At 42.8% G+C, this 62023-nt stretch overlaps 2 protein-coding genes across 2 annotated transcripts; one reads left to right on the forward strand and one right to left on the reverse strand.

Annotated features, from left to right (window-relative positions):
• The first annotated feature begins 8896 nt into the window (after window positions 1-8896).
• Metap2 (methionyl aminopeptidase 2) lies at window positions 8897-39050 on the forward strand. The gene is made up of 11 exons (XM_050145639.1): window positions 8897-9145; window positions 10943-11047; window positions 18722-18787; window positions 19289-19391; window positions 27095-27256; window positions 29044-29225; window positions 30540-30634; window positions 33651-33747; window positions 37210-37313; window positions 37556-37671; window positions 38380-39050. Exons 1-11 carry the CDS (start codon window positions 8995-8997, stop codon window positions 38630-38632), a joined length of 1434 nt encoding a protein of 477 aa, XP_050001596.1. The 5' UTR covers window positions 8897-8994; the 3' UTR covers window positions 38633-39050.
• Window positions 39051-39197: 147 nt separating this feature from the next.
• Window positions 39198-60560, reverse strand: Usp44 (ubiquitin specific peptidase 44). The gene is given in 11 exon segments (XM_050145530.1): window positions 39198-42851; window positions 44157-44362; window positions 45591-45699; window positions 46993-47191; window positions 50261-50378; window positions 50380-51608; window positions 51610-51680; window positions 56003-56071; window positions 59414-59997; window positions 60052-60202; window positions 60440-60560. Coding segments are annotated over 11 exon segments (3057 nt in total). The 3' UTR covers window positions 39198-42651.
• Between the last annotated feature and the right edge of the window lie 1463 nt (window positions 60561-62023).

The raw sequence follows: 62023 nt of genomic DNA on the forward strand, positions 1-62023 counted from the left end.
GTATGGGGTCAAAATGGAAGGATTAATTCAAAGTCTATATGAAGATCCTCTTAATCTGCTGGAGCAGTGGTTCTCAACCTTCCTGATGCTGCGACCTTCCAAAGCTTCAGAGAAACCCTGTCTCGAAAAACCAAACCAAACCAAAGCAAAACAACAAGCAAACAAACAAAAAACCACTATGACTAAAAGCAACTGGGGAAGGGAAGGGTTTATCTGTCTTACACATCCAGATCGGAGCCAAAAGCAGGAATCCAGACCTGGGTACTAAAGCAACACTGCTATTGGCTGACTGTTCATGCCTTACTCAGCTTGCATTACTCTCTCTCTCTCTCTCTCTCTCTCTCTCTCTCTCTCTCTCTCTCCCTCCCCCCTCCCTCCCTCCCCCTCTCTCTCCTTCCTTCCTTCCTTCCCTCCATCCCTCTGTCCCTTCGTCCCTTCTCCCCCCCCTTCCTTCTCTCCTTCTCTGCTGGGGGAGTATTCAAGACACAGTTTTTCTGTGTAGCTCTTGCTGTCCTAGAATTCCCTCTGTAGACCAGGCTGGCTTCTGACTCATAGATCTGTCTGCCTCTGCCAGCACCACCCAGTTTTTCAGCTTGCTTTCTTAAGCCACCCAGGACCACCCAGGTAAGGGTGTCATTGCCTACTGTGGCCTGAGCCCTTTCACATCAATTATTTCATCAAGAAAAATGTCCCTAGATTTGCCTACAGGTAGATCTGATGGATGCATTTTCTCGGTTGTTCCCTCTTCCTAGATGTCTCTAGCTTGTGTCAAGTTAGTAGCATAGAGGTCATTTGCACAGAGATTATGGGGGAAGGTGAAAAATTCTACTGCTAAGTATCTAATATCTTCCAATTGCAAAAAAAAAAAAGCTAATACTACATTGCAAGGTAAAAGTAATTGAAGATGTTATTGGATGCTGTTAAGATAGGAAAAATAGGACTGGAGAGATGGCTCAGCACTTAAGAGCACTGGCTGCTCTTCCAGAGGACCCAGGTTCAATTCCCAGCAGCCACATGGCCGCTCACAAATGTTTGTAACTTCAGTTTCAAGGGATCTGACACCTTCCCAGAGATATACATGCAGTCAAAACACTAAGGCACATAAAATAAGAATAAATAAATCTTTTTGGAAAAAAAAAGATAGGAGAAATAGTGCGAGGACAACATGTTTAATTCAAGAAAAGTCCACTCCAGACATGAAGGAGAGATTACGAGTTGCTCCTCAAGCAAGGCGGTGAACCCCAATGCCTCCTTCATATCCTTCGTTTGTATCTCCTAGCAGAACTGTTCCTGTTGCCGTGTCAGTGGCTCCCTAAGATCTGAAGCCAGTGGTGTATCTATGACCGTGCCATTGACTCCTCCGGAGCAGTTGATTGCCCGGGCAACCTTTATTTCCTGAAACATCGTAGCTCTTCACTTGGGTTAATCATTTTCTGTGGCATCTTCTGTCTGAGCATTCCTTTGAGGTCTCCTTGACAGAACGCTCCCCCCTCCACACACACACACACACACACACACACACACACACACACACACACACACACTTGGGCCCACTCTCTCCCTATCTCTAGATCCACGAGTCTCTCGGACTGCTGGGTATCCGTGTCTGCTTGCCCTGCAGCCATCTCAGACTTAGGATAGAGGCAGCTTATCTACCCTCCGACTCCACCGAAGCCTCCTCAGCCCACTTCCTTCCTTATCTCAGCGAGCGATACCACTCCCCACCCAGGAACCCCGCCCAGAAACCTGGGTGTCATTCTTCTCCCCCACCCGCTAAGGTCAAGGACTGTTACAGTCTCTTAATTATACTCCAGAAATATTTTTGTCACGCAGCCTCTTATCTCTGGTCCCCAATTATAGCCTTTGCTTAAAACTCCATCAATATCGTTGTCAACGGTTAATTATCAATTCTCGGGTCCTCCTAGCCACTACCATCTCTGTTCTAAAGAGACTTAAAGATCTTATTGCTGAGTAAAGTTTGAAGAATTGGCATTGTGTTGCCTTTGGAAATTAATACCAAGGCGCAGAAGCCCATATCCTCATTGGGATTTCATAACGAATCAGATGGACTCTTTAACTTCAAAAAGTAGAAGCTACCACGTTTTCAGTGTAAAGTCAGGGTCTCTTCAGATGAGGGGCGCTGGGTTAGAATCTAGACGGCAGCAGAGAGACCTTTCACAGAGCAAAACGACTACATCATTCCTCGGCTTGAGAGCGTATCCACATGGTCTAGATGTGGCTCATTTCCTGGCTATGCAATTGCCATTGCATTGGCCGGCTCTGGATGTTTCTATCTTCTTCTATTAGGCACTTGAATTTTTTTCTATTACTAAAATCTAAGTATCCCTTTTTTTTTTTTTTTTTTTTTTTTTTTTTTTGGTTTTTCGAGACAGGGTTTCTCTGTGGTTTTGGAGCCTGTCCTGGAACTATCTCTTGTAGACCAGGCTGGTCTCGAACTCACAGAGATCCGCCTGCCTCTGCCTCCCGAGTGCTGGGATTAAAGGCGTGTGCCACCACCGCCCGGCCTAAGTATCCCTTGTTATGTAATAAATACCATACTCTTTAGGGCTCCCTATGATTTGCCACCATTTGCATATTCCTTAGCCAGAACTCAGGCTGGAGCATTTCATGTCTTTCATGCCCATGGTTCTCACCTGGACCGTTCTTTCCCAGACCTTCGCATGACTCATGTTACATAGCCAATGAGCCTCTCACCAGCTACATCCGTGTGTTCAGGCCCCATCCTCCAATGTGGCTCCAGCTGGAGACAGACTTGCTAAGGAAGTAATCAGTATCAAATAAAATCTCAAGAATGGAGCTCTAATCCTACAGGACATTTTTTTAATAATAAGATTCAGTCACAGCACATCTAAGAAGGGCATCTGCCAGCCAGGTGAGGGACCGCACAGCATCTAAGCCTGACTGTAGCAGGCTCTTTCTTTTGGGCCACCAACCACCTCCCATGACACGGGCAGAGGCTTATAATCAGTTGTGAGTGTTCGGCCTTAGCTTTGTCTTGTTTCTTACTAGCTCCTATAATTTAACCTGTTTTGCCTTTCTTTTCTTATGTGTATCTTACTTTCACTGCTTCTTATGTCTGTCTAGCTGGAGGTTGTCTGGCTCTGGCTCTGGGGTGTCCCTCTCTTTCTCCCTCATTCTCTTCTCCCTCCCCTTCTCCCTCCTCTCCATCTTTCTCCCCTCCTCCTAGATCTCTCCTCCTACTAACTCGCTCTGCTTGCCATCCCTACCCATCCCTCCCCTGCCTAGCTTATAACCCAGCACCTCTGACATCTTTAGGCCCCGATGCTAGCTAGCATCCTGGGACATCTGTGCTGGAGATGCGGCAGAGATGGCCAAAGTGTCCCTAGAAATGAGAGGGGAACAGGAGATTCACGACAGATCCTGAATGTCATTGATGGAGCAGATGTCACGACTGAGGATGTTAAAAAGCCTCTCGTGCCAATTTAGCTGGAGCTGGGGGGGGGGAGGTGACTTGGGAGACTCCCCCAAGACTCAACAGTACATCCTTGCCCCAGTATGAAGTCCATTTAGACCCACGAAGAGCCCCTCAGCTTTGTGAAAGATAAGCTTGGAGTGGAAAACAGAAAGTAAACCACACACAGACACACACAAACATAATTAAAAAGTAATAAAGCTAATAAAATTTTAAACGAGTTAATGACTGTAAAATGCTGGGTACTTCTTAAGTGCTATTTAGTCAGTGAAGATTTACCGACTTTCTATGACGTTTTAGGCCTCAAACGGGTCCTGGAGACAGAAAAAGAATATGTATTTCCTGTGGAGTTTGTGGCAGATGGAGAGACAGCCAAAACATAAATCTGACAAATAAATTAGAAGTAGTGATGAGTGCCATGAAAAAGGGGGTTTACAGAGTCGAAGAGATGCAAAAGATGTAGCTAGGTGGCGGAGTGCTTGCTTAGCATGTAGACCCTGGCTTCCTCTCCAACACTGCAGAAATGGAGTTCAGTTGTAACAGGGGTTCTGAATTACAGAGCTGTAGCTATCCAGGGAAGTGACATTTCAGCTGTGGCTTGGAGGCTCATAGCTCCTATTCGTCCCTCTTTAATCTGTGCCCCATCCAGTACTGGGGCAGGGCCACATATGTCCAAAGCAAGTAAGTCCTCTGAGCGGTAGCCTCAACTCCCATTTTCCTACCTAAATAGCTCTCGCTAAGATCACTGGGAGCTTCCATACCACTAGATTCATCTGACCCTTTTTAGTCCTGTGACTTGACCTCAGCACGACTTAGTCACGCTCTCCAGTGACTCTGTCTCGCCTCTTCCCAACTTCTTCTCCCCTTCAGTGTCCTTTAATATAGTCCGTATGTCCTACCTAGCCATCAAATGTCCCCCAGGCTTAAATCTAGACCTTTCGTTCTTTCTCTAAACATACATCACTCAACACAAATACTATAAGATTCATTCGTGTAATTTTTAGATTTCTATTAATCAGAGTTTAAAAGTAAAAACAAAACAGGCCACAATCATATAGTTTATTTTATTGAACTCAGTATTTAAAGATTATTCCCATAGGCAATCTGTGAGAATACTGAGCATGCTTATACACTTATTATTTATTCAGTACAAGTTTTCGCTGTATAGCTATGGCTGCCCTTAAAGTCACAGAGATCCACCTGCCTCTGTCTCTTGAGTGCTGGGATTAAAGGCACGTACCACCATACCTGACATGTGCTTTTTTATGTTAAGCCTTTGTAGTCTGGCATAGATTTGACTTGATGGCCCATCTCTAATTGGACGGGCAGCAGTTTAAATACTTAGTAGACTCCCATATGGTTACCATAATGAACACTATGGATAGAGATGCCTGGGTCTAGGGTCATTCACTGTGTGATCTTTGTCAAAGATCTGATTCTCCTGTATTAGCCGATGGCTAAATATTTTTAAATTTATTTTTAATTGTGGGTATGTGTGTGTACTGTTTGTGGGGATGTACAGGCGAGTTAAAGGTATCTGTGGAGGCCAGGGGCATCAGATCTCCCAGGAAGTTCTTCACCTCCTGAAGTGGGCCCCGGAAATTAAACTTGGGTCCTCTGAAAGAGCAGTGCCTGTTCTAAACCACTGAACCACCTCTCCAGCTCCATCCCCATTATTTTTTATTCAGCCCCTTATTTCATCTAAATGCCAGTCCCTTATCATCATCATGTGCCTTCTTTTTTTTTTTTTTTTTTTTAGTTTTTCGAGACAGGGTTTCTCTGTGGCTTTGGAGCCTGTCCTGGCACTAGCTCTGTAGACCAGGCTGGTCTCGAACTCACAGAGATCCGCCTGCCTCTGCCTCCCGAGTCCCGAGTGCTGGGATTAAAGGCGTGCGCCACTATCACCCGGCCATCATGTGCCTTCTTGACATTTCATTTGGATGCTCCCAGATGCTAGATTCAGTATATGTCTACGGCAAACTTATGATCTGTCCCACCAAAATGAGAGTTTTCCTGTCTCTGTGACCTAAATCACCATTTATCCGGCTGCTCCTTCACAAATGTAAGAGGACTCAAATATCTCACTCTCTCTCAATGTATAAAATTCATTACTAAATTCTACCCATGTAATCTCCCCTCTCTCTCTCAACTCTATCCATTTCCTGTCATACCCTTTGGTCTAAAGCACCACCACCGCTTCCCTGGTGAGGCAACAGCCCATACCCTGGCTTTCCTGTTTTCCCTCTGACCACCCTCAGATCCGCTCTCCACACCGTAGCCATGCAGCCTTCCTCAGTCTGTTCAAGCTAACTACAATGCCACCAGGCTCACCGTGCCTTTCCCCTCGCCGGAACTTAGGAGGCTTTCACTGCCCTTCAGTACTGACTACTCTGTACTCTCATGGCTTCCCTCCTGCAAGGCTGGCTCTTACCGACCCAGCCTCTCGCCATATCACACTTGCTTCCTCCCTCGCCTCTTCTCATTCCAGGAATTTTGATCGGTTTTCAGTTCCTGTTTGATAGCTAAGGAAAATCAAGGCTAAAACAAAACAAAAAACCTGATAGGATACCAGGTGATAGTGGCACACACCTTCAATCCCAGCACTCGGGAGGCAGAAGCAGATGGATCTCTGTGAGTTCGAGGCCAGCCTGGTCTATAGAGTGAGTTTCAGGTTTGATGAGATGGCTCAGTGGTTAAAAGTACTGGCTGCTCTTCCAGAGGACCAGAGTTCAATTCCCAGCACCTACACAATGGCTCAAAACCACCTATACTTCCAAGTTCAGGGGATCCAACCCCCTCCTCCAGCTTCCAAAGGTACCAGGCATGCATGTGGTGCACAGGCATGCATTCAGGCAAAACACCCATACACATAAAACAAAAAATAAGTCTAAAAATTAAAAGAGGCTGATATGAACTAGTCATGAGGGTATGAGTCTGTAATCCCAGTTTTGGGAAGGGGGAGGCGAGAGAGTCGAGAGTTCAAGATCACTCTTGACTATGTAGTGTGTTCAAGGCCAGTTTGAGCCATCTGTGTCAAAAGAAAGGAAAAAGAAAGCTGAATACACAATATAGTGAAACAAAAGACAGTTCAAAGAGCACTGTAATATACCAGAAACACGCGCCTATTTTGTTTCTTATTTTTGTTTTGACAAAGGGTCTTATATAGTACAGCCTTGCCTTGAATTTACCTCACTAAGATGATTTTGAAGTCCGGACCACCCTTCCTGCGGCTCCTGAGTACTGGGGTTATGACTCCTCTCCACACCTGGCTCATCTTCTTTGTGTTTTCCTCACGTGCCTTTTGCCAAAAGCGTTTCTTCCATCCTGAGCCTTCGGATCTCATCCTAACTGCTCCCTCACAGGGGAAACTTCAACACAGTCCAATCAACTAGCATGCTCATCATTCTTTGACTCATTCATATCTGTTTTTGTTAGTTTGGCTTCTTGAGACAAAGACTATTTTGCTTTGCTCTTTTTCCCCATACACTGCTAGCTCCAGGCACAAATTAGGTATTGAATGAACGGATAAAAGAACAAATTAGATTAGTACCGGTCATGCAAAGCACAGCCCAAGTGAAAGGAATTGTGGGTATGAAATGCTCCAAGATGAGAAAGGACTTTAAAGCTGGGTGTGGCAGTGCGTGTCTTTGATCTTAGCAGGATCTCTGTGAGCTGAGGCTAACTTGGTCTACATAGAAAGTTTCAGGACAGCCAGGGAGACATAGAAATCCTCTCTCAAACAAAACAAAACAAAAAATAACCCAACCAACCAAAACCAAAAATGACCCCCAAAAACAAGCCAAACACATAAATGGAGAGACTAAAGAAGTAGGTAAGGTTTGGCTCTTGGTAAAAAATTATAAGGATTTTGGATAAGTAATGCCTACTTTCTTTTTTTTTTTCCCTGATGTATTTGGTCTCCTTTTAATATTGCTTGATTTTTTGTGGGGGAAGGGTGGGTTTGAGACAGGTTTTCTCTGTGTTACTTTGGAGCTTGTCCTGGAACTTACTCTGTAGACCAGACTGGCCTCGAACTTGTGGAGATCCATCTGCCTCCCAAGTGCTGGGATTAAAGGCCTGTGCCACCACTGCCTGGCTAATATTGATAAATCTTAACCAGAGGAAGAAATTTGAAATCTAGAAATTAATGGGGAAATAAAGAATATATGTAAAAGATTAAGAGTCTTTGGAAGGACTGGACAGGACTGCTTGAACCTTAGAGATAAATGTGCTCTTGGGTTTGTTTGTTGTTTGATTTTTGGAGACAGGGTTTCTCTGTTTAGCCCTGGTTGTCACGAACTCACTCTGTAGAACAGGCAGGCCTCGAACTAACAGAGATCCATCTCTTGAACTCAGAGATCTGCCTGCTTGTCTTCTAAATGCTGGGATTATAAAGGCATACATCAGCCCAGCTGACTTTCTGGTTTTCAGTACTGGGGACTAAGGCAGAGCTTTTAGGGTCCCAAAGTGTACTCTACCATTGAACTACACTCACAGACCCTATTTTTTCTAAATGTGGCAAGGCCCGTTTAAAGTAAAACCGCTAGCAATAAGAACTTTAGCACTACTTTGGCATCAATGAAGCTTGATACCTAGTTTAAAACTAATGAAAACCCCAGAACTCTCTAGGTGGACATTCAGGAGAACTCCATAATTAGTTGAAATGGCCACTCATCATCTGCTTACGCAATGGTCTAAAAAAAAAAAAAAACCTGCAATCTGGACATGGGATTCTCTAATAAAAGACTAGGGGTGAAGATATGGGCAAAATTCAAGTATACTGTTGGAGCATGTTAAATTAAAAAACTGACCGAAAACTAAGAAGTTGGAGTGCGTGTTTCTGCGTGAGTGGAGAAGATCGTGTTCCCATTGGTCAGAACTTGTACTTGTCAGGAGTTAGAAAATGAGAGAAGCGTGAGAAAATCTTATCCTTTTGTTTTGAAACCAGGTCTCTCTATATAATCCTGGAACTCGCTATGTAGACCAGACTGACCTGGGATTCTCCTGATTGCGCCTCTTGAGGGCTAGGATTAAAGGGATTATCGCCCCCAAGAGACGATCCTATCTTCAATCTTCCGAGGTTTGGATTTACGAGAAAGGCAGAATTCCGGCTACCAAAATTATCCCAAGCTTCTCGACAGAGTCTTCGTAAGCTGGGACAGTGAATTTAACGTAGTCCTCGAGACATCAGGAAATATGTGTAAAGAACACATTTTTTGTAACCCCCATCTCGTCGCTTCCTGTAGGAGTTTTTTTTAAACCGGGAACGTTAAATTTCTCGTATCCGTAGCAGTGTTGCACTGTGCAGCGAAGACGGTTTCCCAAGTCCGGAAGATGCGCACCGAGGATGCCCTGGGCTGAGGACCAGACGAGGGGGCGGGCGCTGCGGCCGCGTGCGGCGGCGGGAGTCCTCCGTCGTCCCAGCATCCCCCGCGTCCCGACCATCGAGAGCGACTTCCGGCGTCGCTGGCGGCGGTGGGTGAAGACGGAGCGGGTCCTCGCCTCTCGCTCTCACTCCGTCGCTCTCTCTCTCGGGCAACATGGCGGGCGCGGAGGAGGCCGCGTCCTTCGGGAGCCACCTGAATGGTGACCTCGAGCCAGACGACCGGGAGGAGGGAGCCTCCAGCACGGCCGAGGAAGCTGCCAAGAAGAAGAGGCGGAAGAAGAAGAAGGGTAAAGGAGCCGTGTCAGGTAAAAGGAGTCATATTTTTTCTTTTTTTTTTTCGCGGTCCCTGCCAGGAATGGCCGAACGACTTGGCTCGGGCCCGGCACGGGTGGCCGAGCGCCGGGAACCCGGAACCGTGGCCTTCGTTAATCCCCAGGCCTCGGAGGAGAGGCATGGCCGGCTTCCTGTGCCGCGGCTTCTCGGGGATGGGGTGTGCGCGCGTGTGTGCGTGTGGCGGGGATGAGAGTGGCAGCGCCTGGGTCACGGAGCGCGCACTCGGCTCCCACGTAGCCGGTGCCGCCGAGGTGAAACGTGCACAGGTTTCGGCTCCACCATCTTCCACGCGGTTTGGGCGCCGCCTCCGAAATCCCTGCTGTCCCCGGTTGCGGCCTGGTGGCTGGACCTACCTATTTTCGTCGCGGGTAGGGGTGGGGGTAGTCGAGCGTGTTGCCGGGACTGTGCGTCCTCCTCACACCTCATCCGCCTTTCCACTAGGGGCTTTGGCTGTGGACTGCAGATTTGGGGTGTGTGTCTAGGAGCGTGTGTCCTCACGGACATGTCACTGACAGTGGGTGCTGGTGCTGATTTTCACGGGCTTGCTCTCGCAGCGTGTTCAAGCTTTAGGGCTTTGCAGGCATTTTGATGCAACTTGCATGCAGTGCAGGGAGGGTATTCTGTGCCTATGAATGGATTTTCTCGACTGGTAATAACCTACTCCCTTCTCCCCCACCCCCCCACCCCGTAAGGCGAGGACAACAGCTGCCTGCATACGTTTGGACCGTGTTTTTGAGAAGTTTATGTCTCCACAAATGCCTTTGTTTCAGTACAAAACTGTTTTCACCTGTTCGTATTTCAGATTTCATCAGATAGGGAATGAGAGAAAAATGGGGTTTGAATTAAAAGAAGTTGGAGAGGACTTAACCACATTTCTGAAATTTGTTGGTTGGATGGGAGCGGAAGAGTTTACTCTTGGTTTTTTGGGTTTGTTTTTTGAGACAATATCTCTTTCTTGTGTGTGTGTGTTTGTGTAGCCTTGGAACTCGCTCTGTATTCCAGGCTGATCTCGAACTCATAACCATCTGCCTGCCTTTTCCTCCCAAGTGCTGGGATTAAAGACTTAGGCACCACTGCCTAGCTGTCTTTATTTTTTTGAGACAGGGTTTCACTGTGCAGCCCCAGCTGTTCTGGAACTCCGCCCCTCCACCAGTAGTCAGAAGCTGTCACCAGTTCACAGAGATCTGGCTGCCACCTCCTAATATTTGACACTTGTCTTTCTCAATGGGAACCCTCCTTCAGTAACCAGAACGTGCTAGAGTGTGTTTATCTATGTACACATATTGCTACTACAACTGAATTGTAATTACTTCAGCTGTGCTCAGATGTTTACAAACTTATTTATTTTGATTTTTTTTCCCCCAGCTGGTGTGTAATAAATCCTCCTCCTAAGACCTTCAGCATGCATTGCCTATTCTGAATATCTGTTTAGTAAATAAAATATCTATTGTCATCTAATTCTTAAGCATCCTTTAAGGTTAAACTGCATAAGAATAGGGACCAACTTAACATGCTAGCACCTTTATCCTGTAGGGTGCTAGGATGTGTGATAAGAGACTTTTCTAGAATGGATTGAGTAGACAGTACTACTTTAGGTCTGGAAGTTTTTTCCCCACGGTTTAATAAATTATATTAATAATAATGTTTTTGTTTTGTTTCCTGTGCCACTTATTGTGGAAGGATTTGTGAGCTATGTAGGATCATGAGAATATATTCAGGTGTGGAAAAGTCCTTTATTACATTTGATTTGTCCTGTTTTGTTTGAACAGCCGTGCAACAAGTACCTGATAAAGAAGCCACCTCTGTGGACGAAGTAGCAGGACAGTTGGAAAGACAAGCATTGGATGAGAAAGAGAGAGATGATGATGATGAAGGTAACAGTCCCTTTGCTCTTTGGTTTCAGAGGTTATTTTCATTCTATGTGTCTGTTGTGTGCCTGTCACCACATTCATGCTAGTACCTTAAAAAGCCACAATGGTGTGTTGGATACGGGGAGCTGGAGTTACAGGTAGTTCTGAGCTGCCTGGTGTGTGTGCTAGGAACCAAACCCGGGTCCTCTGTAAGAGCATCAAGTCTCTCAGTTGCTGAGCCATCTCTCCAACCCTGAAAAATAGGACATTAATTTAGAACAATATGCTTATCTGGACATCTAGTAATTGTCTAGCATTGGACTTGTTAAAATTTAATTAGTATCACAAATAAAAAGGAAAGGGTGTTTATTAGGGGTTCCTTGGCTGTGTTGAATACCTGCTCAGATAGCAAGATTTCAACTTTTAGATGTGTACTTGGCAGAAGGCCAAGTCCTGGGTAAGCGTGATAAAATTAGAGGCTGTTTATTGTAATGTTTACTGAACGGCTACTGTGTGCTATCTAGGATACGTTCATGTGCCTTCTCTTCTTAATCTCACAGAAGCAGCTGAAGTACGTGTTGTTACTCACGTGTGTGGGTGTGGTGGTTACATGGCGCAGCTACTATGTAAAATAGTACCAACATTTGAAGTCCAGCCTCTTGTCCAAAGTCTGCGCCTTCCCCTGTCCACACCAAAGCTGGCTTTTATCATTCTCAGATGCACAAACTGGCGTGTTTCTAAACTCAAGGGAATTTGGCTACTATAAGATTTCTTTCAAGACAGAAGTTGCCAGAATTCTAGTAGTTGATGCTGTTGGTAAAACAGTGGAGGAGAGGCGATTAGGAAAGCCGTTACTATTTTCCATCCTGTTTTGGCACTGGAGTAGATGGGGCTTTCCCACTCTTTGGATTTTTGGTTGTCTACTGCCAGCATCGGCTCTCACCCTTAAGGACTGTAACCTACAGCTGTGCTTCAACTACTAGCTGGATAAGGTAGTTTTGCCTTTAGAAAGATGGGTTCACTGCCGTCAAGAAGCCGTTATCTTTTCTTCTTCCTTAAGTGGATCTCTGTTCTATCTTGCTTCAGTTTATAGCTGTGTTTTGAGCTTTGAACAAGAAAAGGATTGCAGATCGCAGGTAGCACAGTGGGCTGCTGTGGGGAGCACAGCGTTCTTGAAGTGTGCCTTGTTCCCTTTCACATGTCAAGTTGCCTGACTCTTGACATTGAAAGGAGACTTCTGTACATTATTAGATTGGTAGTTTTCTCTCAATTTGAGTTAATTTCTTTTCTAATTGACTGCCAGAATCAACATTACTTGTGTTTTTTTATTACCGTTAATTATTTTGTATGTGCACGCATGCCCATGAGGCGCGTATAGAGAGAGGTCCAAGTACAGCCTGAGTCAATCCTTTCTTCTTTTCTACCATGTGAGTCCCTGGGTTCCAGCTCGGGTCATTTGGCTTGGCTGCAAATGCCTTTGTCCACTAAGAGTAAGGCAGACTCCTTTTACCTGCCTCTGTTTCCCAAGATTTGGTAATATAGGTACAGACACCATGGCTGGTCTCTCTGTTGTTAAGAATAAGCTTTGAAAGGGGTGGGAAAAACAGAGATTTCAGAAATAACCTTTTAAAGAAAAACTGGTGGGGCCGGTGAGATGGCTCAGTGATTAAGAACACTGACTGTTTTTCCAGAGGACCTGGGTTCAATGCCCAGCACCCAAATGGCAGCTCACACCTGTCAGTGATTCCAGTTCCTAGGGATCTGGCTGGCATCCTCACATATGCATGCAAGCAAAATACCAGTGCACATAAGATAAAAATAAATAAAGTTAAAAAAAGAACTGGTTGGTGTGGTTGAGAGACAAAACCTAGAGGTGAAAAGGCACTGGTGTGCATGTTACAGTTTAGTGCAAATTAGGTTTGGAATGTGGAGGTGGAATTTTGGAGTAGCTGAATTAAGGAGCTCTTGCTGGAAGCATTGGGGACTTGATTCATCCAAGTGGAGCATGGCGTTGATGGGTCTTGGAAGGCAGAACCAGGCAGATCTCTTTAGAGGACTGCATAAATTACCTCTGGCACAATGCCTGGACTACCATAGCAAGTTCGAGGCCAGGGCTACATAGTAAGGCCCCCTGTCTCTAGAGGAAGAGGAGAGAAAAACCAAACAGTCCAAATGGAAAAGACCATTTATTTGAGTGGGGATTACTTTGAGATAGTTTTGAAGCATGGTGAACAGTGCAAATGAGAGGATTCTTTGAGAGAGCCCGGGGAGTCACAGAGCAGGGGAGATCATTTTTGAGGCCACTCAGCAATTGGCCATGCATGTAATAGTGGATATTTAAACTGGCTGTTGTAGAAGGGATGGAAGGAAGAGTTTAATGGAGCAGGGGGATAGGCGTTGGTACATTCCAGGGCTTGGAGTTGGATGGCAGGATATTGTACTGCTGATCAAAATGCTGAAGTCAGGGGTAGAGTTTCTTAGACTCTTAGAGGAAAGGTGGTTGCAGACAAGAAAGAAAATAATTTGGTTTTAGGTGTGGTGAACTTGAAATTGTTGAGTACCAGTAGAAGAAGTTGATCCTGTGACCATCTGGCATTGTGCCAGAGGTAATTATGCAGTCATTTTTTCTCTTCTATTTGAGACAGATCTTGTGTGGGCCAGGTTGACTTTGACCTCAAAATCTTCCTGCCTCAGCCTCTGAAGTGCTGGTGTAGCAGGAGTCCATCGTCATTCCTGGCTTTTCATCCAGAGCATGTTTACTGGGAGGGTTCCTACTCGGGAGCCAGGTCCTCTCAGTTCTGCATCCTCCAGTAGGAGCATTCTGTAAGCTTTGCTTTTCCTTCTATAGGCTGACAGGGCCGCAGGCAGTTGACACACAAGACTCTGGCACAATGTGCTTGGCTAAAGACCCTGGAAACTGTAGCAGCAGCCTCTGTACTTCACGTCCTTGAAGTGGGAACTGGTCCTTTGCACCAGTGCTTTTTCTTGTGTGTCCTTCTCCGTCTGGAGAGGAGATCCTTTCTGAGAGGCATGCTCATAGAAGGTCATCACTGGTTTAGAGACCAGCAAGTTGTCCAGAATAATGTTTATTCTTTTTAAGTATTTAGATTAATGGGTGTAGAAAAAATGTGCAGTTGTGTAACCATGGTCACATCAAAAATATATAGGCTATTTATATTTAAAATACTGTGTGTGTGTGTGTGTAGGTCAGAGACAATTTGCAGGCTAGATTCTCCTTCTACCCTGTGGGTTTGGGGGATTGAACTGAAAACATGTGGTTGGTGGCTGGCACCTCTACCCACATAGTCATCACACTAGCCTGTTGCCTGATTTCATTACTGTTCTCACCTGCACAGAACATTGCCCGGCATCCGTTAGTGTCTGCTGCTTTTGGTTCAGACCTTTACCCTTGGTGTCTCTAATCTGTTCCCCATACAGTGTTGTCTTTCCTGAAATATCATGAATGCAGTTACTCATATTCAACTTTTTTTTGTTGTTGTCTTACTTTACTTGCTATCATGTGTATGTCTGTGTATGGTGTGGATGTGGAGGCCAGAGGAGGACAGTGGGTGTCTTTCTCTCTCACTCTGCCTCATTGCCTTGAGTTGGGGTCTCTCACTGAACCTGAAGCCCACTTCCTTAGCTAGGTTTGCTGGGTACCCTTGATCTGCCTGTCATCCCACAGTGCTGGGGTTATGAGCACTTATAGCTATGCCCAACTTTTAAATGGGTGCTGGGAATTTGAACTCAGGTCCTTACCCTTGTGCAACAAACTTTCTTACCTAATGGGACATATTCCTAGCCCCTACTTAATAGTTTTGACAGTCATTAGTTGTTATGTTCCTTTTTAGGAAGTATTAATGCATTTTTATTGCTAAGTAATATTCCAGATTTTGCTTGTCCGTTTATTCACTGAAGACTGTTGCTTTTTGTCTATTGTGAATGTTCATCCAGTCATGTGTAGACATGTCTTTGTGTAGATGTGGTTTCATTTTTCTGGGCAAATACCTAAGAGTAGGATCCTGGTCACATGCACTTGTATATATCATATGAGATACTAGAAAGGCCATTTGGTGCTGTTTGCCTTTGGAAGCTACCTCATTTGCACATACCACATAATGCTATGCTTCATGAGAAACTGTCAAACCAGGTGTTGTGACATGCCTGTATGTAGTCAGATCTCTGGGAGTTCAAGGCCAGTCTGGCCTACAAAGTAAGTTTCAGGACAGTCAGAGCCACATAGTCTGTCTTAAAACAAAGAAAGAGACAAACTGTTTTCCTAAGTGTGTCATTTATGTCAGCAGTGAGTACTCCATTGTTAGTATTCGTGTAAGAAATTGGTAACTGTCAGCTTTTAAATTACAGCCTCTGTAATAAGTGTGTGGTTTAGTCATTGTAGGTGGCAGGTCCACAGTGATGTGAGCATGTTGTCATGGTCTTTCTGCTCTGCATGCATACTTTGATTCCTATTTTATTTGTCACTGAGCTGTAAGTGTGCTCTGGATGTCCTGGATGCCTGGATGTGTCTTTACGGGTATTTTCTTTCTCCTTTGTGGTGACTGCTCCACTTTGCTGATGGTATCGTTTGCAGTACAAACAGTTTAATTTTGACGACATTCAATTTATGTCCTTGTATAGCTGGTGCTTTTTGTGTTCTCTCCATAAATGAAACCACTGTCTTTGAGGCCATGAAGAGTTTCTTTTTAAGAATTTTAATGCTACAGCTAAGTGTCTTCTTTTGTAGTTCCTCAGTAATGTGAAGATTGAATTAATTTTTCTGAGCCGTGTTCTCTTGTAGCCCAGGCTGGCCTCAAGCGTGCTATGTAGCTATGGATGACCTAGAATTCTCATCCTCCTGTCTGAACCTTCTCTGTGCTTAGCTTGATTTAAGTTCATGCTGAAAAAGTGTACTCTGCTAACCTGAGTTAGGTACACCTCTTAGCTAGCCCCTGATGTTCTGTTTTTACATATGGGCATCAGTTGTCAATTCAGCAAATTACCCTGAATTGGGTATGGTATTTTATGATGAAACAGTCTTTGCCTATTAGGAATATCTCCGGATGGTAGTGAGGAAAAACAACTTTTTAAAATGTAAATTTCAGTCTGTTAAAATGGTTAGAACCATCAGCATGTATCAATATTCAGATCTGGCCATAGCCTCCTGTTACCAGCTAAGTTTGAGTATTATTTTGTACTGGTCACATGTGGAACATTGAGTTAAGGCTCTTAGCTTCCCAGGGATGCTAGAAGATCAAAGGAAGACTTCCTTATTCAAAGGAGGACAGTTTTATTATCCCATTTAAAGTTTTAGAAATCCCTGTAGAAAGAAGTTAAATAACATCCAAGTTCACACAGCTGGAAAGATTTTTAGCTATCTTTAAAATTGCTTATGCATCTTAAAGTCTTTGCTTTAGGTTAATGTTTGAAGCCGGATACTAGAGCAAAAACTTATCTTGCAAGGCTGGAGAGGTGGCTCAGTGGTTTAAAACACTGACTGCTCTTCCAGAGGACCCAGGTTCGATTCCCAGTACCCATGTGGCAGCTCACAACAGTGACTCCAGTTCCAAGTGATTCCACAATATCACAGACATACATGAAGGCAAAACCACCATTGTATATGAAAAACAAAAGCTATCTTGCTTACTCCTCCTGTGCCTTCTGTTGCTTGATACCTAACAGATAGTTAATGGAATGATACATGTTACATATGATGAATTAAAGGACTTCAAAAGTTGTATATTCGACAATATTTTCATATTGGGCATTTCAACCAATATTAATGTGTTTACCATACTCTCTGTAATGGGCTGCCTAATGCTATGTAATTGAAATAAGAAATTAAAACCTCCCTCTTAAATTGCTTCTTCCTTTTAAGTGAAAGAAAAAGATAAACTAAAAGCATTTTTAGTAGACTGTAATTACCACTTTATTGTTACTGTGCCAGTTTGACAACACATGTCTGATGATCTTTTATAAAGCCCACAGAGAAGGAATCATTATAAGCCATTGATCGTGATTTTTTTGTGTGATTAATTAGAAGATTATAGAGTAGTAATAAAGAAAATGTTAATGATTCTGTTATGAATCCAGCATAAAGGGGTATGCTTCAAAAAGAAAATGGGTCAATTAACTTAAAAAACAATTATTTTGTGTGTGAGGGTGCTTTGCCTGCATGTATGTCTGTGTACCATTTGTGTGCCTAGTGCCTGTGGAGTCCAAAAGAGGGCATCAGACAACAGATCCCCTGGAACTGGGAACTTAACTGAACTCCGTTCCTCTGGAAGAGAAGCCAGTGCTCTTAATCGCTGAGCCTTCTAAGCTCTAGCCCCTTGACACTGTTTTGTAGGTATAGATATCTGAAATCACTGATCAAGTCATAGCATTAGATGGAACATTTTCTATATCACATGGTGAGCATATGACTGGATCGTCTGCTTACAGTTGTCTGGGGGCATCTTGTTTATATCCTGTTTTATAGTACTGTGATGTGTGGGTAGAATTGGGTATTTTGTAACATAGTTGCTGTTGTTTTTGTTTTTTTGATGTATAATTTATTTTTATTTCATGTTCACTGGTGTTTTGTCTGCATGTCTGTCCATGTGAAGGAGTCAGAAGCCCTGGAACTGGAGTTACAGACAGTGTGAGCTGCCACATGGGTGCTGGGAATTGAACCCAGGCCTTCTAGAAGAGTAGCCAGTGTCTTGACCTCTGAGCCATCTCTCCAGCCTGGTAACATAGTTCTTAAGTCTCATTTTGAGTATTGTTGGTTTTTTTTTTTTTTTTTTCCCATTTTGAGATTGTAACCCAGTTGGCCATAAATTCACAAACATTTTACCTCAGCCTTCCATGTGCTGCGATTACTGGCGTGAACGCATCTAGCCTTTTTGAGACTCTGAAATCTGTGAACCTACAGGATATGTATATGCATATTAATTTATGCATACAACTTGACCCAGAACTCTTTTTCTCCGATAACTATTGAAAACCAGACATTATAAAATATTGTATCCCAATATTCCCCAGTAGATAAGAATCAGCTTACCTTTATTCTGGTCTGCTTCCATCATTGACCATTGAAGACTGTTCAAGCAAGTGTGTTCAGCATTGTTTTTTACCTGATAGGACAGGTTTGGGGATTTGAAATAAAAGAATTAAAATAGAACTCAAGCCTGGCATGCACAGAGTTACACCTGTCTCCTGAGTGCTGGGATTAAAGGTGTTTCTGGTGAAGTACACGTATGTAATGCAAACAAGATGCAGTATTTAGTCTTAAAAATATTTTCATTCTGGCTGGAGAGGTGGCTTTTGTAGAGCATCAGAATTTGTTCCTTAGGATACACATTGGGTGGCTCACAACTGCTTATATCTTAGACCCAGGGCTCTGCCCTACATGAGTACTGAGCATGGATATGGCATATATACATACATGTGAGTGTTCACACATGCACATAATAAAGTTAATTCTGAAAATAAGTATTTTATTCAACAGTTATTAGAGTAATTCAAATTAAGAGGTGCTAATGTTTAATGTAACATCCAATTCCTAGTTCTAGAAGCTTGGGAAGAAACTTGTAAGAGTATTGAATGACATCAGTGTTGCTAAGAGGCATTGTGTGCGTTTGTGGGTATGCACGTTGTTCTTGTGCTGGCTTGCTTTATTTCCCTGCAGTTTAAATGAATGTTTGAATTTTTTCTCAGATGGAGATGGAGATGGTGATGGTGCAACTGGGAAGAAGAAGAAAAAGAAGAAGAAGAAGAAAGGACGTTAGTGTCTTGTTAGATCAGTGGGGGCTGTTAACATTGGGAGTTGGGGGGCAGAGCGAGAACTTGCTGGATCATAGTGCATGTCAGCGAAATAGACAAGAGTTTGGGTTTAGTGAAAATAGTAATTTTGATTTAACAGTCTTATTGACATTTTTAAAGTTGTTATCAGTAATGTTAGTATGCTATTTGCCTTTAATTACAAGTTAGGGATGAGTTCTTAAAATCTATGTAATTTTAAGTGTACATACTTTGTGGAATTAAGTAATTCTGCAAAGAGTGGTAGAAGCAATGCCACTATGGAGCAATAGGAAGAACACAGCTTTTGGCTATCTGCTAGCTTTGAAATGACTAGATTTTGAATAAATGGTTAATGAGAAGTTCCATAATTTAAAGTGTATATATGGTGGAGTTTTATTAATAGCTTGCATATTGTGCTGTTTCAGATAAGGTTCTGCTACACTGTTTTTGTAGATAGTATAACTGAATATTTGTATCTCACAGCAAAAGTTCAAACAGATCCTCCCTCAGTTCCAATATGTGACCTGTATCCCAATGGTGTGTTTCCCAAAGGACAAGAGTGTGAATACCCGCCCACCCAAGATGGGTAAGAATACTAACTAGCTTTCCATTTGCCTCTGGCTACTCTAGCTTAGCAGTAAAGTCAATTTAGCTTTGCTCAGAAATTTACTCCACCATTTTATTAAAAGTCTGTGACTTGTGGCAAAGAAAATACAGTAGAAGCCTTTTTATCCAAAGTTATTGGGACCAGTAACGGGTTGGTTAATCAGAAAAGCATTTTAGGATAGGTGTCTTTCTAGGTAAGGGTAAGTCGTTTGTTTTCCCCTTAGTCTTTCAGGATGGATTTGCATTAGATTGCAGTTTCTTCTCTATAAAATGTTCATAATGCTTTATCTATTAATTTCATTTTGGGTTTCTGGGAAGATGAGCAAAATGAAGAGACCTGAGAGCTGATGTGTGCTGTGTGTGACATTTTCCCCTGAAAACATTTACAGTTCATGTCGGAGTGTGTGGGCTGTGTGTGTATCTGTCTCTCACTGAACCTAGAAGTTGATGTTTTGGCTACGGTGGGTGCCCAGTGATCCTCTAGGGTCTGCCTGTGTGCCGCCTGCAACACTGGGGTTTAGAGGCACTCACCTCGTTGCATGGGACTTTTTTCCTAGGGTGTTGGGGATCTGAATTCAGGTCCTCAGACTTAGTATTTTACCCACTGAACTGTCTTCTAGTTCCCACACTTCTTCCTTTTCTAAATGAAGAAAACTGTTTTTGGACAGCTGTGGAGCCAGCTGTCTCCTTTCGTATTAATGTGGGTTCCAGAGATGGAGCTTGAGATGTTAGGGTCCCATGGCAAGTACTTTTCCTGCTTTGCCATCCTGCTTTTTCTTAACAGTAACTATACTTAATTTGACAAAAAAGAAAACCTTTCAGAGATGTATTTATTTTCTTTATTGTGTGTGAGTGTTTTGCCTGCATATATGTATACATATCACATGCATGCTGGTGCTTGTGGAAGTCAGAAGAGGGGCTTTGGGTCCCCTGAATTACAGATGGTTGTGAGCCTCCATGTGGGTGCTAGGAGCAGAACCTAAGCCCTCTGCAAACAGCAGCAAGTGCTCTTATCTGCTGAATCTTCTCTCTATCCCCAGACAGAAAAATTTTTAATGATTTGTCTTTAATTCATTTTATGTAGCATAGTAAGATTACAATGACATAGATAACTCAGCAGGCTTGAGAACAAATTCACCTGAAATGTAGAAGTGTTCTGTAGGGTGTTTCAGGCAATCCACAGAAACTCATAGAATTCTTTCCATGGGTTGACTGAAGATGGAAACTGAGACCATAACAGGACATTTGAATCTCTCTTCTAACGCTTTAATTGGCTTTATCATCCAGGCAGGTAACTCATGCCTATCTTTTTATTACCTCTTCCATAAAGTGAACCCCGCATAGGACTGCTCTGCAGTCATTGGTAGATGCAGAGCCCCAGAAAAACCACAGATGCATTGTCAGCCCTGTATAAGTTAGTGCAGCTGCCAGGACAGGAGCCTGCTGGCTGTGTGTGCCTTAAAGAAGGAACCAAGAGCATTGCTGAGTGCAGTTCCTGCAATAATTGGTTAAGAAAGCTTCTACTGTAGCCTTGCTTCATTGACCTGTAAACATAGAAATGAACAATATTATTAAAATTTCATCTCCCTCATTCCCAGATATGAGTATTATTAGGTAATCTGGAACATTCTGAAGTTTTATAACATAGATATCTTTTCTTTGAATTCGTCTACTACTATCCCTACCTTAAAATGTCATAAATACATGGAATTTACATTAATTACATAAACTCATAGTACATATGATGTGATCACATTTATTTTCAAAAATAATCTTTTAATTATTTTTTTTATTTTGCTTGTTCCCTCTTCTTTCCCTTCCTTCCAGACCCATGTTAACCACCTAGCAGGTAGCCTTCCATATTTTTCTATGCTCATATATGTGTGCTGTTGTGTGTGTTTATAGGAGGGGAGTTTTCGGGTATTTTATATGGAATAAAATGGAATCATAAGCATTTTTTTTACCTTTTTTTTTTTTTACCTTTTTCAATGAGTACTATCTCTTGGAAGTCCCTCCAAGTTAGAATAATAACTCTGTTATTCTTTTGAATGGCTTTAGTATTCTGTGGCTTAAGTGTATCATATTTTTTCTCTTGTTTTTCTAATTGATGAGCTTTACTTTGTCTCCTATGGTTTTTTTTTTTTGCCTCTGTTATTTTTTTTATAATAAATGTTTTGGGTAAATAGGTAGTGTATCTTATGTGTGGATAATTTTGTTATTATGAAATAATTTCCCAAGAGTGGGTTATAGAATTAAGCAATATTTTAGTTAATAATAATTATGCTGCTAGTGCTTTTGAACATCTTTTACTTGTTGACTTTTTGTTTTTGTTTTGCATTGGTAAAGAGGGGAGAGGCAGGGCCATGTATCCCAGGGCTTGGTGTGGGGGTCAGATTAATTTCTGGAAACTGATTCTCTTCTTCTGGTGATTGAACTCGGGTCATAAGGTGTGATGGCGGGCATCTTTTACCCACTGAGCCATCTTGCTGGCCCTGTTTTGAGACAGTAACTCATTTTGTAACTCTTGACCCTCCTGCCTCTGCATCCTGAATGCTTGGATTAGAGGTATGAACTCTGTCGTGCCTGGCAGTGTTCACAGTGATTTTTATACATCTACCACTGACCAATGTATAAGTTCTTATTTTTTTTAATTAGTTTTTTGAAAAGATTTGTTTATTTTTATTTTTTACATGTATGGGTATTTTGCCAGCATGGAACAGGAGTTAAAAAATTAAGATTTTCTGTGATTATGATTTCTGAAGTTTTTATTCCTCTATAAGTTTCATGATAAATTTTGAGCGACAGCTGTTATTTTTACAGGCAATATATTGCTTAAGAAATGTTGATGAGGGCTGGAGAGATGGCTCAGAGGTTAAGAGCATTGCCTGCTCTTCCAAAGGTCCTGAGTTCAATTCCCAGCAACCACATGGTGGCTCACAACCATCTGTAATGAGGTCTGGTGCCCTCTTCTGGCCAGCAGGCATACACACAGACAGAGTATTGTGTACATAATAAATAAATATTAAAAAAAAAAAGAAGAAATGTTGATGAAATGAAAAATAATAATGTCCGTGATCCTGCCAACAAATGAAACCTTCTCCGGACATTCGTTGTTTCTTTTTTCAAAGCCTCCTGATACGAGTGTGCATTGTATATACTTAGGGATGTGCCCACAAGAGGTGAGCGTGTAAAGATGCCTGCTGCCACACCTAATGACTTGAGTTCAGTTCCTAGATCCCTGTGGTGAGAGAAAATCACTCCTGAAAATTGTCCTGTAACTTCCACATGTGTCATGGCATGAGTGTGTGCATCCACACACACCATACACACAAATGTAAGAAACAGAGAAAGGCACCTGGGAACTGTACCACATGGCAGTTTAAGTGAGAGAGAGGGCACTGAGGTCATTGGTAAAGTCTCACTTGCTGCCGACACTGAGCAGTCAAGCATCTCTGTCCTGTGTGCCTTCTCTCAGTTTTGATGGTTTCACACACTAATTCCTTTCACTGGGCTATTTAAACATAAGCGCTAGATATTTGACTTTATGACTTTGCACAGCACCTCATAAATGCAGTATGAATTCTCACATCTAAGGTGACTGTCCTGGACTCCCCACAGTATGTAAATACACACTGTATATTTAGAATCCCTACCCTTTTTGTTTTTCTCCATTTTACTCCTTTAACAAATTCTACACTTGTAGAGAAGTCTCACATTGTTAGATTTCCATTTTCCTTTGGCAGTAAGCTTTTGTTACGTCTGTGAACTGCAGTTAGGGTTAGATAAGTTTAGGTTAAATATCGAGTAATCATGTCTGACAGGGCTATGTCATAATCGTTTAGGCCACAGTGTAAGTATTATCAGACTAACCTGTTACTCTGCTGAGTTTGAAGTACCCCCTCTCTCCCTCCTCCTCCTCCCCATCTCTCCCCACCTCTCCTTTTGCAAATGTGATGAGGTGTGAGTGAGTGCCTTCCCCTTAGCTCTCTGCCTTTTTCTTATTCACTGGAGCTCACCAGCCAGTCCCTTGGACTTGCCTGTTTTCATTACTCTACCCCACTTGAGCTTTGTGTGAGTCAGGTCCTGATGCTCCCACAGAAAGCGCTTTACCCACTAAGCCATCTCTTCAGCCCCCCATCCTGTGTTGTTTGTTTGTTTGTTGTTGAGACAGAGTCTGACTGACCTGGAATTCACTACACAGAACAGGCTGACCTCAAATTCATTTGGGAATCTACATGCCCAGTGCTATGATTAAATGTGTGCCATAATGCCAGGCAGATTTTTCTTTTGTTTCGTTTTTAAGATACCCTTTGTTTTTGTAGTTCCCAGGTGATCCTTTGGAACCATTGGCGTAGTTAGCCTTTCATTCAACCACTTCTCACTTAATTATTTTACTATCTAGTGATTTTTGTTCTATGAGTTTTTTCATTGGAAACTATAAAATAGTAAACTTTTAATATATCATCCCCTCTACATTATTTTTTTTCAGAAGATGAGTGTTCTCTTACCAAGCAGAAATCAATTATGGTTTATTCGTAGTTGAACATTTAAAATGTATTTTACTCTTGACCAATTTTCAGAGAGAAGGATTTTTAACTTGCCTTTATATTTTAATTACTTTGTAGCTAAAGGCATACATACATAGAGATGTGTGTGTATACACACACGATACAGTGCTTTAAAATGCAAATGAAATTTTAAATTTTGCTTTTAAGTTTCCATGTACTAAATTCAATGCCAGAGGTCATGCACACACCTTTAATTGCACCACTAGGGAAGCAGAGGCAGGTCTAGTCTGCATAGCCAGTTACAGGACAGCCAGAGAAATATAGCAAGAGCCTGTTTACAACAACACAACACTAGCTGCTCTAAATTAGTATTTAGAGACCTTTGGTCTTTTTATTTTATTAGTTATTTATATATTTGAGGCATGGGGTTATTTATTTATTTGAGGCATTGTTCTGGTGTTCTGGAACTCACTGTTTAGACCAAGCTGGTCTCAGACTCACAGAGCTCCTCCTGCCTCTGCCTCCTAAGTACTGGGATTAAAGGCATGTACCCCTTCTGGTTTTTTCTTCCCCCGTCTTTGGTCTTTTATTTTTACTTACCCACTGATAAAATGTCAAAAAATTAAATAAAACGAAACATGAAGTTGAGAGTGAATGATGGGGTTGAGCGTGGATATAGCTGAATTAGAAAAATGCCTGCCTTGAATGCGTAAATCCCTGGGTTTGACCACCAACATGGATAAAACAGGCATGGTGGTACATGCCTGTTTTGGGGAGGTAGAGACAAGAGTATCAGAATTTGAGGAATTATCAAAGATGAAGTTATATACTCTATAATTACTTCTGTCTTGCTCAAAGCCTGACTTTAATATACTATTTTATTTGGTCATACTAGTGAATAGTTAGCATACATTTCTAAACAGAAAAACAAACCTAAGCCGTTTCTATTGTGCTCAAGTACAGTATCCTTCCATCAAGTAAGCCATTCCTATGGGGCCTTTGTAGGAAGCTTGAGATGCTAGGTTTACAGTAGTATCAGCAACAGTGGTTAGTTGTTGCTTGACACTGTTACAAGGAGTCAAAACATTTTGGGGTATTGACTTAGAAGCCTGTGGTTTAGAACAGTTGTATGACTTGTAAGATCATACAGTATTAGACCTTGAATGTTCGTTGTATGAAAGAAGCTGTAGAGGACTGGCCGTGCTGCTCAGTAAGAGCTCTTTCCTGGTATATTTAAGTCAGAGCCACACAAGCATGAGGACCTGGGGGTGGATCCTTAGTACAGTGTAAAAAGCTACACGATGTGTGCCCATAATCCCCATGCTGTGGAGACAGATAGGTGGCTAATTGTGGTTCTTGCTCAGTTTGTGAGCTCTAGGTCTGATGAGAGACCCTGTCTCAAAAACTGACATAGGAAGCCAATCTGATGTTGATCTCTGGCCTCACTCATGCACACACTCAACACACAAATGAAGCCATAGACGGTATATAACCAAATATGTGTAACTGTGTTGCAGTACAGTTTTACTTACAAAACAGGCACCAGGTGGATTTATCTGCAGACTGTGGTCTGCTGAATCACTGGTTTAGAGACAGATATGTGTTAAGTCAAAAATGTGTACAACTAGCAAGGAAGGATGTTTTAGTGTTGAGAGCACTCCCTAGGTGCTCTTCCACTGGACCCAGGTTAATTCACAGTACCCACATGGCAGCTGTAACTCTAGTTTCAGAGGATCTGATGCCCTCTTTGGGCCTCTGGGCACCAGGCACACAGGAGGTACAGAGAAAGACATGCAGGCAAAACATTTTCTTTTTTGGTAGCCCTGGCTGTCTTGGAACTTATGTAGACCAGACTGGCCTACATAGCGTGTTTCAGAGCAGCAAGGACTACATAGCTGAGACCGTATCTCAACAATCAAAAAGAATGTGTGAAAATTGTAACAGTTTCTAAAGTTAATTCATTCTGAAATTGTCAGTGTTTTTTGAAAATATGCTGCTTAGTGATCGGTTGCTTTCATTTCTAGATAATAAATATGCTACATATTGGACGGTGGGGCGTAACGATCAGGAGTTTGAAGCCAGCCTAGACCACATGAGAATGTTTCTTAACACAAAAACCATAGTAACTGCAACAACAAAAATTGTTAGCCAGGCTTACTGTCCTTATGTCCAGTGCTCTGTCAAGTACAGGACATGCCTACAAACCATAGAGCATGGGTGGCGTGGGAGGGCCTGGAGACTCAAGGTGGTAAACAAAGTGAGAGATGCACGGGGCCTCAGAGGAGGGGAGAGCCATTGATTGGCAGCGAAGGCTATGAACCTGCACCAAGGAAGAGTTTCGCTAGCACCCCTCCCCTGGGGATGCATCTCATCCAATAGGTGCAGACTTGGGAAGCTTGTGTGTTTAGTTTTTCTGATCTGGGATCTTACTGTGTGCCTTAAGCTACTCTGAAACTTACCTAGTTTCCCAGGCTCGGATTTGTGGTAATTCCTCTTGTCTCGGCCTAAAGAGGGCTGGGATTATAGGCTTGTACAGATGTTTTTGTGACTGTTAGACCTTAAAGCAATACAACCTCTGACTGAGACAGCGTTACCTTGAGCTAGGAGTTTGAAACAGCAGGAGAGGTTTACAGCAGGGATTCTACCTGAGTGTAATTTGACTTGAGCAGTCCTCCTGTCTACAGAGTGGTAAGGATTAGAGGGGTGTCTGGAACCAGTTCCCCAGCAGATAGTGATGAGGAAAGTCCTGCTTAACTGTTAGCTGTCGTATCCTTTGAAGGCTCCTGTATGTGTGTATGTGCTCAGGTGCAAGGATGACCTACCGGCAGTCACACCTGCTTGATTTATGGAATTCTTATATTTCTGGGGTTTTGCCATTTTTTGTTAGTAGGAAATTAGTCTCTCTCTGACTGTGAATGAAATCTTAACTTGAGGATTTTGTTTTTCTGTAAGAATCTTTTAAAGAGGTTTCATGTAAATTGGATTAATTTCAAGCATGTGGCTTTTAATGTAATATTTCAAAATTTTTGTTAAATATATAGAAACTGATGTTTTATATTACTTATTACTTGCTGTATTTTTTATATCCTTCAGCTTTTAATATTCTTGTGAAGTTTTTTTTTCCTCTCTCTCTTTTTTTTTTAATGGCTCATACTATGCTATGCCTATTCCAAAGGCGAACAGCTGCTTGGAGAACTACAAGTGAAGAAAAAAAAGCATTAGATCAGGCTAGTGAAGAGATTTGGAATGACTTCCGAGAAGCTGCAGAAGCACATCGACAAGTTAGAAAATATGTTATGAGCTGGATCAAGCCTGGGATGACAATGATAGAGATCTGGTAAGAGGGCTGGGCAGGTGGACACACCTTGAATCTCTCGAGTGGGAGGCAGAAGCAGGGGGTATCGGAAATTTTTAAGGACCGGCCCTAAAAACTTTCAGTCAGGGTTCAAAAAGAAGCCACAGTAAGCGTAGGAACTCCAGTCTGATGGCTACAGGAAAAAGATCTTCTCTCACACATTTCACTCATGTTTCATCTTTCTCTTCTTTCTATTCTACTGCCTCTACCCTAATTCTTCTGTCCTGATTGCCTGTAACTTCTTATCTCTAATTCTGTCTGAATTCTAATTCCAATTCTCTGTTACAAATCTCTGTTCCAGTTTATTCTTGTTCTAATTACATTCTTTTTTTCTTCTTCCTGTTCATCTTATTTCTTCTCAATCTGTATCTCCTGTGGTTAGAAATTCCCAAGCAAAAGCAAATATATATCCATTCATTAGCAACTTTTTAGAAAAAAAAATTACAAGAAATTCTCAGGGACACAGGCATTCTTTGAAGATAGCAAGACTTAACAGCTGGTTCATAGCTAACCACAGCTGCAGCTGTGAGGGGGTCCCGACCATGTTTTAAAAAGGCCACTCCAGGTTACAAAGGGAGAAAAGTAAACCATTAGAGATCTAAGGAAAAGGCCAAGAGTACCTGTATTATTTTACATTTCTTAAGTGTGAGTAATAATATCTGGCCATGGTTAGTCACCTAGGTGCTGTTGGTCTCTTGAAGGACAGACACCTGCACCACCACCCTAATTCATCATAAATCCTCTGAAGGGCTTGGGTCCTACAAGGGCAGACACCTGCGATTTCATAAGTAAAACCTGCAAAAGTTCCGTGTGTGCTCTGTCCAGAAGGATGTGTGTCTGGCCAACTTGTCTAAGTTTCTCCCTGTAACGTGGAGGACACGTGTATGCCCATAAGAATGAGATGTAATCATGGAATTACATGTACCCGTTACATGAAAATGCATGGTCATGTGGAGATACCATAGGTTGTTGCACAAGCAATTTCCAGATGAAAGCGAAAGTTTTCAGTCAGTGGCCCTTCCAGCTTTGCCGGGCACACTTCCTCCATCTGAGAGTAATTTTTCGGGAGGGGAGTGACCTGAATTATCAATTGCTGTAAACTGTAATTGCATCATGGCCCATAAATAGTTCATGATAAACGCTCCTGACAGGTGGATCTCTGAGTTTTAAGTCAGCTTGGTCTGCGTGGTGGCTTCCAAGCCAGCCAGGACTATTTAGTGAGACTCTGTTTTTTTTTTTTTTTTTTTTTGTTTTTTTTTTTTGTTTGTTTGTTTGTTTTTTAAGAGACTGGGGGAAGGTATTCACTTTATACTAACATTTATATAACTAGCTCTCTAGTTAACAGTGTTTGTTTGGCTGTTAATTCTTTGCCACTCGGGTAAAGATTCTATAAATGTCTCCTGAGTTCTTGTATTGCTATAAAGCATGCACACATTTGTGCATTGGGCGTGTTCTTCTGTGTATATTTGGGTGTGCTTGCATACACGCAGGCAAAACACTCATATACTTAAAAGTTAAAATGTGTGTGTGTATCTAATATGCAGCCCTTAAGTTTGTTGTGAGACCTTGATTGCTAGTAGCTGAAGTTCAGAGTAGACTGTTCTCTTGAGCTTGTGATGGAGTTGATTTCCGTAACTTGCACGATGGTCTGATTGCGCCTCTTTGGAGAGCTGCTGTATGTGTTTAGAAAGTAACCAGGGTTTTAGTGAACTTTTGGGATTGATAGGCTATAAGGTGTGATTCTAAAAACAAATCCCTTTTTCCTCTAGTGAGAAGTTGGAAGACTGTTCTCGAAAGCTAATAAAAGAGAATGGGCTAAATGCAGGCCTGGCGTTTCCCACTGGGTGTTCTCTCAACAACTGTGCTGCGCATTACACTCCCAACGCTGGGGACACGACCGTGCTGCAGTATGACGACATCTGTAAGATAGACTTCGGGACACACATTAGTGGTGAGTCTAGGTGATCCCTTTTCACTCACAGGGATGCCGTTCTCTGTACGCGTGAGATGGAGCTGGAGAAACTGAGCCTCCACATTTTGTTGTCTCCGTTCTGGAAAGCTGTGCTGAGGCAGAGCTTTACCTTTGCTTTAGGTTAAAAGCATCCTACCTAATCTGGAAACTCTTTGGATAATTGACGTTTACTTTGTTTTCATAAACGATTGTATATTTTTTTTTTCCACTCAGGTCATTGTTTTATTCAAATACAAAGTATTTTGCTAGGACTGGATATATATATAGCTCAGTAGTCTGACATTCAGTCCCCGGTGGCACAGTGCCTTTGAGCCCAGTGCTAAGGAGGCAAAGGCTAGGGGATTTCTGTGGACTCAAAGCCTATCTGATCTATATAGAGTTCTAGAATAGCCAGGACCACATCCTGAGACCCTGTCTCCATTTAAAAACAAAGCAAAACAGGTTTGATGGTGTACATCTTTAATCTCAGAGTAAGCCAAGTGGGCCCCTGTGAGGTCAAGGCCTGTCTGATTTACAGAGCAAGTTCCAGGACCGCCACAGCTACACAGTGAAACCCTGTCTTTTTGGTTTCTTTGAGGTAGGGTTTCTCTGTGTAGCCTTGGAAACTGTCCTGACTCTCACTCTTGGTAGACCAGGCTAGCCTCAAACTCACAGAGATCTGCCTGCCTGCCTCTCAAGTGCTGAGATTGAATGCGTGCACCACCATTGCTGGAACCGTCTTTTTAAAAACTGAGTGTGGTGGTGCCTGTAATTCCAGCACTTAGGAAGTAGATCAGAAGTTAGGAACATCCTCGACTACATAGTGAGTCGGGGCTAGACTGGAATACATGGGGCCTCATTTCAGAGGACAGCAAAATAGTATGTGTAGAACTTTGTTTGGTTGGTGTATATGTTTGCTTTTCTAAATTTCCCTAAAGTCATAACACCTAATGTACCTTTTGTATATTACTTAACAGTCAAGGAAGTGAATTTAGATTGAATGTTTACTTAAGATTTTAAGGTTTTCCTAAATTGGATAAGTGACACTGTGTTTAGGGGTTTGTGACTAGATTTTTCTCTGTCCATACTGCTGTTCATATTTCCTCCGTGTTTTATTTCTGTTTATTGGTTTGTCTGTGGGAACACCGAGTTGAGCACTATGTAATAGCTTATAAATTACAAATTTTATTCTGAAGTCACTGATTCATCTCTGGGAACTTGAATGCCATCTTCTAACTCTTAACTGGCAGGTTAGTAAGGTAAGTGCTGTAAGGAAGGTAAATCAATTTAAAGATGGCCTTTTTTCTCTTTCAGGTAGAATAATTGATTGTGCTTTTACTGTTACTTTTAATCCCAAGTATGATATATTATTAAAAGCTGTAAAAGATGCTACTAATACTGGAATAAAGGTATGTGGACTCCAGCGCTGTTTAACAACGTTGTTTTCAGTACTCTCAGAGGTTGTTTAAGGTCTACATGGTATTTTAGGTGATTTATAGAACTCACTGGTTAGTTCTATAACTCACAGGTTAGTTCTTCTGTACTAAGAACTCTGAAATAGTTATGATTACTAAACAATTTGGATCTGTTTTTGCCTTTAAAAGTGATTGTTTTTTGTTGTTAATGTTTTATTTTTGAACAGTTCTATTTACACAGCAAGGCTGAGCAGAAGATAGGGAAATTCCCATGTAAACTGTTGGCACACACCATTACTTTTCCACTGCCAGAGTCTCCAACAAAGTACACTCCTTAGAAAAGTCACCTCACCAGCAGTGACTCTTCATCATCATCTAGAGCCCACAGTTCGTATTCGGGGTCACTCAAATACAGAATGACAAGTGTCCCAGTACAATACAGTAGTATGGTATTTCCACTGCCCCCAAAGCCAGGCCCTGAAGCAAGCACTCGGCTTCCCCTCACATTAGGTCTGTCTGTCTCTTTTGCTCATTTTTTTCTTTTTTCTTTTTGGCTTTTCGAGGTAGAGTTTCTCTGTATCCCCAGCTGGCCTGGAACTTGCTCTGTAGACCAGGCTGGCCTGGAACTCAGAGAGATCCACCTACCTCTGCCTCCTGGGTGCTGGGATTAAAGGTGTGTACTACCACCGCCCAGCACATCTCTGTGCCTTAAAGTACATGTCCTGTAGAATTTACCATCTTACATTCCTTAGTATGTTTCGTAGCTGCTGCCGTACTTTCTACAGGGACTGGACTGCTTTGTTCCTGCTACAAGTGCTCGTGTCTTAGCTCCCATTCTCTAGTGTGTGTGCTTATTGTTTTCGTTTTTTTTTTTTTTTCTTTTTTCCATCATCCTAATGGGAGTTAGATTGTGTCTTTTGTAGTTTTGACTTGCCGTTCCTTATTGAGTGTGAGGGGCACCTTTTTAGGGGTTTGGCAGATTCCTATTCGGGTCTTCGGCTTTGTTTTTTCTCTTTTTAAATGTTATTTTTTAAAAGGTTGCAAGTAAAAAAATATTCACACTGAAATTAAGACCCGAAGATGATGCAATCCGATGAAGTTTTATATAGTAAAGTAGCCATTCAGAAAGGACGCTCCTTTCCTGGGCCGTCAGGTTGGAGCTTATACTTAAGCTATTATATTTTTGTGCACTTTGCACCACCAAAAATGAAAACTCTGGTTTGAACTAGAAAACAATTGTCTTTATGTCCTCTTTTAAAAGGCTAGAGCTTGTGTTTATATTTGTATTCAGTTTCAGTCCTTTCTTATCCTCTAGTATTTAGAGTTATTTGTTCTCTTCTATATGTTGTATTATATCTATATGGATATATATATATATAAATAAATAAAGTTCTTTGTTTTAGTGTTGAGTTCAGAAGTTCTCTGTATATTATGGATCTTAGTCTTGTGTCCAGCATATAATTTGCCAATATTTTCTATCTAAAGTTGCCTTTTATTATATTGATAATGTATGTTTGCTACCTGGAATGTTATCATCATATGAAATGCAGTGGGTTTTTTTGGTTTTGTTTGTTTTTGTTTTTGTATTGTTGCCTGTGCCTTTGATATAAAACCACTGTCAGATCCAGTAGTGAGAAGCCTTTGACTGTCTGCTGTGAGAGTTTTACCGTTGTGGGTCTCATGTTAGGTTTGGGGGAAGTGGATGTGTGGGTATTTTGCCTACATGTATGATTATGCACCGTGGGCAGGCAGTGCCCTCAGAGGCCAGAAGGGGCTGGACCCTCTGGAGCTGGAGTAACAGATGGTTGTGAGCATGTGGGTGCTGGGAGCCACACCTGAGTCCTGGGAAGACTGTGCTTAGCCTGTGCTCACAACTGCTGGGCGTCTCTCCACCCCCTGTTGAGAGGTTTCCTCCCCTTCCTTTGCAGTCTGGATGCAGTTGTTTCTTTTTCTTGCTTAATTGTTCTGGACAGAACATTCAGTCACATGTTAAGCAAAACCAGCAAAGGGTAGTCGTCTTGCCTTGTTTCTGACTTTCAAGGAGATGGTTTCAGCAGCTGTATTTCCTATAGGTTTCTCCTGAAGCTTTTGTTATTTTGAGGGTAGTTTTTCTATTTTTTTTCTTACTTTGTTGAGTCTTTATATTGAAAATATATTCTAAATGTAAATCCCATTGAAATGATTTGTGCCTTTTCCTCAAAATATGTGTTTATATTGATGAATTGTTGAACTGCCCTCAGGAATAGTGTGTGTGTGTGTGTGTGTGTGTGTGTGTGTGTGTGTATGTGTGTAAGAGAGAGAGTGACTGAGACAGACAGACAGTGTTGCCTTGGCTGCCTCTAACTTGGGCTCAGGCTTCTTTCTGGAGAGCTTCCATCTTCTGAGTATGTGGAACTACAGGAATGTACCACCGTGTATCCCCCTTGTGGTAGGAGCACTGCTGCTGTATAAGATAGAATTGATTGAACTAACTTTACCACCTGATGTGTTTCCTGGAGGTTTTAAGATGACTGACCCTAAGATTCCTACCCTGAGATCAGCTTCTGCTAGTGTAATTTTGCTTAAGCAGAGATTCCTGGTCGATTCCCGAATATAAATGATTTTAAATATTATGTTAATGAGTATTTTGCCTGCATTATTTAAGTGCACTACGTGTGTGCATTGCTTTCAGAGGCCAGAAGAGGGTGTTGGATCCCTGGAACTGGAGTTACAATTGAGCTCTATCATGCTGGGTGCTGATTACCAAATGAGGTTTCCTCTACAGGAGGAACAAGTTCTCTTAGCTACTGAATCATCTCTCCAGCTGCCACCACGCCATTGTAATTCATTATATTCCTTACATTTCTCCAAATAAACCATACTGCAGATCTTACAGGCAAAGAAAATTTGGGTCTAATTGGTTGTGTGTTATTAAACATCCTTCACAAAGTCTTATATAATTATTTGTAATATACAAATTAGTTTTTCTGGTTGTCCTTTATTGCAAAATTAAAATACACATTATTTTTAGTGTGCTGGGATTGATGTTCGTCTCTGTGATGTTGGTGAAGCCATTCAAGAAGTTATGGAGTCCTATGAAGTAGAAATAGATGGGAAGACTTATCAAGGTATGGTCCTTTACAGTGGGCTTTGGGTCAGCTCGTGTGTGGAAGCAGTGTTGTGGGAGCTCTCTGGGTACTTTCTGAGCTAATTAGTAGCTACGAGGACATCCATACTTGAACCAGGCTTTTGGGACATTATGGATGAATGAGGAAACCAGAGTCTTGTTCATTGGTGATTCTGCAGAATTCGGAGGCTGGTTAATCTGCTGTCTTCAGCTGCTGCTGTGCGATTGTCAGAGCCGTCACTTGTGCTTTGTGGTGCTCTGCATCTGTCACTCCAGGTCTATCTGATCATCTGGCCACACTCCTCCTTTCTCTCTTTAATGCTGTTCTAAAAGTCATGAGATTGCAGGAAGGGGTCTCAGAAATTAAGTGGAAGACTGGGGGAGTAAATTTGAAAAAAAAAAAAAAACCAACCATTTTGCATGTCTGAAATTCTCAAAAGAATAAAAATATTATAGTTAAATAAAAATAATAAAAAGGAGAAATTGACTGAATTTTCTTTTTTTTTTCTTAAAGATTTATTTATTATGTATACAACATTCTGCCTCCATGTATGCCCACACGCCAGAGGAGGACGCCAGATCTCATTACAGATGGTTGTGATCCACCATGTACTTGTTGGGAATTGAACTCAGGACCTCTGGAAGAGCAGTCAGTGCCCTTAACCACTGAGCCATCTCTCCAGCTCCCTGACTGAATCTTCTTAAGTCTAAGTAAATAAAAGAATTAAAAAGAAAAAAGTATTAGGGTCTAGAGAGATGGCCCAGAGGTTAAGAGCACTGGCAGCTCTTTAGAGGTCCTGAGTTCAATTCTCCGGCAACCACATGGTGGTTCATAGTTATCTGTAATGAAATATGGTGCCCTCTTGTGGCATTCAGGTATGCATGCAGGCAGAACACTGTATCCATAATAAATAAACATTAATTAAAAAAAACCCAAACTTTATTTTCTTTATGTTTTAGAGATAGGGTCTCATTGTATCCAGTGTTGGACTTGAAACTGTTAAGCCAAGGGTGACTTGTTCTTTGGTTTGTTTTTGTCTTCTTGGGGAATAGTTGGCTAAGACTTAGAATAGTGCTGTATACGCTTTAAAATAAATTTACCTGATTATAAGTTTTTTTGTTTTTTAAAAAGATAATTGATACTCTATTGTTATCCCACTAGTTTTGTTTGTTTTTTGGGGTTTTGTTCTGTTTTTCCTTTTTTCTTTTTAGGCCTACATGGTTCACATGATGAGACTACAATAATCAACAAATCTTAAAAAAAAAAAATACAACCTGAAATTGAACAGTTTTGACGAAAGAGCTCCTTTCTTCTCCCATTAAACCTAATATTCTAGAACTATCTACTTGTTAGGTCATAGACATTGTACTGCAGTGGGGATTAACTATACCAGCTGCAGCTTCTTTCTTTCCAGGGCAGAGGCACCAGCATTCCAGTCTTGTATGCGGTCTGGTCCTATCACTAAGAAGCTAAACGCCTAGCATGTAGCAGTCCCCTAGTGGGAAGGGACAGAGGACTCACTTCCAGTTGGTCAGGCCTGCCTAGCCCCAGTGAAGGTTTTGTGATCTACCTGGTGTACAGATCAACAACACCACTCTGAACGTTGGCTTCCTCCTGCATGGGTCCCCTTCACTGTCGTCACCTGGGTATTCTTGCAGTCTCCTGTCTGCACAGAGCTGCCGAGGTGTCTCCAGTTCCTCTTCTCTTTCCTGTGCCTGGTGTTATTCCCAGGGCGGGAAGTTATCCTAGTATGAATCACAGGAGTTAGCCCAGGTTGGGGTTTGGCCTTGACCTTGCTCTGGGCAACCTGGACCCTCCTCTTCTGTGATTTCTTGGGTATCATACTTCTTGTGAGCCTTCCTAAACAGACACCGGTTTGCAGATGAGTTTCCTGAAGGTCCCTCCCTGGTTGTGGGTAGAGCTTATTATTCTAAAGGTTCCACTACAGAGATGTAGCTAGGGCTTGGGTTGCAGAAATGGTAGTGTCTTTCTCATCTAATTCTCAGTGGGGACAGCTGTTCAGTCTGGACAGGGGTCCTTGTTCCTCTCTGGAGTGTCTTCTGACTTGACCTTCTCCCTTCTCCTTCATTTATACTAATAACAATGCATACGCTCAAATTTCACCTCCCCATTGAACTTATGATGTCATTATTTCATTGTTTTATTTCTTTTTAAAATCTTGATATATAATTCTGCTCTTGAAGAAAGGTGCCTTATCAATGCTTCAGAAACTACATAGCTAGATTTCCTAAAGTTGTGGAACATATTAACATTGAAATGCACAAAACATAAGAATTGACTTGTCAATTGAAGACCGTGTAACTTTATCCCTTGAGAGAAGTCTTCGCTTCCCAGAAGGCCTCCAAGCTCGTCATGTGCTCTTATGCTCTGTAGCACCTCCCACTGTTACACCCCCAACACCACTGTACTGGTGGGGGTTTAATGGGAACCTGAGGGTCAGGCAGAGCTTAGCCACCCTCACCTTTCCAGTCAGAGCAGCGATGCTCCAGTGAGCTATGGGCATCAGTGTTGGTGTGGCGTCTGCTTTTCTGTCTTTACTAATTACATGTTCCTAAGGAGCAGTCAGACTTGAGATTTGAGCCTGTGTATACATGGAAACGTATAGTGTGCCTCTAGTGCCGTTAACCATTCCATATTGTTTAGTCTACGTATTCCTTGCTTTCTGTTTTCATCTTGGAATAATGTTCCAGGCTGTGACTTTATTGTGTGATTGCAGGAAATTGAGTTTGTTTTATAACATTTAAAACAGTACAATTTAAATTTTTGTAAGATTGGTTTGACAGTGTCCCCGCCTTCACATTATCTTTTGTTTTAATATATATCTTTAAGGTTCTTATTTCTAAATACAGTATCACCTATAATTTATTTTTTTCTTCCATTTTCCTCTTTGGTGATTTTTAATGATGTGTTTGTGTAACTGGGTTTGTGCAGACGATTACTGGTGCCCATGGAAGCCAGAAGGCATTGGATCTTCTGGAGCTGGAATTTGAGGTAGTTGGGCCACCTGACATGGGTGCTGGGAATTAACTTTGGTCCTCTTCAAGAGCAGAATGCACTCTTTAGCAGCTGATTCTTCTCCAGCCATCTCTTTGGTATTTAATAAAACAAACTACCTTTTTTTTTTTTTTAACACTTTATCTCTGTGAGAGCCTTGATTTTTGTTTGTTTGTAGCTAACCTTAAACTCGGCGATCTTCCTGCCTCTGCCTCTCAAGTGCTGGGATTTTTTTAATGGTTATGCGCCACCGTGTGGTTGCTGGGAGTTGAACTCGGGACTTCTGGAGGAACAGCCAGTGCTCTTAGCCACTGAGCCATCGCCCCAGCCCCCAAGTGCTGGGATTTAAGTGTGTGCCACAACTCTTGCTCAGTGTCTGTAGTGTAAATGTTTAAACTCTATCAAAAGGCTAAGAGAGCCTAAACATTTCTTTCTTTATTATGACAGTGAAACCCATCCGTAATCTAAATGGACATTCAATTGGACCTTATAGAATACACGCTGGGAAAACGGTGCCCATTGTGAAAGGAGGGGAGGCTACAAGAATGGAGGTATGTGAGTCATTTCCGCAAACAAGGGGCGCTGGTATGCTAGGAAGGTGCACTACCGCTGCCCCCCTTCAAACTCCCACACCAGCCCATGTCAGTTTTGATAAGGGATATCCAGTGACAAAGGCTGAGCAGCCAGGCCGAGTAAGACTTTGAGAAGCCTATTTCCTGTTACTTCTTTATTTTGTGGGAAGCTGATTAATTGTGAATTGTTTTTCTCTCTTTGGTCCTTCTGTGTTTTGAAGGAAGGAGAGGTGTATGCCATTGAGACCTTTGGTAGCACAGGAAAGGGTGTTGTTCATGACGACATGGAATGTTCACACTACATGAAAAACTTCGATGTGGGACATGTGCCAATAAGGTGAGACTATCGATCTCTTCTAGGGTAACAGTAGGACAGACATACTGGGTGAGATATTTATAAATGCTACAGTTTGGAGTCTTATCGGTTTCTGTAATACAACAGAAAAATTACCATGGGGTGAAAATGAGAGTGGCAAACATTCAAACAGTTACTGATAATGCAGTATTTGTTTCCTGGCATTCTAGGTTTAGGAGGGTCTCGTCTTACCCCCCACCCCCACCCCCTTGGTTTTTTGAGACAGGGTTTCTCTGTAGCTTTGGAGCCTGTCCTGGAACTAGCTCTTGTAGCCCAGGCTGGCCTCAAATTCACAGAGATCCGCCTGCCTCTGCTTCCCTAGTGCTGGGATTAAAGGCGTGCGCCACCATGGCCCAGGTTATTTAATGTTTTTCCTATTGGTAAATGTCCTATCACAGTTGACATGGTTTTTTTACTCTTGATAGAGATTGGTTATAGGTTGGATTCGTGCTTTCATGGGAGAGTCTTCCACCTTCTATAATTCTCATTTAGGAATTTAGCACACTTAAGTGATCTTCAGCGGATCATGCTCAGCTGTGTCTTTGGGCCATTACATATTTCAGTAATTATCAGTAAAGGAATAGTTAGTGTTGTGAACTCAGAGTCCAGGTGCAGTGCTAAGATTTGAATTTTATAATGGGGGAAATTGATTAGTTACCCAGCTATTAATCTTTGCTTTTCTCCTCTTAGGCTTCCAAGAACAAAACATCTGTTAAATGTCATCAATGAAAACTTTGGCACCCTTGCCTTCTGCCGCAGATGGCTGGATCGGTTGGGCGAAAGTAAATACTTAATGGCTCTGAAGAATCTGTGTGACTTGGGCATAGTAGATCCATATCCACCACTGTGTGACATTAAAGGGTCGTACACAGCACAGTTTGAACACACCATACTGTTGCGTCCAACTTGTAAAGAAGTCGTCAGCAGAGGAGATGATTATTAAACTAGTCCAAAGCCAACTCAACTTTGTTTTCTAAGCTTTGTTGGAACACATTATACCACAAGTAATTTGCAACATCTTGTCTGTGTTAACAGTGGACCTGTGTAATACCTTTATCCATGTTTCAAGGAGTTTGATCAAAGGCAGACTGTCTACATATAATTAACCCAGGAAAAGGCTTTCAAGACTTTGATGTTAACTGTTTCTCCCGTCTAGGAAACGCTCTGCTCCCTAGTTAGGAATTAACTTACACACTTTGTTTTGAAGACCTAAGCGATGCTTTTTGGATATTTATATTGCCATATTCCTACTTGAATGCTTTGAATGACTGCATACATCCAGTTCTGCACTTGTGCCCTCTGGTGTTGCTTTTTAACCTTCCTGAAGTCCATTTTCTAAATAAAAACATTTTCAGATCTGAGAGCTACATTTTAATGTCTATAGTTGTAATTCTAAGCAGAAAGTAGTTAAAGTATAGATGCTGTTCTTTATGCGGGCTGTATATACCTACAGATTTTCTGCAGGCAAGATGTCTGTCAGGTCTTCATATATGTGGAGTGAGCAAAAAGGAGTACGCCTCCTTAGGGGCGCTTTGTTTTTTTGTAGAAGCGTATTTAACATTAGTCTTCTTTCTTGTCATTGGGAAGGTGTACTTATTTATACATCGTGGGAAAAGATTGTGCCAACTTTAAAAACCTTCATGAATGAAAGTCCCTTAACTCAGTGGTCATATTTATAGGGTATGTAGTCGACAAATTAGGTAACAAAAACATTAAAGCCATAAGCAAGAGAAGTTTGGATCTTGTTCTAGTTAGAAAAGCTAACTTGAAATTGGACTTTTTTCTTCATAAGCCAAATACTCAACATTCATGGCCCTTAGCAAATTAAGTATCTTAACATCACAGATTACACCGTGGTGGCGCACACCTTTAATCCCAGCGCTCAGGAGGCACAGGCCTGATCTACAGAACAAGTTCCAGGACAGCCAGGGCTTTACAGAGAAACCCTTTCTCAAGCCTTCCTCCCCCGAAATGAGGTCCTTTTATAAAGTCAGGGGTGTTATTTTGAATGTAAGGATACAAAGTTTAGCTTGTTTGGAAGCCCAGTTATTTAACTGCTTAGATTCTTAAATGTGGTTTGATACAAATGTTCCATCATAGTTTGCTTTTGTTACTTGTCCAGATAGAGCCTTAATTTGTATATGCCTTAGCACAGTGATGCTGTATTGCCTCTGGGATGCTATGTGGTTTTAATTTTGTTTGACATGGTCCCTGAAGAAGAGAAACAAGATTTATGGACCCGGATCGTATTCTGCCTGAATAGCTGCTCTTTCTATGTTCCATCTCTAAGTGAATGCTGCTTTTCTTTGTGGGGAACAACCTAGTTTTCAGCTGTGTGTTTACAATGCTATTGTTCACATTGCTGCTCTTGAATACGATGTCTGTTTTGACACGTTTTGCAGGATGCTCCCCAGCTGGCTCCTTCTGTGGCTCTGGATTCACAGGCAGGTGATTTGAGCAGCTTGAGTCAGGATTTTCAAAACTGACTCCTAATGAAGCGCTTTAGGGTTTTCCAAGGTCTTTCTCAGCACATTCTCCTTCGTGCAGTCCAAACTTAGAAAGCTGTTGGGGGCATCATTCTGTCCCCAGATGGCTGGAAGTAGTATGGCCTTATAGTGGTTCTCTACCTTCCTAATGCTGTGACCCTTCAATATATAGTTCCTCATGTTGTGGTGACCCAACATAAAATGACTTCATAACTGTTATTTTGCTATTATTGTAAATCGTAACGTAAATAACCTGTTTTTGGATGGTCTTAGGCGACCCACAGGTTGAAAACTGCTGTTTAAGGAAAGCTGGCACACAGAAGAACCCTCCTTACTAGCTTTCATTCCTCCAAGTCATTGTCACTTTTAGTGATGGATCTCTTACTGGCAACAAGTCTTAGTTTGCTGTTATCAGTTGTGCCTTCAGTAAATTATTTACAACCCAAACTATTGGTTTTTTTTTGTTGTTGTTATTAAAACAACATGTTGAGATCTCAGGAATTTAATAAGAAATCTAAGTTTCTGTTCATCATTTGGGTTTTGTTTTTTCAAATTGCTCTCCTCTTTCCCCCCCTAAAGAGCAATTTTAGATTCACAACACAATCTAGTGAGAAAGTACTATAGCTCTGGTGTGCTACCCCAACACATGCTTAAGCCCAGGTCACCTTTGTGGTGACAGACAGCAGCACTTTGTGTTTTGTGCTCCTAAAAGTTAGGACTGTTCCTAACTTTTAATCCCAGCACTCATGCAGAGGCAGGTGGATCTCTGTAAATTCAAGGCCAGCCTGGTCTACAAAGCAAGCTCCAGGTCAGCCAGGGCTACACAGAGAAACCCTGTCTCCAAAAAGAAGAAAACCCACTAAAGAAAAAAACAATCCTCAAGCCGGGTGATGGTGGCGCACACCTTTAATCCCAGCACTTGGGAGGCAGAGGCAGGCGGATCTCTGTGAGTTCGAGACCAGCCTGGTCTACAAGAGCTAGTTCCAGGACAGGCTCCAAAAAACCACACAAACCCTGTCTCGAAAACAAACAAACAAACAAACAAAAAAACAATCCTCAAAATTAAAGGCTAGACTTGGTACCTTTACCACATAAATCTTTAATGAGGTACAGTTAACAGTTTAGGCAACAGTTTGCATAGGTACTGGTAAATGCACATCTTCAGGCCTGACCAATACCCAGCTGTATTTGGAACAAGTGATTCGTCGACACTCTTTTGCAGCTGTCAGCTGCCCCAAGTGACACCACTCTCATAGACCTGCTAGTGAGACCGCTTTCTGGCTTTAATAAACCCATGTTAGCAAAAAAGGAAAGGGACGAAGGCTCTCCCAGCAGCTGACAGGGACCTTGAGGTGTTAGAAACTGATTCGTAGGTTGGTGGAGCGCCCCTTTCTGAATAAATGAAGCTGGCAGCACCAGGGCTTTCCTTAGAACACAGCAAAAGAATTTTCTTGCTTTCAATAAAATTTTACATAGTGTTTTTAAAGAGGTAACCCTGGCCCTAAGAGGGTCCTAGTAGTTACATAATCCTAGCAAGAATAAAAGATTGACGCATAGGTTACTTTGGGGAAAAAAATGAGGTCCTGGTTATAGCAAATCACTCACTGGTCTTGAACAGTTTCTTCTGCCCTAAGCTTTTCTCCCCCTCTTGAAGACTTTTATTCCTTTGAACTAAAAAATCTCAAACATTTAAGAGCTCTACTAATGTAATTAAACACAAAATCAACTCATTCTCAAGATAAACTACATTTGTATGAGATCATATATTAGTTTGCTAAATTCAAGCTCTTGTGACTTCTTTATTAGAAGTGTGTACCACTGCCCACGGTTCCAAAGTTTAAAAGTACACCATAATGAATCTGCTGTTTTTGTTATGAGTTTGTACTCGATAAAGAACAATCACGGAAGCAATAAACTGTATAGTGAAAGACCAGCAACTGCGTTAAGTCTATTCCAAGCCTTGTGCTTCTGCACGTAGCCTCAGGAATAAACCTTTGGTGTTTGACTTCCAGTCTGTTTGCCTTTAAGGGAACAGAACTGAAGTGAGTCTATCAATGGCTTTCTTAGTCAGACTCTGAAGAACATACCCTTCCCATGTTCTATAGATTTAGATCTATAGAAAACAGCTACAAAAGATAAACAATATATATAAAATGATGCCACTTGAATTTCTTTAGTAGATTGCACAAATTCATGATTTGAGGCAATTAAGACATCAAAATATAAGAGGTAAACAATAGCCTGAGGTAAACAATAAAAGTATAAAACTCAAATAATTGAAAAATGTTTAGTTGGCCTATATTTGATATACATATATTTATAGTATGTAATAAAAACAAAACCTTTGTAGTTAAATACAAAATGTCTAAACGTAGCATGCACTGATCATAATTAAAAAATAAAAACAATGAGGCTCAGCATCGTAAGTCAGCCCATTTAAAAAGTATATATACAAATAATGAGCGCCCACTCTGGATCAGCTAAGGACTTCGTTAGAAGAGGCGTCGGTTTCTTCACTGTGATGCTGGCTACTGGACAAGAGCTCAGGAGGCAGGAGTTTAGAATGTCCGTTCTCAATAACTCGCTGGGTATAAAATAAGATATAAGCTTGGGCCTTGCGTACTTCATCCATAGTGCACATGCTTAGCTTGGAATTGTTACAGTGGACCCAGAACCCTAGAGTGAAGCAAAGAGAGTGGACGTTTGTAAAAGAGTTCCAAACGTGTCTACTACAAAAGCCTGTGTTCCTGAAGTTCCTGAATGAATGGAGTTTCCTGAAGGAAAGGTAACGGCTGCTTCATTTTCCTTATAATGGGAGAGTGTTACTCTAGTGTTGGGGAATGTTATTTTCAGGTGTGTGACTTTTGTTTACGCTGCATTTGTTTAACTCTGTGAAGCTGTGTTACTGTGCCTGTCTAAAGCACCTGTGGTCTAATAAAGAGATGAACAGCCAGTAGTGAGGCAGGAGCAAGGATAGGCGGGGCTGGCAGGCAGAGAAAATAAGGAGAACCAAGGAAGAGGAGCAGCAAGAGAACAAGGAAAAGACATCAGGGACCAGCCATCCAGCCAGTTCCGGGGAGAGAGAGGTAAAGAAAGGTACAGAAATAGAGAAAGACAAAACCCTAGAGGCAAAAGGAAGTCAGGATAATTTTAAGAAAAGCAGGCAAGAAACAAGCCAATCTAAAGTTGGGCATTCATAACTAAGAAATAAGCCTCTGTGTGATTTATTTGGGAGCTGGGTGGTGGGGCCCCTCAAAAAGCCAAAAGAGTAAGACTTGACACAGTACTCTAGAATTCCTTTAGGTTTCTTTTATGGCATAGCCTATTTTGTTAGTTTGGAGTTACAGAATCTGACAATGTATTTGGCATGCTCCATTCCCAGTGGAAATACTAAGTAATTAGTGCGGCAGCCACTGCCTACAAAACACAGTATACCCTAGTAGTTTCCTTTGTAGAAGAGCCAGGCTTTTTGCTGTCTGCACTGCTAGGGTGTGTGTATGTACGCGTGTTCATTTTTCAGTGGTCCAGTCACCTCTGCTAGGAAAAGGATTTTGCGTGTTAAAGTTGAACAAATATCTGTCATCTACCAGGTCATTAGATACCTTGATCTTTGATGAACCAGTGAACATAGGAATTATGACTTTTAGAAAAACTGGCCAGTACTGGGCCTAGTGTGGGAGATAGAGGCAGGGGTATCTGAGTTTGAGGCCAGTCTGGCCCTTGTGTGTGGCACACGTCTTTAATCCCATCGCTCAGGGGTGGCAGAGTTCAAGGCCAGCTTGGTATCCTTAGGAAATTCCGAAATAGCCAGAGATCCGTAGAGTATGGATTCCAACCCTGTAGAATACTTTCTATGCCCCTGCCCCCTATCAACCAGCAGCACTGACTGCGGAAAGCCTTTGTCCTGAAAGACGGCAAATGGTCAGGTGACTCAGTTTAGAAATTGCTAAGCACTAGCTTCAATTGTAACCCAAGATTTACCTCCTTCAGAATTGTAGCAGTAGGCAGTGTAGTGTCCTAAGCCAGATCCTTTCCCGTGGTGTATCACTACAGCAGATAAAGTGTAGATAAAGCATTCTGGACTGAGCGCTTTCAGGGTCTCCCTGCAGCAATAGGGCTCCATGTTTAAGGTTTCCTCAAAGACAACATGAACACCAATCTTCTCTCGGTTATTACGTCCTGACCATCTGGGAACAAACCAAAGGGAAACAATCAAGGGGAGAAAGTTTGCCGTATGTTAGCCTGGACAGCTTTAACAGTGGATCCCAGAAACCATGAAATACGAAGACTAAATGTAGCCTTTCAATACTGAGTTGGCTGTATGGGGATTTAGGCTTACTTTGAAAAAAGTCCCATCAAGATTGCTTCATTAGTTTAAGAATGCATACATGTGCTGGGAATCCTGTTGGGGCCTTGGACTTGATAGGCAAGCATTTGACCATTGTATCCCCAACCCTTCCATCAGTTTGTTACCATATGGAATTTTGTTGTTGTTTTTTGTTTTCAAAAGGTCTCATTCCCAAGTACTGAATTCCCAATGTGTTTTTTTCTAACTTCTAAGTGGGATTATAGGCTTAAAATAATTGTCTTTGATATAGAAATAAAACTTAGAAAATTATAGCTCTATGAGTTTTAAATTATCTGTTGAATGAAAGGACCATCTCAAGTGGGAGGCTTTGATGGGTTGGTATGAGGGAAAAAACCACACAGGTATCTCTTAATTCCTAAGAACTCTACACTAAGTAAGGGGATGTCAAGTGACAAACCCCCATAGTGTTACTTTCTCAGTGTGTCCCATTACTGCAACATTTTATCACTGTTTGGTACAAGAGGGAAAATCACAATCTAGATGTGCGTGATGCTGTGTATACCTGAATATTAAACAATAAATATATTAAATTCACACAGAGCAGGTCACAGTCCCTGCTGGGATATGTGATATACTCGTGGGCACTCAGGAGAAGGGTACTCAATTTGAGGCCAGCCTGGGGTACATTGCACAGCAAGTTCCAGGCTACCCCAGTGCTGGCTCAGAAAAACAGTAACAAAAGTGGGTGGTAGGGGTGTGGCCTTTAATCCCAGCACTCGGAAGGCAGAGGTAGGCGGATCTCTAAGTCCGAGGCCAGCATTGTCTACAGAATGAGTTCCAGGACAGCCAGGACTACACAGAGACCGCGTCTCAAAACCCAATAAAAACAAAACAAAAAAAGCAGCTCAGTTATTGAGTATGGATGATGTCTACTGTTCAAAGATAAAGACAGGAACTATACTTTTCTGCAGGATGTCATCCAGGAACCAAGTATTGGAATCTAGCCCATCATATATGTACGTTAAGTTCGGAAGCATCCTAAACAGAAAGAATGACAGGACCACGCGGCAGACAGCTGGCAGACAGCTGGGACTCACATCACTGACCTGAACCGTTTGAGATGTAGTCTGAGAACCTGAGGCAGGTGGCATATCATAAGCTGTTTCTGGGCTGCTGTGAGTACAATTGGTTTTGACGAAAACTTTCTACGCTTTGCTAAAATACGAGGAAAAAAAGAAAGAAAACTCAGTTTCATAATACAAGGAAAACTTAAGTAAACTCTTTCACATAACTCTCCTGCTATGTTAAGCCGCAGCAATGTGCTAGCGATGACCATAGGCTCTGACCCCCACGGAGTGCTTGATTTCAAACAGATGAGTAGTCAAGTTAGACGTGAAGGTCAGCACAGGACTCAGAGCCCTGGAAGGGGTGGAGAGGACTCAGCACATAAGAGCATGCGCTCTTGCAGAGAATCCAGACTGTATCCCAGGACCCACGTGGAGGCTCGCAGCTGCCTGCAGCCACAGCTCCAGGGGATGCCCTGCCCTCTTCTGGCCTCTGTGGGCTCTGCACACATGGTGTGCTTACACACAGGCCAAACACACGCAAAATTAAACTTAGTACACTGCTCTCCTTTAAAGGTAGATTTGACTATGCCAGTGACAGGAGAACGTTAAATCTTCCCCTACACATACTTAAATATATATTTTCCAGACTTGTAAGAAAACTGTCAGTCCGTTAGTTTAGTGCCCAGGCACGCAGGTGTGTACTGCCCAGAGCACGCCTCCACCCTCTCAGCCCCACCCCAGTCCTGGTGCAGCCAAGGGCTGCCTCACTCAGCACCATGCTGCTCTAGCAAGTAGAACTCTCTAATGTCTACTCAGGGACTATGCCCTGGACTCTGCTAGACCATCTCCTCCAGAGCTTCTGCTTGCTGGTCAGCAGCTGTCCTTGGGCTTGTATGACAGCTCTGACCATGGCAAAGACAACAGAGCCTCTCATGTCAGCTTGGAGCAGGTCCCACTAACTACTAGAAGCTTCTCCCCCAGGTATCCAGCTGCTGCTAACTTCTGGACTGCATGGGTATGGCTGCAGGGTGCCCGGCCTATGACTTGTAAACATTCCCCTTCATATATTAAGCAGCTATTTCCAGGCCTGCATTTGTCAGCCTCAACACACACACATGACTACAAGACCATAGCCTACATTTATAATACTGTCTACCTTAGGATTTGGTGATGAGGATATTTGGGACATTCTACTTTGAGCTGCCATGTGGGTGCTGGGAATCGAATCCTGGCCCTCTAAGAATGCCAGTGATATCAGCCATTAATCCATCTTTCCAAGAAGAATTTTAATGCCATCGATACTGACCATTTCAAAGGAGAAAAATATTACTTCTTTTGTGGAACTGAAAAATGCGTTTCCATAGCTCCTCTTTAAGCACTTACAGCTCCCTCGTTCTCTACTGCTAACCCAAAAAAGCACAGCGAGCCCGTCTATACTCACAGTTACAGTGGTCACACGTGTAGATTTTCCCTCCTAACGCTTCGGTTTCGGTAAATTTGCCCAACATATCAGTAACTAGGCATGACTGGGAGGTGGCAGCGTCTTTCCCGTTGCATTGGTATCTCTCGGGGAACTCCAGGGACAGGTCCCAGAACGGTTCTATTGTGTTTGATTTATTATCACACGCGAGACACGTAACCTGCAAAGAGAAACATAGCTCTGGTTTACAATCTTTCTGTCAAAACATGAACTTTCACTCCAGGCCATTGCCAGTGAACCATCCCAATGATGAATAGCAAGTTTTATAATCTGTCAGGACAGTTAACCACAATTGTTTTTTTCTTCAAGAAGATATTTATTAGGACTGGCAAAATGAGGCACCTGCTGCCAAATCTGATGAACTGACTTGGATTCTCAGGACCCAAAGGGAGGAAGGAGAAAATATCCTCTAAGTTGTCCTCTGACATCCAAATACCACACACACACACACACACACAGAGAGAGAGAGAGAGAGTTGTCATTTTAGACTGTCCTTACACACACACACACACACACACAGAGTTGTCATTTTAGACTGCCCTTACACACACACACAGAAAGAGAGAGGGTTAACATTTTACACTGTCTTGACACACACACACACACACATACACACAGAGTTAACATTTTACACTGTCCTCATAAACTCATTACAAAGGTGGGCTTTGATTACTGGCCCATCAATAATGGCGAAGCACACCTTAACCCCAGCAGTGGCTCTCCAAAGCTTGAGGTCACCCAGAACCCAGATCTACATAGTGATTACAAGGCAAATAAATGCTACTCTGTGAGACACTGTCTCAAAAAAAAAAAAAAAAAAAAAAAAAAAAAAAAAAAAAAACCTAGCGGGGAGGGAGGTAGGGGCTCACGCCTTTGGTCTTAGCAGAGGCAGATGGATCTCTGAGTTTGAAGCCAGCCTAGTCTATAGAACAAGTTCCAGAACAGCTAAGACTACATAAAGAAACCCTGCCTCAAAAAACAAAAACAAACAAAAAAAAAACCCTCCAACATTAGTCAAATCTAGGATTTAGGGGAAAAAAATATACAAGACCCATTTAATAAGCAATATATTTGTATGTGTACAAATGCAATATATAGTTACATGCATTCAATACATATATGTATACATATATATACAATATGTAATTACATGCATTTAATAAGCAATGCATAGGTATATATATATATATGATGGAGGTGGGTCTTGTAATAATAAAGAAACTGCCTCGGCCCTCATACGACAGAAAAGTAGGTAGGCGGAGTAGACAGAAGAGAATGCTGGGAAAAAGAAGCTTAGTGGAGGAGTCGCCATGATTCTCCCGCTCCAGACAGACGCAGGTTAAGATCCTCCCTGGTAAGCCAGCTCGTGGGCTACACAGAATATTAGAAATGGGTTAGAACAATTCTAATGGGTAAGAGCTAGCCAATGAGAAGCTGGAACTAGCCGGGCCAGGCAGTATTTGAAAGAATACAGTTTCCGTGTAATTATTTCTGGGCATAAGCTAGCCATGCGGGCGGCCGGGTGCCGGGGACGCAGCCCTGCCGCTCCTATTTCAACATATATACATTATATAGTTATGTGTATTTAATGTGTATGTGTACATATTATGGTTACATGCATTTAATAAGCAATGTATATATGCGTGTGCACATACAATGTATATATACGTGTGCAGTACAATGTATATATGCGTGTGCACGTACAATGTATATTTGCATGCATTTAATGTATATATGTCATTAGACTGGAGGTTTATCACCTTTTCCTTCTTTGTCTATCATTAATTTGTTTATTTGTTTGTTTGTTTGAGAGGGTCAGTGACTCACTTTCTAACCCAGGCAAGCCTGGGACTCTATGTGAAACCTAGGCTAGCCTAGATTAGGTCCCCAGCATGAGAAAACAAAACCCAACCAAAATATAAAAAGCAGTTGGGAAAATAGTTCAATCTCATAAAGATCTTAGTTCCATGTCCAGAACCCCCACATCCCCCATCCCCAATGGACATATGCAAAAACAGGAATTCTAACAACCACAGGCAATTAGTGATTGGGATGCTTAATGCTACCAATGTAGGCAGATACAAAACTGTTTTGAAAAGAACAATCGAAAAATGTTTAAGATTTATTTTTAAGGGGACTGAAGAGATGGCTCAGTGAAGAGACGGTTAAGTGAGTTTGAGGCCAGCCTAGTTTACAGAACTCATTCCAGGACAGGCTCCACAGAGAAACCCTGTCCTGAAAAACCAATGACTGAATAGATGAACAAATTAATTAATTAATTAAAAAGTATTGACTGACCTTCCAGAGGTCATGAATTCAATTCCCAACAACCACATGATGACTCACAACTATCTCTAACTATACTACTATACTCCCATGGGATCTGGTGCCTTTTTCTGGTGTCTATATGAAACACCCATAGACAGACAAAACACCCATAAAATACATAAATTTTTAAAAATGAAAAAAAGGATTTGTTTTCAGTGTGTGTGCGCGTGGCAGGTGGAATATGTGTGCATGAATGCAGATACCCATGGAAGCCAGAAGCGTCGGGTGCCCTGAGGCTGGAGTTAAAGGTGGTTGTGAGCCACCTGCTATGGGTACTGGGAACCAGACTCCAGCCTTCTGCAAGAGCAGTAACCACTGAACCACCCCTCCAGCCCCTTCCCCCTCAGCTGAGTAGACAAAAAGAGGAGCGGCGTGTTATGAGAAAGAAGGGGGCTTATGTCTAGGAACAGTTTCTAGTCCTGGTCAGAGAGCCATGATTAGACAGAATCCATTTTTTTTCACAACAAGGAAAAGTGAAAGGAGTCATGGATATAAAGGATTATTAATTAGGATTATTAATCTAAACAAGGTTATGTTTGTTTACCTTAAAAATATCCCTACTTATTTAAGCAAAAGGCTCCTGCCCCACTTCAAGACAGGGTTTCTGTGTGGGGCCCTGGCTGTCCTGAAACTTGCTCTATAGACCAGACTCAGAGTTCCACCTCTCTCTGCTGGGGTTAAAGGTGTGCACCACCACCGCCTGGCTCAAAAGGCCTTTAATTCACCAATACACCTACGATTCACAGAAAACTATGCGAATGGACGACTTCTTCACACACACAAAAGCAATCGGTTTTTACCTGGAAAAACTTTTCAACACACTAGCTATCTGCAGAATACCCCGTGGTAGCTGCACTTTAAGAATGACCTATGATGACAAAATCTGGAAAGAAAGCCATACCTGACTAAGAAGTCGTCCGTGAAAAATGTTATTTACAACATTCAGAACTTGCTCAATCAGTTTCCTTTGGGACGTGGGGATGGGAGCGGGGAACCTGGCTCCCGTGGTCTCCAGTTCGCTGTATTTTATCCAGAAGCTCACAGAGAAACTCCTGGGCATCCTGTTGGGCGTAGCCTCGGAAAGCAGGGATCAGCTTCCACACAGAGTGGAGCATAGCAAACGGGGATACCAAGGCCCACTCTCCAGACCACATGACCTGGAACAGCCTGTGTAACTCGTGGCAAAGAGAACTGTACGGTGAACTCGGCTCCAGGGGCTGAATGAGCTCCATGTTTCGGCTCTTGGAGGATCCGCAGCTTAGGCCTGAGGAGAAACTTGGGTGTCTGGAGCACGCGAAGCCTTTCTCTTTCTCTTGGCCTTCATGCTTCTGCTGAGCTACCCCAGCTGTGACGGACGAGTGCTTACAGCGGGACTTATCGCTAGCAGCCACAGCCAGCCACTGGTTCAGGTCAAGCTTTAAGAAACACTGCCGGAAAATAAGCAAATGGCTCAACACTTGAAGAATAGAATTCATATAGCAAGTATTTCCTAAATTCCTCAGTCCTGTTACACCGGGGGTTACTACTGGCTTTCGCCTGATTAAGGAGTCTCTTACTTTTCTAAGTTTGCCGTTGTCCGAGGTAGGTGACAGCGCTTTCTCTTTAGCTGGTAATGCCGGAGCTGGTGGTGGCGCCGGCGCTGGAACCATTTCTATGGCAGCAGGCTCAGTGATGCACTGTAGGCGTAAACTCTTTAGGGGAGGTGTGTTTTCCAACTCGGCTTTCACCTGCGGCTCCAGCTCTTGTGGTCTTTTCTTCACTTCTCTCTTGGCTACCACTTTCTCCTGAATTTGTTCCTGCCTTTTTCTTCCAATGGCTGACCGTTCAAACCAAGTTCGAAAGATTTTACCCATGAGCATCCTGGGCCACAGGGCAGCGCACATTCGGTCTTCATTTCCAGGCTGAGATTGGGCACCACCGTGTAAGGAGGAAGAATCATCACGGGTATCCACAGGTGGTAAAACCCTGCTCCTCTGAACCGCACAGGGGTAATTTCTACTTTTGATTGCACTTAAGGTACTTCGTAGTGACTTCAGGTCTCCGGCTGCAGTATCATTTAGAACATAATCGTTACAAAGATAACAAAAAACGTACACGTCATTCACCTCGAACGCCACAGGGTGGCTGCTCTCTTGGAAGTGCTTCAGGGCGTGCTTGGCGATGTACCTTCCGCAGGCTACGTGGGAACAGCTGAGGCAAGCCCAAAGCGACTGGGTTGTGTTGCAGTCCACACAGAACCATTTCTGGGGGGTCGAAGATGGAATGACTGCGGGCGAGCTGCAGGTGCTCGATGTGCCTGCACTCGTCGATCCCTAGTGCCTCTGCATCATCCAAACAAGTCTCTCCTCATAACCCCGGAGGCACCTGAAAACTAAGCAGACCAAGGTCAAGATCTCAGCCAGGAGCCTCCTGATACTTTGCCCAAGACCAACATCGTAAATTTACTCCTGACCCTTCTGACACAATGCCAGGGCTTTGAGTTTCGTGTCTCTCTCTCTCTCTCTCTCTCCACTCTTGCCCACGTCTCACTTAGTTTTCTCCCTTGGGTCTGTGTAAAAAAAAAACTCTCGTTTTTGATTTTCTGTCATCACCTAGTGATGAAAAATTAGTGGCGTCTTTTGACTCGATTAGAATATATTTACCCAACAGACCGACAGCCGTTTCCAAAAGCACGTTCATACATAGATACATACAAATGGATGGATGAATAGATAAAACCAGATAGATAGATGGATGGATGGATAGATAGATGATAGATAGATAAAACCAGATGGATGGATGGATAGATAGATAGATAGATAGATAGAACCAGATAGATAGATAGATAGAACCAGATAGATAGATGGATGGATAGATAGATGATAGATAAAACCAGATGGATGGATAGATAGATAGAACCAGATAGATAGATAGAACCAGATAGATAGATAGAACCAGATAGATAGATAGATAGATAGATAGAACCAGATAGATGGATGGATAGATAGATAGATAGATAGAACCAGATAGATAGAACCAGATAGATGGATGGATGGATGGATAGATGAATGATAGATAGATAAAACCAGATGGATGGATGGATGGATAGATAGATAGAACTAGATAGATAGATAGATAGATAGATAGAACCAGATAGATGGATGGATGGATAAATAGATGATAGATAGATAAAACCAGATGGATGGATAGATAGACAGATAGAACCAGATAGATAGATAGATAGATAGAACCAGATAAATAGAACCAGATAGATGGATGGATGGATAGATGATAGATAAAACCAGATGGATGGATAGATAGATAGATAGATAGAACCAGATAGATAGAAAGAAAGAAAGAAAGAAAGAAAGAAAGAAAGAAAGAAAGAAAGAAAGAATTGGGGCTAGCAGTATGAGGGGTTAAAACAAAATTGAGTCGAATTGGTAGGAGTCAGAGAGGTTTGTAACCACAAAGGGTTACAGACACAGCCCAGTGGAGGGTCTTTCCCTAGCATGAGGTCACTGGGTTTGATCTCCAATGCCACATAACAATACATAGAAAACACAGCAGAAAGTCCTATCTTAAAAACAGTTGACCACAATGCATTCTTTCATTGACTTAAGTAAAACTGAACATGAACTTCAAGATGAAGGTGAGTACCTAGTAACAGAACACAAGACCACCGTGGTGCACCATGTGACGAGAAGGCGCTGTGCAACTGTAATTACTGCAATGGTCCTTGCAGGTGTCACCTCCAGGGACCGAGGAAAACTGCAAGTAAACTTGACTGCTGGTGCCTTCTTTGTGACGAATCTGTTATCAGTCCCAACCCCCAAATCTCAAATGCTCATTTTAAATATAATTCTCAGCCAGCAGAGGTGCACACACCTTTAAACCCAGCACTTGGAAGGCAGAGGCAGGTGGATCTCTGTTGAGTTCGAGACCAGACTGGACTACAGAGTGAGTTCCAGGACAGCCAAGGGTGCAGAGAAACCCTATCTCAAAAAACAAAGAAATAAAAGTAATTTAATTCTCTTTCTTCAAATTTTCCTCAGGTCTGAAATATGATGAAAGTTATAGAAAACATGAGATTCAAAATATATCGTTGCTTGTAAGACATCAATAATTAATAAACATCATTATCCTATATTCTTTTATGTACTCAGGGAAAACCTTGAAGTCACTATTTTTAGTCTGTGTGTATGGGTGCTTTGTCTGGACACATGGAAGCATACCAAGCCTCCTGGTGCCCGTGGAGGTCCGAAGAGGGTGATAGACCCCCTGGAGCTAGAGTTGTAAGCTCCTGTGTGGATGCCAGAAACTGAACCTGGGTCCTCTGCAAGCTAGCGCCGTTAACTGCTGAGCCACTTCCTGGCTGAACATCTCCTGGCAATTAATAACATAGCTCTAGGTACATCTTAACTGCTAATAATTTAAAATACGAATCAGAAGAAAGAAATGGCTGGGATTATGGCTCGGTAGCTGAGTGCTTGCCCAGCACACTCAAAGCTCTGGATTCAAACAAAAATCAATAATAATAAAATGCTATAAAGTATAATTCCTTCAAGTTGACCACTTTTCTCAGTGGTTCCTTCTTAGTCATCTCAGGATTTAATTCATGGATGTCAATGCTATGAAGAAGCTGGGTATGGTGGCACACGCCTTGAACCCCAGCAGACAGGCAGGTCTCTGAATGCAAAGACAGTTTGGTCTACATAGTGAATTCCAGACCATCCAGCACTATGCAGTGAGTTCTAAGTGGATATTTGCACTTTAAAAGGGGTCGTATCTTTTTAAACTCTAACGATGTGTGAAACAGAAGGTGGAATCACAGATCTTGAAAATTGTAGCACCAGAGAGTGGTGGCGCACGCCTTTAATACAGCACTCGGGAGGCAGAGGCAGGCAGATCTCTGTGAGTTCGAGGCCAGCCTGGTGTACAGAGCTAGTTCCAGGACAGGCTCCAAAACTACAGAGAAACCCTGTCTCGAAGAACAAAAATGAAAACAAACAAACAAAGCCAGAAAACAAAAATTAAAAAAGAAAACTGTAGAGCAGGGGACCTGTTTATGCTGCCAACTGCGAAAGAAGGAAGTAATTGGTAAACAGCCAAGGGGCGAGCAGAGGTGGAGGCGGGGCCAACAAGGTAGCTGCGCCCAGAGAATCCAGCCTGCTCTCCAGCCTGCAGACACAGCAGCTAGGTCACCAGCCCCAAAGTCCATCTCACAAAGATCTAAGAGGCTAAAGGGAGAGGAGGATGGGGGCATTTCTTGACCCTTCTTATTTTCCTCTCGGGGTTCAAAGCCCTTCTTTTCATTTGAGAATCAACCGCTCCGAGAGGAGGCATTAACTCTGCTTGGCTCCAGAGCGTCAGATAGATGGTTTGGGTGCAGTCATTTGAGAGAGCAATGACAAAACAGAAAACTGGCATCACTCCCAGATTCTGGGAAAATATTACTTGTGTGTATATAATAGCATTAAATCCTTACGATGCTCTCAGAGAAAGATGCTGGTAGGGACTTAAATCATCTGAACTATCCTCCTACACATTTTTAAATGTGTCACATATGACATAAGCGGCTATTAGACGGCTGTTTAAAACCACATATATACTTACAAATGTTGTAAAAGCTTCTGGTTACTTTCCAGGGTTTAAAGACAATGAATTTTTAATTTGCTCACTGCCTTAATGCGCTGTTTCATGACTCCGTGAATAGGGTTCAGACCTAACAGACTCGAGAACAAAATTTTATAAGCAAGTCTTGTAAGAACAATGAAGCCTGAAATTTTTCTATGCAAGTTCTCTTCTTAAAAAGTGCTAGTCATGGGCCTGGAGAGAAGGCTCAGAGGTTAAGAACACTGGCTGCCCTTCCAGAGGACCTAAATTCAATTCTCAGCACCCACATGGCGGCTCACAACTATCTGTAATGAGATCTGGTCTCCTCTTCTGGTGTGTGTATGCAAAAAATATAAATCTTAAAAAAAAAAGTACTAGTTATAAGATAAAAGAGATAGCTCAACAGGTAAGACAGGCTATTCCAGAGGACCCAGGTTTGGTTCCCAGTGTCCACATGACAGCTCACAACCTTGGTTCCAAGGGATCTGACACCATCTTCTGGTCTCTGAGGGCACCAGGCATGCTTAGGGCCTATATAACTACATGCAGGCAAAATACCCATACACATAAAAAAATAATTTAAAAAAATGCTACTGAAGCCGGGCGGTGGTGGCGCACGCCTTTAATCCCAGCACTTGGGAGGCAGAGGCAGGCAGATCTCTGTGAGTTCGAGACCAGCCTGGTCTACAAGAGCTAGTTCCAGGACAGGCTCCAAAACCACAGAGAAAACCCTGTCTCGAAAAACCAAAAATAAAATAAAATAAAAATAAATAAAAAATAAAATAAAATAAAATAAAATGCTACTGTGACTATTTTCATAAAGCAGATTATGAATGCAGCAAGAAAAGTAATACATATTTGTCAGTCTTGTATTCAAAATTCTTTCGGTCATGTGTATGCCAGCCAAAAGAGCCACTTCCAGTTGACTTCCAGAATTCATCCCCATTCCATAAAGACTTTACAGGCAAGAGTGATGGTTCCCCCTAACTTCCTAGGGGACTTTGGTTGCACCACTGCTCCAGGAGCCAGTGTCAACCTCTGTATTTACCTGCACACGTTCCTACTTCGTCACCCATGGGAGGTGACGGAAGGGCTACCAAACACTTTTTAACGTGGACTGGTAGAAGAAAACCAACTTCAGAAAGTTGTCCTTTGACCTTTGTACATGCCTGCAAGAACATGCACACACGCACACGAACACAAATAAAATTAAAACCCAGGGGCTTAATGAAAACCCCAAGAGTATATAGCAATATTGTTTTAGCAAATTCTCAGAGCAAGCAAATAACTTGAATTGCAAATCCGTTCTGTTTTTGAGACAGGGTCTCATTGCGTGGCTCTGGCAGTCCTGGAGCTCAGTATGTAGGCTTTGAACTCACAGAGATCCACTTGCTCCCACCTCCTAAATGCTGGAATAAGGGCGTGCGCCACCACGCCGGACCCCTTGATTGCAAATCAATTCCTTTATAACATTTACACCAATGGCTGAAAACAGGAAGTCATTGCATCTAGTTCCGGGATACTCTCAAAAATCAAATACTTCTGGACAAAGTTGCCACTCTCCCCAACAGTCAGTCCTCATCAGTTCCTGGGTCTTAACGTGACAAGGTAATTCTACTTTGTTTTAAGGGGCTTCTATGGTCATACCAAGCTAACTATGCCCAATCTCATCTGAGTCTAGAATTTACTGTCATTTACCGGCCTGTAGTTTGTGGTGAGCTTCTTGCTCAGTCTAAGTGCTGAGATTACAAGTGTGGCAACCACTGTTCTCTATCTTAATTACATGTTATAGAAACAATTTTTATAATTATTACAAAATTAAAGTCTTCAAAGAACAAAGAATTAATTTTAGAGTCCTTTACATGGCACATTACTCAGCTCTCAACACTGCGCTCACTTTTCTGCTCCCATCCATCTAGATAGTTCCCAAATATCTGCTTAAGTGTTTTTATATTGAAATGGCTGTGCTGACTTCCATTTTTTAAAGATCTTTGGAACTGGAATGTGAATTCGTGTTTTACAGGAAGCAGGCACACAATTTTATATAAACATACACCTTTTACTTCAAGTAAGAAAAGACATGGATAGGGATATACCATGGACTGTACAGTGCTTGCCTAGTGTACAGAAGGCACTGGGTTCAGACCCAGGAACCACAACGAAGCAGGCGCCACTGTCGGTTAAACAGAGAAGAACTGTATTAGAGCAATCCTGAAAGTCAGGCATTGTGCGCACGCCTATTTTTCAAGGCTGAGGCAGGGTATCAAGTCCCACAGCAGGCTGGGCTGCCTGGGAGACCCTGACTCAAGGGGTGGGGAGATGAAGCAGAAATCTGGAGACTTCCCTCAGGGAACATATGTTAAAGCAGGAGACATACTGCATCTCTCTTCTGACAAAGGTGATTTTTATAGTAAGTTCTGTCTTCTAAAGTTTTACATTATTGTTGTGTGTGTTCACATGTGTGAATGATGGGGATGGGGACCACATGTGAACCACACGTGACACAGCATGTAAAGGTCTCCCACGTCCCCCTTCCACTGTGGGTTCTGGGAAAGACGCTAAACTCAGATCCTAGTGTGCTGAGCCATGCTGTAGGCGGGAGTTTCTTTTTACTGTTGGTAAAGAAGGTTACAAGCGGGAAGATTAGCATTTTCCAGCAGCGGAAAAATAGGAGGAAATGGCCATTTTAGTGGGAGGTAGGCTTCAGGTTTTATAGACAGCAACAGTTACATGAAATGACTTTATCCCTAGTTTATAGCTAATTAGGTAAACCCTGCCCACTCCTTGTAAATAATTTTCAGTTTTCTATTTACTCCGCGCGACCACTGCAGAAGCTCGCCCTCTTAAAGGGATGTTGGTGAAACGTCCAGGGTCAAGGCACAGTGTTTGGTGGACAGAAGGGGGTTCAATATTTTTGAAGGGACAAATTATTGAGTGAAGTGAACACAATAGGCTCTCTAACTCTCCCTGCTCCCCTATTATTCCTATTGTGTGTGTAGGCGCCATGCCAGTCACGCTGTATCTCCTTCCCTTCCCTCCAAAAGGCTCTGGCTAGTCTTTCTTCCTATAGAAATCCAGGATCCTCCTGATTAGGCAGTGAAGAATTAGCCTTTCCCTGGGTATCCTTATATCCTAACTGAAGGGCTCTTTTTTTTCTTTTTCTTTTTTGATAAAACTAGTACAAAGCAAACTCTACCGCCAGGATAGTTGGATTCCTTTCTCCTGTTCCAGCTCACAAGAAATGAATTTGGGGCCAATATAATCAGTGTCCCACCAATAGACAGACATCAACTTCCTGCGGCAAACTTCAGCAACAATAGCGGAAACATTAAAAACCAAAAGGAAACACTGCATTCAACTATGGGGCTAATAAACTGAATTAAGATACGTTTTGTATAAAACGTATTATTTAGTGTGCTCATGATGTGATCTAACAAATACATCTTCAGATGACAAAAAAAAGATTTCGTCCCTTTGACTGACAAAAATCACATTAAGAATGAAGTCTTAAGTTCTCACAGCGTCTGAAAATGCTGACAAGAGCTACGTAATAGTGGCACTGGCCTTTGATCCCAGCAGAGGCTGGTGGATCTTTCGGTTTGAGGTCAACCTGGTTTATGGTGTGAGTTCCAGGAGAGCCAGGGCTACATAGAGAAACCCTGTGGAGTTGGGGGCCGGAGAGTGTGGAGAGAGAGAGAGCGCAGGAATAAAGCCCAAGAAAAGTAGCCAAAACATTCAAACGTTCTGTACTGTACTCACTGAACTATTTGCTCAATATCAGAATGTCTCAAATTAAATTTGGAATAGTAATAAATACTAGAACGAAAAATCCAACACCATTGCATAAGGCTGGGAGTGCCGACCAATCTCTGTGAGTTCCAGGCCAGCCGAGGCTACCCAGTGAGGTCCTGTCTCAAAATAACAGCAAACAAACAAACATGCAAACAAAACTTCGGAAATCTGGAACTCAGAGGAGAAACCCCGAGTTGCCACGTGCTTAAAATCCTTTTCAAATTACCCGAGATGCTAAATTAAAAAACAATTACGTGTTCTAAAAAAACCCACACTTTTAGGGCAACTAGGTGCTGAATCTCATTGAGATTGTGAAATCTTCAAAGATGCGTTCAGCTCCCGTTTGGCTATGCATATGATTACAAATACAGTCAATTCTTCTTTTGTTTACACTAAATACTAGTTTTGAAGAATCCTCACACTTTAATTGCCAGCTCAAAGCTTTCTTCATCCCTACTGCGGTCCCACAGAGAGACCTAACTGATCTCAGCAGATAAAAAGAAATTGAAGACCAGGGACTGAAGATCGTACTTCCATGCTAATTTCACAGCTCGGCTATTTGCAAAGTGCTATAAATTACGGTTTAAAAGGGTGGGGCATCTTGAGGAAGTGACCCTTCCAAACTACTAATCCTACAGGAAATTATCCAGCTATCAGTAGAATTTACATCGGCATAATATATTCCACTTGAGACAGTGACTATTTTTCACTTTTTTTCTTAAGGTGGCGGCGCGGAGCGACCTGTCCTCTAACTCCGAGCAGCCGTTTCCCATCCTCACGGGGACATCACTCCTACACCGTCCCTTCTCCTCAAAGACGGCGGAAATGTTTTTAGAAAGCTGGTATTCCAAACTCCGACCTGATCCAGGGTCGGTGGGTGGCGGCAGGTGCTGGCTGCCGCACTGAGACCTGTCCAGCGCAGGGAAGGCGACTGTCACCTCCCGGCGATCGGAGCTTGCGACGGGGATGTGGTTAGATGTCCCCGACGCTTGCACCGCAGCGCCCGGCCCGCATCCGCCCCGCATCCGCCCCGCGCCCCCTCCGGCCGCGGCCGCGCTCCGGTCCACCTGCAGCATCTCCGGTACCCGGGAGGTGGCCGGCTGGCTCCCGCTGCAGGACCGCAAGACGCACCGAGACTTCCCAGAGGCGCCGATTCGAAGTTCGCCGCCCTCGCCACCACGCGCCCCTGGGCTCGCTCCTTCCGTCCGTCCACGGCCCCCTCTCCACCCGCAGGATCCCCTCCCAGACTGCCTGTGGGCGGGAAAACTCTGTCAGGTGCCTCCCGCCCCCGGGCTCCCGTCCGACGTCCGCTCCTGCAGGGGAGCCTCGCTCAACCAACCGCCGCCGCCGCCGCCGCCGCCGCCGCCGCCGCGCGCCCCTCGCCACTCACCGGCTCGAGCCGGAGCAGCCTTCTTAGCGCTCGCAGCGCGCCCTGGGCCCCCTAGTCCGGCCACATCTGCGGGGGGAGGGGGGCAGGGTCCGTGATACGTCAACGGAGACGCGAGACCACGCCCATTAGCCACGCCTCTATGGTGGGCCACGCCCATAGCCACGCCCCCGGCATCCGAGCGCTGACAGCGCAACCCGGGCTCCCTATTCCCGTCTCATTTGGGGGGCGGGAGGGGGGGGGAAGGAGGGCAGGGGTCCTCCGTGCTACGTCAGCGGAGACGCGAGGCCACGCTCACCGCCACACCTCTGCACGAGGCCACGCCTACGTGCGAGACCACGCCTCCGGCATGCCCGCACGAGCGCAGCGCTAAAGGACGCAGACGCTGGCTGTGCCGGCGTCCCACGCGAGGCACGTGGCTCTTCATGGACAGCAAGTCTTACTCTCTGGGAGGACTTTCTTCTTGCCGCAGCCTTCGAGGTCGGGACGGCTGAACCCGCTGAGACCCGCACGCGTGTGAGATGAGGAAGAGTCCACAGACAGGTGCGTGTTCACAGAAACGCCACTCGCTCCAACTTCGAATCGTCCAGCAGCGACCCGAGCCAATTCCTTATGTTAAAAACCTGCTCAAATTCGCAGCTGTAGAACTCCCACGCCCCCCCCCCCCGTGATAAGATTTAACACGGGAATGCTTCTAATTCACCACGATCCATGTAAGGCAATGACGTTTGTGGGAAAGAAATGGAGAGAATAGACAGGGTGGGGTGGGAGATCTTCATCGCCAAGTCAGGCCTAAAGGTCCATAAAAATCTGTTCATCAGCGGGAGCGGTGACTCGTTAAGAGCGCAGGCTGCTCTTCCAGACAGAGGTCCCGGGTTCGATTCTCAGCACCCACAAGACCGCACACAACCCTCTGTTACTCCAGTTCCAAGGGAACTGACGCCGGCTTCGCTCTCCCTGGGAAATAGGCACACACACAGATATTTATACACTTAATAGCAAAGTTTAAACAAAAATAATGCTTGCTGAGCTCTGGAAGCCATTTCTTCCTCAGCTGCCCCGTGAGACACTAAAACTGAAGGCACGCTTTCCAAAGAGAGCTCACTAAAAAGACAGACAACCTCGCGAACTTAATATCAGTGGAAAGCTAAATCTAACGTTATTTAGGGCAAGCTAAAATTGTTCGTATTTTTAAACACACAAGCATACTCTAGGGATTATCTTTCAGTAGTGCGGTAACGAGAAAAATGAGCACCGTAGTTGAATGGATAAAATGTCTTAACTGAAGGGAAACGGCAAATTTAACATCTAGCATAGCAACCTCTTGGGAGTTCTTAGGTTGGTAACAAAATAACAGTAGAATGTAAAAGAGTCCTATTTTAAAATACCAAATACATGCGTGAAAGTTACAAATACAGGAAATCCAGTTTTACAAATAAAGACAAAAGAGAAGGAGCGAGTCTGCATAAGGTAAACACCTGGTTAGCACACAGTTCAATTTTTTTCCGTCGGCATTTTCCCCTCCACACACAAATTTAATATTCATTTGTGTGTGTCTGGGGGGGGGGGCACTGAATGCCACAGTCTGCATGTGGCCAGAGGAGAACTTGTAAGTGTTGCTTTTCTCTGTTAGGATGTTCTCTATCTTGAGTACAAGTTTGGATGGTGCCATGCGGGAAAAGGATACCAGAGAAAACCCTTTCTAGAGTTAATTACGGAGAATGCTGTAACACTTTATGTTTATTGTTACAAATTCCCAATGCTACAGTCTAATCCCACTCTTCCCATCCCACCAATTAAGGTGGGCTCTCACTTCTCGGAGTTCAGGACCTGTCTCTAGTAATCATATTAGGGCGGTGTCGTCAGACGATTCTTTAATTTCTCTCTCTC

The sequence above is a fragment of the Alexandromys fortis genome, unplaced genomic scaffold (assembly GCF_014885135.2).
Source record: "Alexandromys fortis isolate MF-2015 unplaced genomic scaffold, M_Fortis_MF-2015_v1.1 scaffold_50, whole genome shotgun sequence".
NCBI lineage: Eukaryota > Metazoa > Chordata > Mammalia > Rodentia > Cricetidae > Alexandromys > Alexandromys fortis.

Excerpts from the sequence above, each read along its gene's own strand:
- Metap2 (XM_050145639.1), top strand. The coding sequence starts at position 8,995 with ATGGCGGGCGCGGAGGAGGCCGCGTCCTTCGGGAGCCACCTGAATGGT. Across the intron at positions 30,635-33,650 it reads CTACTAATACTGGAATAAAG|TGTGCTGGGATTGATGTTCG; the intron begins GTATGTGGACTC and ends CATTATTTTTAG. Across the intron at positions 33,748-37,209 it reads AGATGGGAAGACTTATCAAG|TGAAACCCATCCGTAATCTA; the intron begins GTATGGTCCTTT and ends TTATTATGACAG.